Source organism: Periplaneta americana, chromosome 12 (genome assembly GCF_040183065.1).
Source record: "Periplaneta americana isolate PAMFEO1 chromosome 12, P.americana_PAMFEO1_priV1, whole genome shotgun sequence".
Taxonomy (NCBI): Eukaryota; Metazoa; Arthropoda; class Insecta; order Blattodea; family Blattidae; genus Periplaneta; species Periplaneta americana.
In genome coordinates this window covers 2144722-2216810 of record NC_091128.1, presented here as the reverse complement: position 1 = coordinate 2216810, position 72089 = coordinate 2144722, and the positions used below count along the sequence as shown (strand labels likewise).

At 36.4% G+C, this 72089-nt stretch overlaps 1 long non-coding RNA gene across 1 annotated transcript; it reads right to left on the bottom strand.

Annotated features, from left to right (window-relative positions):
- Positions 1–28755: 28755 nt before the first annotated feature.
- On the bottom strand, positions 28756–44225 carry LOC138710004 (uncharacterized). The gene is made up of 3 exons (XR_011335008.1): positions 44157–44225; positions 39488–39527; positions 28756–28800 (listed from the first exon to the last, which is right to left on the bottom strand). It is a non-coding gene; the product is annotated as an uncharacterized lncRNA (long non-coding RNA).
- Positions 44226–72089: the final 27864 nt, after the last annotated feature.

Sequence of the window (72089 nt, the reverse complement as noted above, 5' to 3'; positions counted from 1 at the left end):
GCAAGTAGCACGTATGAGCCAATCCAGAAATGCATATAGAGTGTTAATTGGGAGACCGGAGGGAAAAAGACCTTTGGGGAGGCCGAGACGTAGATGGGAGGATAATATTAAAATGGATTTGAGGGAGGTGGGATATGATGATAGAGACTGGATTAATCTTGTACAGCAGTAGTATCAGAGTTGTAAGCTCCAAAACCGGTTGTGGAGCTAGAGAGTGCAGTCGGAGCGTGAACTTGCTTATGTCTGTGGAAACACCGGAGCACGCAACGAGTCATAGTGGAGCGCTCCGCTCCGTTTAGTCTCTGCCTGACAACGCTCTTGTACAGGATAGGGACCGATGGCGGGCTTATGTGAGGGCGATAATGAACCTGCGTGTTCCTTAAAAGCCATTTGTTAGTAATTATTATTATTATTATTATTATTATTATTATTATTATTACTATTATTATTATTATTATTATTATTATTATTATTATTATTATTACATGAATAATCATCAGTTAAAACAATGACACTTATACCCCTTACACCTTGTATAAGAGGAGTACGAAGGGAACTACCACAGTGCAGTTTAGCCTAGGCGGACTTTGCAAAAAGAACAAAATTCAAATAATTACATCTTACTTTTAGAACTTTTCTCCATGCATTCCACTAGCAATGGAAAACGTTTAATCTCTGCTCTTCTCAGCAATCAATATTACTTTCCTGTGATTCATAGCAATGAAACGTCCACACCTGTGGAGTAACGGCCAGCGCGTCTGGCAGCGAAACCAGGTGGCCCGGGTTCGATTCCTGGTTGGGGCAAGTTACCTGGTTTGAGGTTTTTTCCGGGGTTTTCCCTCAACCCAATATGAGCAAATGCTGGGTAACTTTCGGTGCTGGACCCGGACTCATTTCACCGGCATTATCACCTCCATCTCATTCAGACGCTAAATAACCTTAGATGTTGATACAGCGTCGTAAAATAACCCAATAAAATAAGCAATGAAACATTAATTTATGTTCGTTCCCTCGTAGGATTGTGGCGGTCACAATTGTGTAGCATTCAGATAGAATGTTAACTATTACTCACCACTCTTGGCAGACGATGGCGGCGGACGGCCCGCGAGGGTTACAGCGACCTGTCCTTCCTCACCAAGCAGCTGGATGCGCGGGTCAAGGCCCTCGTGCTGCTCTCCTTCTCCTCCAACCTCTACCACATCTGCCAGCAGCTCTACAACAGCATGACGTTAGTACCTAGAGATTGGCCTCCAACGCTTGACGCAATGCGACGGTGAAATTTAGACTATCTCTTATTATTTAATAATTGTCTTTATTATTATTATTATTATTATTATTATTATTATTATTATTATTATTATTATTATTATTATATTTTATGAAGAGGTAGAAAAATCAAATATCTTGGCGCAACAGTAACAAATATATATAAATAATACTCGGGGGGAAATTAAACGCAGAATAAATATGGGAAATGCCTGTTATTATTCGCTTGAGATGCTTTTGTCACCTAGTCTGCTGTCAAAAAATCTTAAAGTTAGAATTTATAAAACAGTTATATTACCGGTTGTTCTGTATGGTTGTGGAACTTGGACTGTCACTTTGAGAGAGGAACAGAGATTAAGGATGTTTGAGAATAAGGTTCTTAGAAAATATTTGGGGCTAAGTGGGATGAAGTTACTGGAGAATGGAGAAAGTTACACAACGCAGAACTGCACGCATTGTATTGACTTGACATAATTAGGAACATTAAATACACGTATGGGCGAATCCAGAAATGCACATAGAGTGTTAGTTGGGAGGCCGGAGGGAAAAAGACCTTTCGGGAGGCCGAGACGTAGATGGGAATATAATATTAAAATGGATTTGAGGGAGGTGGGATATGATGATAGAGACTCGATTAATCTTGCTCAGGATAGAGACCAATGGCGGGCTTATGTGAGAACGGCAATGAACCTCCGAGTTCCTTAAAAGCCAGTAAGTAAGTAATTACAGACGTCTGAGATAGGCATAGCAAGTAGCACGTATGAGCCAATCCAGAAATGCATATAGAGTGTTAATTGGGAGACCGGAGGGAAAAAGACCTTTGGGGAGGCCGAGACGTAGATGGGAGGATAATATTAAAATGGATTTGAGGGAGGTGGGATATGATGATAGAGACTGGATTAATCTTGTACAGCAGTAGTATCAGAGTTGTAAGCTCCAAAACCGGTTGTGGAGCTAGAGAGTGCAGTCGGAGCGTGAACTTGCTTATGTCTGTGGAAACACCGGAGCACGCAACGAGTCATAGTGGAGCGCTCCGCTCCGTTTAGTCTCTGCCTGACAACGCTCTTGTACAGGATAGGGACCGATGGCGGGCTTATGTGAGGGCGATAATGAACCTGCGTGTTCCTTAAAAGCCATTTGTTAGTAATTATTATTATTATTATTATTATTATTATTATTATTATTATTATTATTATTATTATTATTTAACGAAACTGCATCAACTGCGAGGTTGTAAATACAGCTTCGATGGAATTGGTGATGCCGATACGAAATGGAATTTTGACAACATGACTCCGAGGATTATATATTGTATTACCTGACGTTCGCTATACAGTTCAGAGAAGCAAACAAACCAATCGGCCAAGCGAAACTCGAATCGCTTGCGAAACCAATCCAGGTTGGCAGCTTCTTAATTGTTATCTTCAAAATTTAAAGTTGACGGAAGAATAATTCATTTATTTACTTGTTTATTTACTTATCAATCACTCGAGCAATCAATCCGTCAGTTTGTCTCTGCCTGCCTACCTACTTACGCTCATCCATCTATCCTTCCTTCGAAACATCTATCCTTCTGTTAGCCAACAGCTATTAGCCAATAATAAATTATTTCAAAACAAGCAATGCATCTCTTCTCTTGCGATAATTGCGGCGCCATTTTCCCATTTTTGGCGCTGTGCAGGTTTTTAATATCTTCGGAGCCACCGGCGTGGCTCAGTCGTTAAGGCGCTTGCCTGCCGCACAGTGTGCAGTAACGCAAATCTAGCTGGACAAAATGCATAACTTTCCTGCATTTCAACGGATTGTTATGACACTTTGTACAGACCTTATAGATAACACATATTCTTTGTGTACAAACTCTAACTACGATTGTGCAAGAGGAACTACCCCTTTAACCGAGGTGGTTTTAGACAAAAATAGTAACTTCTCTCCTATGTAACAGATTTTTATGAAAAATTGTAAGGAAGTTACAGGTAGAATATATTTTTTGTGTACAAACTATATACACAGTTCCAAAAGAGGGGCGTATATTTACACAAGATTAACTTCTCCCCTGCATAACAGATTTTATGAAACTTTGTACAAGAGTTACAGGTAGCATATATTTCTGTGTACAAATTCTGATTACATCTGTATGCCACCTGTAGGCCTAGTAGTTATACAAAGTTGCATAAAAATATATTATATAGGAGAGAAATTGTTAATTTTTTCTAAATGCACCAATGTAAAGAGGCAATTCCTCTTATAAAACATAATCAGACTTTGTAGACAAAAAATATGTTCCACCTGAAACTTCTGTACAAAGTTTCATGAAAATCTGTTAAATAGGAAAGAACTTATTAATTTTGTTTAAATGCATTTCTAAAAGGAATAGTTTCACTTATGGAACACTTCCACCGGATGCTTGCCAACTTGCAGTGTAAATAAAAATACACACAAATATAGTTTGTGCACAAAAAATATATGCTACTTGTAACTTCCGTACAATGTGTCCTAAAAATCATTTAGAAAGGACAGAAGTTATTAATTCTGTCTAAATGCACCCGCTATAAAGGGGTAGTTTTTCTTGTCCAAACGTAATCAGGGTTTGTACACAAATGATATGTGCCACCTGTAAGTCAAGTACAAAGTTTCATAACAATTCGTTAGACTGCAGAGAAGTTATTAATTTTGTCCAGCTAATGATTTGCGTTCTGATCCACTGTGCGTTTCTTAAGGATAGATAAAAATGTGTCCAATGTATTTTTAAACTGATATTCCTTATCATGTGAATAATATTGTAAGTCTAAAACACTCTCACAGTGATTAAAAACTTCCTTAGTCAATGATTCTTTTCTGCTGTTAAGCCAAACATGAAATAGTTACCGTATGTCCCACCACTGAAAAAATTAGTTACATATAAATGCGCAAGAACGCGCAAACTTTAAAACAAGGATTCAACACTATAAATGATGCTGTATTAAATGGTGAAGGAATTGTTGTAACCGGACGTGACCGGCTATACTAAAACTCACATTACATCTGGAGAACTTTAAAAACATAAGTTTTTCAATTGTAATGTAAACCTACTGTAAGAAGGAAAATATTTTATAAACTTGTAATTGAAGTTACTTTAGTAAGAACGTACCTATTACGAACAAATTCCATGTTTCACAACACAATAAATCACTAACAATTGGCTCTCTCTGTCTACGACTGAACCGGAGCTAGACGTGTTAGGAAGAACTCAAAGTTTATACCCTTGTAAATATAGTTTGCCGCTGATAAATCAGTAAAAGCTATTACTTATAACCAGGCTTAGAGACTTTAGACCCGATAGATGAAAACAGTGCGATTTCAAGTTGGAAAGCAGGACGGTAGTGGGTGGGGGCAGTGAGGGTAGCGACCTGCCTGTCGTCCCATGTGCTTTATTTACTCAGTCATACTCGTAAGGCAGGGAGAGGAGGTACTGCTCTGATAATAAAAACAGTCCCGTACACCTAGTTCACTTCATCAGAAGAGAGGACAGGAGATAGCTAGTAGTCTAGTTTTTATCTGTGCATCTATCTGATTAGTCTAAGAATATACAGTGAATGTAAAAAGTATTCGCACAACGATGTTTTTATTACAAATTGAACCTTAAATGAAGTATATATTTTGATGTACCGAAGTACATATGATATTTCCATGCAGATATTCTGCGTCATCATATGATGAAAGAGTGATGGAACGGAGAAAAATTCTCTCCGGCGCCGGGATTTGAACCCGGGTTTTCAGCTCTACGTGCTGATGCTTTATCCACTAAGCCATGCCGGATACAACCCCGACGCCGGTTAGAATCGTCTCAGATTAAGCTCCATCTCTTGGGTTCCCTCTAGTGGCCGCCCTCTGCACTACGTCATAGATTTCTATGAACGCAGGACCGAAGTCCATACATGTGTTGAGGTGCACTCGAATGAGTGACTGGTTGGCCGGGATCCGACGGTATAGGCGCCGTCTTAAATCACAAAGTGATTTATTACGCATATCATATATATTTTGATGTACCGAAGTACATATGATATTTCCATGCAGATATTCTGCGTCATCATATGATGAAAGAGTGATGGAACGGAGAAAAATTCTCTCCGGCGCCGGGATTTGAACCCGGGTTTTCAGCTCTACGTGTTGATGCTTTATCCACTAAGCCACGCCGGATACAACCCCGACGCCGGTTAGAATCGTCTCAGATTAAGCTCCATCTCTTGGGTTCCCTCTAGTGGCCGCCCTCTGCACTACGTCATATATATACTCCCGGCGCCGGAGAGAAGTTTTCTCCGTTCCATCACTCTTTCATCTTAAATGAAGTATTATTAATTCTTGGTATGAAATAAACTGTTCACGTATAATAATAGTGCATCACATAGCAAATACACACAATGGATTTTAATAATTTTGCATGTAGGTTCTGTCATAGTTCAGTAAATTGAATGCCTAACAAAACTACAGCATAAAAAGTATTCGCACACTTAACTCTGTTGACGAATAAAAGCATTCATCCGGAACGCAGTAGGCACATGGTACTAAGAAAATGCTCCTAATGCATGTTCCAAGACAGTTTGATTCTAGAATCACAAGTAGTATATAACTATCACGCCAAATGGGACTAAGAGGGAAGGAAACTTCTAAGAAAGAAAGGGCTGCTATCATTCGTCTGCATAATCAATGTAAAGCACTGAGTGAAACATCAGCGATTGTGAATAGAGGTAAGCCAACCATCAAGGGAATCATAGACAGATACGGGGAAAGAAATTTAAGGAGAAGTGGCCGGCAGAGGAAAATAAACGAATACAGTGGCAGAACAATCATACGAACAATTAAAGAGAATCCGCATATTACTGCAGCAGAGCTTCAATGTGATCTCGGCATAAGTGTATGTAACAGTACAATTCGAAATTAAGTAAGGAGCAGCGAATGCCATGGTAGAATCGCCCATAGGAAATGCTAACATCAGTAAAGTTAATAAGAGTAAAAGATTGGACTTTGTGAAACAAATCTTAACCGCCCCAAGAATTTTGGAATAGAATGCTTTTACCTGATGAAAGTCAGTTCAATATATTTCAGTCTGATGGGAGAATTTTCGTGCGGAGAAAAAAAAATGCTGAACTGGAAAAGAAAAATCTTCGTCCCACAGTGAAACAAGGTGGAGTTTGAGTACTAGTATGGGGGTGCATGAGTTCAGCACGAGTGGAGTTGTTGGCTTTTATAGAGGGCAGTATGGATCACCAACGTTACACTGATATTCTGAATGATCATGTAGTGCTTTGTGCCCAAAAATTTGGCATCAGGAACAATTTCATATTCATGCAAAATAAGGACCCCAAACACACGGCCCACAATACTCGACTGTGGATTCTCTATAGCATCCCTTCATACCTTCAGACACCTCCCCAGTCACCAGACATCAACCCAATCGAGACCTTTGGGATTATTTAGAAATGAGACTTAGAACCAGGCATATTACCAGCAAAGAGTCTCTAAAGACTGCAATTGTACAAGAGTGGAACATTCCGGCAAGTATTACTTCAAATTTAGTTAATTCTATCCCCAGAAGGTTAGAGGCTATTCTAAAATGCAAGGGCTGCCTTACGAAATATTGAAATTGAAAAGGAACTGACTTAAGTGAGACCAGTGTGCGAATACTTTTTGTTCGTATTTTTCTTTGGTATCATTGTGTTTTAATCAAACATAATTGTTTATTTTGAGAATTGTGCAATTAATTTTGTGTTTATGTGTAAACAAATAACAGAGAATGTGTACACTTGTACTTAACTTGTGTTCATGTCTAAAAAGTTGAGAGTATAGGATTTGAAGCACATTAATTACTACTATATATTTTTATTACCCACCGTGCGAATACGTTTTACACTCACTGTATGCGATATTCTGTGACATAAAAGACATGCTAGCAGGGAAGAGGTCTACGGACACTGCTGGGTTAGCGAAAATAGATTTCAATGACTTAGTGTGTTTTCGTTTTGCATTCATTACATCATCCACACCTGTGGAGTAACGGTTAGCGCGTCTGGCCGCGAAATCAGGTGCTCCGAGTTCAATTGCCGGTCGGGGCAAGTTACCTGGTTGAGGTTTTTTTCTGGGTTTTCCCCTCAACCCAATGTGAACAAATCCTGGGTAACTTTCAGTGCTGGACCGCAGACTCATTTCACTGGCATTATCATCTTCATCTCATTCAGACGCTAAATAACCTAAGATGTTGATAAAGCGTCGTAAAATAACCTACTAAAATAAAATAAATCCGTTACATCATGTGATGTAGAGCGGAGCGTCTCCCAATATAAACTTTGTCTTGCTGACTACCGAAGAAAATTTAGTTTTGAGACCTTCAGAATGTGTATTGTAGCTACTACAACACACATTCTGAAGGTCTCAAAACTAAACACCTGTAACAGTACCATGTATTGTACATCATAAGTTGTGTATATTGTGTAGGATTATTATGTGTGTTGAGTAAGTATTGCACTTGTGCTTATGACAGAAGCCGAAAGGAAATACATATTAATTTATTTTGAAAATTTCGCATTATAGGTTTGTTTATTTTAATATATGTAAACATTAATTTTTTGGTCCAATAGAATTTTTTCCTCTAACAATCGTTTTACTTTAATGTTTGATAAATTAGTTGCTGTTTTTTGGAACGTCACTGTACAGCACCAGCAGACTGGACTGAACTGGGTTTCATGTACACATGCCTCTTCTTCTGCCGACTCCCATCCCCCTCTAACACAGTGAAAAAGCTGCCTATAGTATGGACTTAGTAAACTTATTCTATCGGGTCCAAAATCTCGATGTCTGCTTATAACTAAAGATGAGGGGTTTGTGCGCAGCACGAAAAACACGCTGACTCGACAGGGAGCATAGGTGGACAGACAGGTGAACAACTACGACCAGCGCGACCAAAATAAATGCAACTACATGCTATCCATGTGCCTACCTGCCGTCTTATCATAACAACACGGAATGAACACAGGCCTTCATAGTCCAATGCACTGCAGTGGTGAACTGACGTAGTGAGCAGTAGTTACCTGCAACGACGGCAACTAAGCAGACAATTGTATGCACAGTGTGTGAGTATGAACTTAAAATATTGTGTAGGAAGTATTACGTACAAAGACGTAACAGCAGAAAATATAAAGACAATATTTCACGCGCTTTAAAGGTGGTGATTCCCTCAACATCAAAATTAGTATGAAACGCAAAATCAGAATTTGCTAAGGATATATGTGCGATGATGATTAAAACACACATTCCGTTCGAGGATTTTTCCAAAAATATACCAAGCAGAGCGTTCCGAATCAGACGACGCTCCGTGAAGACTATGTATCTGGTTGCATAGCAATAATAAAAGAAGTGTCAGAAAAAATCAAGGAAGGACCTCCAGGACCTTGCACACAGAGAATAAAGAATAAATAACAGAAAAATAAGAACTATTTAACAATTTGTAACATGCTGAATAATGCAACATCATCAGACGATAGGAAAGTATACTTGACATATGCACCGTTGACGTCCTGTGACATTGAAAGAAGCTTTTCGCAGTTCAAAACCTGTGTGAGTGATCGACGACGACGTTTGACATTCGATAATTTAAGAATGTTAGTAGTGGAGTGCAATTCGGCTTGTGATGGCTCTGAAGCTATGGATGAATCATAAAGGCAAGTTTCTTCTCCTAACTATACTAATGTTTCTACAGATTCCTCATATTTGTATATTGTCATCTGCTAGACCTTAACGGAGTGTTGCATTTGTCATTTTTAGGCTGTACCCTTCGCATGGTTTGTTTACGTCGGAAGCCAACACAGGCACTGGGCATACAGCTGTGTAACGTCTATGTACAGGCAACCTGACGACAAACCGCACAAATCTCTCAACTTTAGTCATAACATTCTTCAAATGTTAAAGAACATGAATTCATATTCACCTGTGCATCACTAAACAAGTTGAAATTTGATTTTTGTCCACCTAGATCGGGAAAATTGCACACTGTGTGCCGGTTTGAAGTTGCATTCGGGCTCCGGTTCGATCTCGGCTTGGGCTGGTTACCTGGTTGAGCTTTTTCAGAGGTTTTCCCCAATCGTAATGTGAATGGAAGGTAATGTATGACGAATCCTCGGCCTCATCTCGCCAAATACCATCTCGCTATCACTAATCTTATCGACGCTAAATAACCTAGTAGTTGATACAGCGTCGTTAAATAACCAACTTAATATATATAATTATCTTCGGCGATCCTGTCTTCTCACTATTCTGTCTGCTACGTTCACCCCTCATGTGGTAGCTAATAGGTTCGTCTATTTCCGATATTTCCTTCAAAATTCTCTAATGTTCCTTCATATGAAACGTGAAACATCGAAGTAAGCCAACTGACCAACAAGCTCCGAGCTCACAGAGACATTTTCTCTTAGCCCCAATTCCCTTAGCAAGCACGCGTTTCCTCCCATTTCCCCAGCATTTTTATTGGTATAAAACAGGCCTGGGCGTTAATAACTCAATCGAGTCACTGCAGACTACCCCTTAACTTCCCACTCCACATTTCCAGGCATGTTTCGGACCTATACGAGTAGACAGGTAGGCAAATTGCTGAATGACGGATTGTATAAGGCAGGCATCATAGCTTTCGGCTCTCGCTGGTCGCCTAAAATCCACCACTGATGCACAGTGCGTCACCGTGTGTTTGTTCCTAAAGCGGTGTAAACGAAAAGGACATGGGCGGGGGGGGGATCTCCTTTCCTTTTCCCTTCCCCTTTGCATCAGGGGCTAGTATAGAATTAAGCAAAACTACTTACGTTTTTATACTATCAATCCAAAATGGAATTATTTTTGTTTCAATTCTAAGCAAAATTTGATGTGGAACAGAAATTTAGATTTACAATAACTTTGTCTGATTTGATTGAAAATAAAATTGTAGCAACCTTGAACTCATGCCTGGCTTGGTTGGTACCCACAGGAACACGGCGTCCTTGGTGGAGAAGGTGTAATTCTACGGTCATTCGGAGTCCTGCTGTGCAGGGCCATGCCGTCAACCTGTACGCAGTCAACATCATCGACGAGAGTCTGGCAGCCAGCGGCGTGCTGTACGACGTGCCCACCCACAGCTACCATCTGGAAGTGAATAAGCACACTAGTCTTACTTTATTATTCCACTTATCAATCATAAACTGCTGTATAGGTGAGGAGGCGAGACCTGGCATGTGAGCTGTGCGAGAGGGGAAAGAAAGAGAGTTTGTTTCATAATGGTTAATACATGGGTCATTCAATAATTAGTGGCAACAACGTTTGCATGTGGCGCTATCAGCGGTAAATGATGCAAGCTGATAAAAATGAGAAAGAAGAGAATATGATGTGTGTTATCTGTGAGTTTGAGGGCAATAATCTCATTTATAAGATATTTGTAGCGGTAGTGAATTTATTTTGTAGACTGTTATCTGTAGTGCTCTAAAATGTTTAGCAAATATGAACAAAGTTGCTTCATTAAAATTCAGATTGCAAGAGGCAAGAATGCTCGACAATGCCACAGCATTACGGGAAGCTTGTGGTAGAGAGACTTCACCATATCGTCCAAAATTGTTTGACGCTGATTTGCCTTTTTCTTCCTGAATGGATAGATGGATCAGTGAGTGAGTGAATGAGCGAGCGAGCGAGTGAGCAAGTGAGTGAGTGAGCGAGCGAACTAACTAATTAACAAATGAATGTATTCCCTTTGACTCTGTTAACGCTAAATCTCTGACAAGCAAACATTCTGATGGGGACAGATGAAAAGGTTAAATTTTTTCACCATATTAATGTTGTCAAAACAAGTGCTTAGGTATACAAATTTTGGCCACTCGACCGCAATTACCGAAGGCCGTAAAAAAAATAAGTTCGCTAGACGCCGTTAACAGAAAGAAAACACAATTTCACAGGACAAATTGATTGGAAGAGATAAAAATTTGTTTAACTATTTTCCAACATTGAGACATTTGCCATGTCATGGGATCGGCAGAGAGGTGCAGACAGCTGTCAAACGCAGGTTCTGATCCCAGGCTGCTAACTTCTACGATAAAGGGATACAAAAATTGGTCCTATGGTATGACAAATGTCTCAATTCCAGTGGGGATACGTTGACAAATAGCGCAACAATTGCTGTATCTGTTCCAATAAACCTTTCCATGCAATTGTGTTTTTTATCTTTAAAAAGAAAATCACCTTCCGGACAGCCTCGTAATTGCGGTCGAGTGGCCAAAATGTGTATAAATACTTGTTTTGACATTTTTAACATGATGAAAGAAAAAATTAACTTTCTTATCTGTCCCCATGAGAACGTTTGCTTCTCAGAGATTCTGTAACCGCATGTTACGTTTGAGATGATATATCACACATAGCAGGAATTAACCTGAAGTCATTACTGTGTATTTGTAAGATGTTGAATATTGGATACTGCGCAAATTCCATGCACATATTACTTTATTCATTGCGAAGCTTTTACGGAACTCTCCCGTTTTCAACTGACTAATGCTTTCTCCTTACAGGCACATCGGCTGCTGGTGCAAATGACCACGGACACTGTGGCCCTGACTGGCCTCCGGTTCAAGAACACTGCTCCTCACGGTATGTTTGTCGCTCTATTCAATCACATTTAACATCATCATCATCATCATCATCTTCTTCATAGTCTCTTCTTATGTTTTTAGCTCGCTGGCACCATCGTTACGTATGAGGTGGTGCTGGTGCAGTTCCGTGACACTTCGGGCATCAGCACTACCAATACTACGGCGCTTTGCCTCAGCATCGCAGATCAGTCTTTCTCTAATTAGACAGCTCTAGTCTATACAGTAGACGCTGTATTGAAGAGATCCTCTGTACTTTGACCACCCCGCATGGCTAAATCCAAGCCTCAGCTTTCTTCTAGAATTTAATTCATTCTCTTTGAGGGCTAAGATTGCTGTATTAGCGATGCACCACAAAAGGTTAAATGTGGTACGAAATAATTAATCTGTAACGAATGTGGCTCAAATTCATTGATTGACTTTCAATGCTGGATCCAAGTTACTGTGGAACCCAAATTACCTACTACCCCGTCAGATATAAAAATTGTACATCTTGATTACAACTGACAACACACAATCAACACAAACAAATACAACAACGCAACAGCTTCTACATATGACAGACAGGCATGAAATAAATATAATTATTATCTTTTGCTTCATGGATGCAAGTGTTACAGTTCATCATAATATATTTTCTGAATGTATGAAAGGTAAATCGCATACTGCCGTATTTTTATACCTGGAAAAACTTTGTTATACATCGCACAATGCAGTGGGTGCAAATTGAAAACATGCAATATCAGTGTTGTTTATGTCTTCTTGAGTATCTGTCGCATACAGGGGGGAGAGCCATTAATCCTTCCCATTGAAGGCTTTAAGGAACCAACCTGGACAAATACCCAATGTCCCATCCCTACCTTCCCGTGGTGCAGCTGTTAGTAAGCATAATTTTACGAGCTGAACTAAAGGGAGGGGCTACTCATCAATTAGCACTGGTCAGCTTGATGAGTTAATGACCGAATTTGGTATAATTTTCCTCTATCCAATACCTAATTCCCTCCTTACCCTTTCCTATCCAGTCCTCTGACTGAACTCTTACTTTCTTCGACCCCAACGGCATTCGAGCATTCGAGGCCTAGGGGTTCATTTCCCTTTCCTTCCTCCTCTTTCTACTTTTTTGTTCTTAGTGCTGACCTGCTATGGCACTAAAATCGTCCTCCAGTGGCTTAAGGAGGGAAAGCTGGTAATCAACAAGATCTTCCAGCTAGGTCCAATGGACCCGTCGACCAACAGCAAGTGTGGTCCTGCAGACAATCTGGGGGTGTGTGTGAATGAAGTAGCCACCAAAACGTTAAAATATGGTGTTCAATTAAATAGGCTACAACTTACCATTTAAATCTGTGCTTCAGTGGCTGGTCATGATAACATCTTCGGAAAATATTGGAGTGCAAGAGGTCAAATGACTTTATTGTCAAACGCCTGGCATTAGAAAACAACTACAACAAAATTTAATAAGGAATATTTTAATTTCCAAAAGGAGAATGATCACTGTGTTGTCTGTTAGGTAAAGTAAGAATATCAGAGTAAGATAAATGCAAAGATAAGTATTCACTTTAAACGATGTTTGTCTTGGGGCCATAATAACTTGAATGTCACAACGATATTAGATAAAATGAAAGTGCTTAGAAACAAACAGTGACAAAACCACGGGAACAAAGCTCGAAACAAGTTCATATATCCCCGTTAAAAGAGAAAAAGAAAAAGTGGCATTGCATTTACATGCCTTCTTTTATTATTTTGGGAAGTATGTGCCCTTAAAAATATTTAATTTCATACAGGCCTGTGAGTGAGAAGAATTTTACTACATAACTTTGTTGTAAAAAGTTAACTTTTGGAACGTATCTATTAGCCCAAGACATTCCCACCAGCCAATCATATTCAATAACGCGAAATATTATTCTCAGTGCATCCAATCCTTGTGTGTGAATAAAGTTAAACAACTTTAATTTTCCTCTGTGACATAGATTAAGAATAGCCTTCCCAAATAATGTTTAGATGTACCAATGGAAAAAATAAAGAATTGTAAATATAAACTCACCAGTACGTAACAACTGGAGGGCAGCGGTCTTTCCGTGATGGTGTCGGGCTGTAAATAAAAGAAATGACAGTCTATTATCAATTCAAGTCATTAAATGATTTGTATACACAGGAAGTAATGCTAATTAGGGGGATGCAGAATTCAATTTAATATAAATTATACTGATCGAAATTTGGACTTTATGCCAGCTGATGTCGAACTGATGCGGAACACATTGCTCAAACAACATGAATTAGAAATATTGTTCATAACCTGACTCGTATGTCATCATCTGTGGATCAGTGAACGAGAAAAACATGGACAATTATTAGGATAGGTTTTTCTCTGAACACCAAGAAGAATGCATAATAATGAACCCCTAGGGAAAAAAGCACTTGACGATCAAGTGATGGCATAAAAGGCTTGATTTGAAAACAGGTAAATTGCCTACACAGTGCATGATGTAACAGATGATGATGATGAGGAAGAATATGAAACGTGCTGAAGATGGAACTGAGAAACACATACATACTGAGACGAAAAAATTCTCACCATCATATGAATAAATAATTGGTGTATTTACAATTACTATTAATTCATCACTGGTGTAGAAATGTAAGCTTAATTTGTATGGCCAATCAACACAAATGAAATCTATTTATTACGTAATCTGAGTAATTTCCCATGGATCATGTGTATCGGTATCACTTCTAGCATCAGACTGTATATCCCCCTTCAACCTACTCCCAGACTGTAGGTCCCAACTATAGAGTGTGGCTGAGTTCTCGGATAGGAATAATTTTTTTAGCCGTATTTGACAGTTGAATATCAATTAAGACATTAAGAGTAGTCCGTGGCCCACCAGCAATTGAAGCTCCAGGGGGCAATCTACAGGCTGATAGGGTGACGTTCACTTGCTTGCAGAGAGGTTAACGATCATCCAACAGGTATGGGGATGACGTACTATCAACATAATTATGCTCCGTATCAATTGACACTTTACGTAATGCAAACATTTGCAGAGTGTGAACAAAACAATCAATAACACCAATCCGTTACTCTACAAATTCCGCTCATTCTATTTCTTCATTCGTGTTCCTTTTCAAATTATTTAAGACACTTAACATTAAGATGTAACGCCTACAAGAATATTGCCACATATACAAACTACACGATAATTGTAACCATACTCAAATCCATTCCTCAAAATATCCCGGTTTTCTTAAATTCTTTCATCAACGTTGCCCATTGTATTAACACATTATTTTCATTCAGAAAACCCAGATACAAATTGTTCATACACATCTCTGATATTATTTCCTCCATATTCATCTCAGTTTCTGAAGATTTCTAAGTTCATTGAGGTTCTCGCATTTACATCATATACATTCTTAGAAGCCCTGTAGCGAAATGCGTTGAATACGAATGTGGAATAAACACTGTATAGTACAGAACTTTGGGAAAAATAGAGATCAGTGTCCTATTAAGAATGAAATTGTAAGAGATTGTGCATATGAATTTGTTAAACGCAACAATTTCGTAATGTTAGCTATAATTTCCTGAAATCCATTCCAGATGATGTGATAGAGCTTATTTCATGATGCGACATTTCATCAATTGCTAAGGTTATATAAAGTCTCAATGAAATGTAAGTGATAAAGGATGCGAAATGAATCCAGCGCCCATCGTCGAAAGTTATCCAACATTTACCCTTAATGGCATGAGGGAAAACCCTGAGAAAAATTCACGCATGTAGGCTAATTTGTCCCAACTCCATTGGATAAAGAACCCGCTCGCTTCACGATCATGTGCACTCATATGATAAAAAATGTCACAACATTTAATAAGGAATATTTTAATTTCGAGCGGGAGAATGATCACTGTGTTGTCTGTTAGGTAAAGTAAGAATATCAGAGTAAGATAAATGCAGAGATAAGTATTCAGTTTAAACGATGTTTGTCTTGGGGCCATAATAACTTGAATGTCACAACGATATTAGATAAAATGAAAGTGCTTAGAAACGAACAGTGACAAAACCACGGGAACAAAGCTCGAAACAAGTTCTTATATCCCCGTTCAAAGAGAAAAAGAAAAAGTGGCATTGCATTTACCTGCCTTCTTTTATTATCTTGGGAAATATGTGCCCTTAAAAATATTTAATTTCATACAGGCCTGTGAGTGAGTAGAATTTTACTACATAACTTTGTTGTAAAAAGTTAACTTTTGGAGCGTATCTATTAGCCCAAGACATTCCCACCAGCCAATCATATTCAATAACGCGAAATATTATTCTCAGTGCATCCAATCCTTGCGTGTGAATAAAGTTAAACAACTTTAATTTTCCTCTGTGACATAGATTAAGAATAGCCTTCCCAAATAATGTTTAGATGTACCAATGGAAAAAATAAAGAATTGTAAATATAAACTCACCAGTACGTAACAACTGGAGGGCAGCGGTCTTTCCGTGATGGTGTCGGGCTGTAAATAAAAGAAATGACAGTCTATTATCAATTCAAGTCATTAAATGATTTGTATACACAGGAAGTAATGCTAATTAGGGGGATGCAGAATTCAATTTAATATAAATTATACTGATCGAAATTTGGACTTTATGCCAGCTGATGTCGAACTGATGCGGAACACATTGCTCAAACAACATGAATTAGAAATATTGTTCATAACCTGACTCGTATGTCATCATCTGTGGATCAGTGAACGAGAAAAACATGGACAATTATTAGGATAGGTTTTTCTCTGAACACCAAGAAGAATGCATAATAATGAACCCCTAGGGAAAAAAGCACTTGACGATCAAGTGATGGCATAAAAGGCTTGATTTGAAAACAGGTAAATTGCCTACACAGTGCATGATGTAACAGATGATGATGATGAGGAAGAATATGAAACGTGCTGAAGATGGAACTGAGAAACACATACATACTGAGACGAAAAAATTCTCACCATCATATGAATAAATAATTGGTGTATTTACAATTACTATTAATTCATCACTGGTGTAGAAATGTAAGCTTAATTTGTATGGCCAATCAACACAAATGAAATCTATTTATTACGTAATCTGAGTAATTTCCCATGGATCATGTGTATCGGTATCACTTCTAGCATCAGACTGTATATCCCCCTTCAACCTACTCCCAGACTGTAGGTCCCAACTATAGAGTGTGGCTGAGTTCTCGGATAGGAATAATTTTTTTAGCCGTATTTGACAGTTGAATATCAATTAAGACATTAAGATTAGTCCGTGGCCCACCAGCAATTGAAGCTCCAGGGGGCAATCTACAGGCTGATAGGGTGACGTTCACTTGCTTGCAGAGAGGTTAACGATCATCCAACAGGTATGGGGATGACGTACTATCAACATAATTATGCTCCGTGTCAATTGACACTTTACGTAATGCAAACATTTGCAGAGTGTGAACAAAACAATCAATAACACCAATCCGTTACTCTACAAATTCCGCTCATTCTATTTCTTCATTCGTGTTCCTTTTCAAATTATTTAAGACACTTAACATTAAGATGTAACGCCTACAAGAATATTGCCACATATACAAACTACACGATAATTGTAACCATACTCAAATCCATTCCTCAAAATATCCCGGTTTTCTTAAATTCTTTCATCAACGTTGCCCATTGTATTAACACATTATTTTCATTCAGAAAACCCAGATACAAATTGTTCATACACATCTCTGATATTATTTCCTCCATATTCATCTCAGTTTCTGAAGATTTCTAAGTTCATTGAGGTTCTCGCATTTACATCATATACATTCTTAGAAGCCCTGAAGCGAAATGCGTTGAATACGAATGTGGAATAAACACTGTATAGTACAGAACTTTGGGAAAAATAGAGATCAGTGTCCTATTAAGAATGAAATTGTAAGAGATTGTGCATATGAATTTGTTAAACGCAACAATTTCGTAATGTTAGCTATAATTTCCTGAAATCCATTCCAGATGATGTGATATAGTTTATTTCATGATGCGACATTTCATCAATTGCTAAGGTTATATAAAGTCTCAATGAAATGTAAGTGATAAAGGATGCGAAATGAATCCAGCTCCCATCGTCGAAAGTTATCCAACATTTACCCTTAATTGCATGAGGGAAAACCCTGAGAAAAATTCACGCATGTAGGCTAATTTGTCCCAACTCCATTGGATAAAGAACCCGCTCGCTTCACGATCATGTGCACTCATATGATAAAAAATGTCACAACATTTAATAAGGAATATTTTAATTTCGAGCGGGAGAATGATCACTGTGTTGTCTGTTAGGTAAAGTAAGAATATCAGAGTAAGATAAATGCAGAGATAAGTATTCAGTTTAAACGATGTTTGTCTTGGGGCCATAATAACTTGAATGTCACAACGATATTAGATAAAATGAAAGTGCTTAGAAACGAACAGTGACAAAACCACGGGAACAAAGCTCGAAACAAGTTCTTATATCCCCGTTCAAAGAGAAAAAGAAAAAGTGGCATTGCATTTACCTGCCTTCTTTTATTATCTTGGGAAATATGTGCCCTTAAAAATATTTAATTTCATACAGGCCTGTGAGTGAGTAGAATTTTACTACATAACTTTGTTGTAAAAAGTTAACTTTTGGAGCGTATCTATTAGCCCAAGACATTCCCACCAGCCAATCATATTCAATAACGCGAAATATTATTCTCAGTGCATCCAATCCTTGCGTGTGAATAAAGTTAAACAACTTTAATTTTCCTCTGTGACATAGATTAAGAATAGCCTTCCCAAATAATGTTTAGATGTACCAATGGAAAAAATAAAGAATTGTAAATATAAACTCACCAGTACGTAACAACTGGAGGGCAGCGGTCTTTCCGTGATGGTGTCGGGCTGTAAATAAAAGAAATGACAGTCTATTATCAATTCAAGTCATTAAATGATTTGTATACACAGGAAGTAATGCTAATTAGGGGGATGCAGAATTCAATTTAATATAAATTATACTGATCGAAATTTGGACTTTATGCCAGCTGATGTCGAACTGATGCGGAACACATTGCTCAAACAACATGAATTAGAAATATTGTTCATAACCTGACTCGTATGTCATCATCTGTGGTTCAGTGAACGAGAAAAACATGGACAATTATTAGGATAGGTTTTTCTCTGAACACCAAGAAGAATGCATAATAATGAACCCCTAGGGAAAAAAGCACTTGACGATCAAGTGATGGCATAAAAGGCTTGATTTGAAAACAGGTAAATTGCCTACACAGTGCATGATGTAACAGATGATGATGATGAGGAAGAATATGAAACGTGCTGAAGATGGAACTGAGAAACACATACATACTGAGACGAAAAAATTCTCACCATCATATGAATAAATAATTGGTGTATTTACAATTACTATTAATTCATCACTGGTGTAGAAATGTAAGCTTAATTTGTATGGCCAATCAACACAAATGAAATCTATTTATTACGTAATCTGAGTAATTTCCCATGGATCATGTGTATCGGTATCACTTCTAGCATCAGACTGTATATCCCCCTTCAACCTACTCCCAGACTGTAGGTCCCAACTATAGAGTGTGGCTGAGTTCTCGGATAGGAATAATTTTTTTAGCCGTATTTGACAGTTGAATATCAATTAAGACATTAAGAGTAGTCCGTGGCCCACCAGCAATTGAAGCTCCAGGGGGCAATCTACAGGCTGATAGGGTGACGTTCACTTGCTTGCAGAGAGGTTAACGATCATCCAACAGGTATGGGGATGACGTACTATCAACATAATTATGCTCCGTATCAATTGACACTTTACGTAATGCAAACATTTGCAGAGTGTGAACAAAACAATCAATAACACCAATCCGTTACTCTACAAATTCCGCTCATTCTATTTCTTCATTCGTGTTCCTTTTCAAATTATTTAAGACACTTAACATTAAGATGTAACGCCTACAAGAATATTGCCACATATACAAACTACACGATAATTGTAACCATACTCAAATCCATTCCTCAAAATATCCCGGTTTTCTTAAATTCTTTCATCAACGTTGCCCATTGTATTAACACATTATTTTCATTCAGAAAACCCAGATACAAATTGTTCATACACATCTCTGATATTATTTCCTCCATATTCATCTCAGTTTCTGAAGATTTCTAAGTTCATTGAGGTTCTCGCATTTACATCATATACATTCTTAGAAGCCCTGTAGCGAAATGCGTTGAATACGAATGTGGAATAAACACTGTATAGTACAGAACTTTGGGAAAAATAGAGATCAGTGTCCTATTAAGAATGAAATTGTAAGAGATTGTGCATATGAATTTGTTAAACGCAACAATTTCGTAATGTTAGCTATAATTTCCTGAAATCCATTCCAGATGATGTGATAGAGCTTATTTCATGATGCGACATTTCATCAATTGCTAAGGTTATATAAAGTCTCAATGAAATGTAAGTGATAAAGGATGCGAAATGAATCCAGCGCCCATCGTCGAAAGTTATCCAACATTTACCCTTAATGGCATGAGGGAAAACCCTGAGAAAAATTCACGCATGTAGGCTAATTTGTCCCAACTCCATTGGATAAAGAACCCGCTCGCTTCACGATCATGTGCACTCATATGATAAAAAATGTCACAACATTTAATAAGGAATATTTTAATTTCGAGCGGGAGAATGATCACTGTGTTGTCTGTTAGGTAAAGTAAGAATATCAGAGTAAGATAAATGCAGAGATAAGTATTCAGTTTAAACGATGTTTGTCTTGGGGCCATAATAACTTGAATGTCACAACGATATTAGATAAAATGAAAGTGCTTAGAAACGAACAGTGACAAAACCACGGGAACAAAGCTCGAAACAAGTTCTTATATCCCCGTTCAAAGAGAAAAAGAAAAAGTGGCATTGCATTTACCTGCCTTCTTTTATTATCTTGGGAAATATGTGCCCTTAAAAATATTTAATTTCATACAGGCCTGTGAGTGAGTAGAATTTTACTACATAACTTTGTTGTAAAAAGTTAACTTTTGGAGCGTATCTATTAGCCCAAGACATTCCCACCAGCCAATCATATTCAATAACGCGAAATATTATTCTCAGTGCATCCAATCCTTGCGTGTGAATAAAGTTAAACAACTTTAATTTTCCCTTGTGACATAGATTAAGAATAGCCTTCCCAAATAATGTTTAGATGTACCAATGGAAAAAATAAAGAATTGTAAATATAAACTCACCAGTACGTAACAACTGGAGGGCAGCGGTCTTTCCGTGATGGTGTCGGGCTGTAAATAAAAGAAATGACAGTCTATTATCAATTCAAGTCATTAAATGATTTGTATACACAGGAAGTAATGCTAATTAGGGGGATGCAGAATTCAATTTAATATAAATTATACTGATCGAAATTTGGACTTTATGCCAGCTGATGTCGAACTGATGCGGAACACATTGCTCAAACAACATGAATTAGAAATATTGTTCATAACCTGACTCGTATGTCATCATCTGTGGATCAGTGAACGAGAAAAACATGGACAATTATTAGGATAGGTTTTTCTCTGAACACCAAGAAGAATGCATAATAATGAACCCCTAGGGAAAAAAGCACTTGACGATCAAGTGATGGCATAAAAGGCTTGATTTGAAAACAGGTAAATTGCCTACACAGTGCATGATGTAACAGATGATGATGATGAGGAAGAATATGAAACGTGCTGAAGATGGAACTGAGAAACACATACATACTGAGACGAAAAAATTCTCACCATCATATGAATAAATAATTGGTGTATTTACAATTACTATTAATTCATCACTGGTGTAGAAATGTAAGCTTAATTTGTATGGCCAATCAACACAAATGAAATCTATTTATTACGTAATCTGAGTAATTTCCCATGGATCATGTGTATCGGTATCACTTCTAGCATCAGACTGTATATCCCCCTTCAACCTACTCCCAGACTGTAGGTCCCAACTATAGAGTGTGGCTGAGTTCTCGGATAGGAATAATTTTTTTAGCCGTATTTGACAGTTGAATATCAATTAAGACATTAAGATTAGTCCGTGGCCCACCAGCAATTGAAGCTCCAGGGGGCAATCTACAGGCTGATAGGGTGACGTTCACTTGCTTGCAGAGAGGTTAACGATCATCCAACAGGTATGGGGATGACGTACTATCAACATAATTATGCTCCGTGTCAATTGACACTTTACGTAATGCAAACATTTGCAGAGTGTGAACAAAACAATCAATAACACCAATCCTTTACTCTACAAATTCCGCTCATTCTATTTCTTCATTCGTGTTCCTTTTCAAATTATTTAAGACACTTAACATTAAGATGTAACGCCTACAAGAATATTGCCACATATACAAACTACACGATAATTGTAACCATACTCAAATCCATTCCTCAAAATATCCCGGTTTTCTTAAATTCTTTCATCAACGTTGCCCATTGTATTAACACATTATTTTCATTCAGAAAACCCAGATACAAATTGTTCATACACATCTCTGATATTATTTCCTCCATATTCATCTCAGTTTCTGAAGATTTCTAAGTTCATTGAGGTTCTCGCATTTACATCATATACATTCTTAGAAGCCCTGTAGCGAAATGCGTTGAATACGAATGTGGAATAAACACTGTATAGTACAGAACTTTGGGAATCATATTCAATAAGGCGAAATATTATTCTCAGTGCATCCAATCCTTGTGTGTGAATAAAGTTAAACAACTTTAATTTTCTTCTGTAACAAAGATTAAGAATAGCCTTCCCAAATCTTGTTTAGTTATACCAATAGAAACAAAGAAAGAATTGTAAATAAAAACTCATCTGAAAATAGCAAGATTCGGCGGCTGTATTGTGTCGTGTAGTGGCTTTAAATAAAAGATATGAGAGTCTATAACAAACTGAAGTCATTAAATGGTTTTTATACACAGGAAATAATGCTAATAAGGGGGATGCAGCATTGAATATAATATAAATTATACGTGATCGAAATTTGGGGTTTATGCCAGCTGATATCGAAGTGATGCAGAACACATTGCTGAAACTACACGAATTGGAAACAGGGTTCATAACCTGACCCGAATATAATTATCTGTGGATCAGTTAACGAGAAAATGATGGACAATTGTTAGGATACGATTATCTCTGAAAACAAAGAAAAATGCAAATTAATTAACCCCTAAAAAAAAAGAATTTAACGACACATCAAGGGATGACGGAAAATGCTAGATCTGAAAGAGGTAAATTGCCTACACCGTGCATGAACTAAAAGATGATGATGATGATGATGATGATGATGATGATGATGATGATGATGGTGAATCTGAAACCTACTTAAGATGGAGATGAAAGACACATACATACAGAGACGAAAATCTCTCACCATCACGTGAATAAGTAATTGGTGAATTTACAATTATTATTAATTCATGACAGTGTAAAATGTAAGTTCATTTTGTATGGCCAATCATCACAAAATAAAAGGTGTTTAATACATAGTCTGAGTTATTTCTCTCAGATAATGTGTACCGGTATCACTTCTACAATCAGACTGTACATCTCCGTTCAATCTATTCCCACACAGTAGGCCCTACTACTGTGTTTGGCTGAGTTCTCGAATAGCAATACTTTTCCCTAGCCATATTTGATAGTTGAATATCAAATAAGACTTAAGAGTTCCGTGGCACATCAGCTAATGGAAACCAACGGCTAATCTAGAGGCTGGTGGCGTGGCGTTTACTTACTTGGGCAGAGGTTAACGATCATCCAACAAGTAAGGGAGTAACGTGTTTTTCAAAACGATGATGCCCGCAGTCAATTAAGACTTTAATACAATCATTTGTAGAGAGTGAACAGAAGTATCCATAACACAAATCGATTACTCTGATAATTCTGCGATTCTACATATGTGTTTAATTTCCAATTATTTAAGACACTAAACATTAACATATTCGCAAACAAGAATATAGCAAACTATACCTGATTTGTAAAGACAATAAAATCCTTTCCTCAAAATATCCCGGTTTCCTCAAATACTTTCATCAACGTTGCACATTAAGTTAACATTTTATTTTCATTTCGAAAACGCAGAAAATATTAGTTAATACACATCTCTGATTTTATTTCTTCCAAACTCATCTTCGTTTCTGAAGATTTTCAAGATCACTTAGGTTGTCGGAACATGCATATATACTTTTTCAGTGGCCCGTAGCGAAATGCTTCAAAAGCGTCTGTGGAATAAACACTGAATCACCAAAAAATTTGGAAAAAAATTAATTTATTGTTAAGACCAGTGTCCTATTCAGAAAGAAATTGTAAACGAAACGAAAGTCCGTGCAAGTTTGTTTAACACAACAATTTCGTAATGCTTGGCTATATTTCCTGAAATCCATTCCTGATTATGTAATATAGGTAAGTTTATGACACGACACTTCATCAATTGCTAGGGTTACGTAATGTCTCAATGAAATGAATGTGATAATGGATGCGAAATGAATCCAGAGCCCATCGTCGAAGATTATTCAACATTTACTCTTTATGGGATGAGGGAAATCCCTGAGAAAAAAATTCAAGCAGGTGGAGTAATCTGTCCCAACTCAATTGGATCCCGAACCCGCTCGTTCACGATGAGGTTGCGCAACAACTGTGCACTCATATGATAAAAAGTCACAACATTTAATAAGGAATATGTTAATTGCGAACAGGAGAGTGATCACTGAGTTGTCTCTTAAGTAAAGTGAGAATATCTGCGTAAGACAAATTCAGAGATATGTATAATTGTCAGAACGACATTAGATAAAATGAAAGTGCATAGAAAGAAACAGTGACAAACCACGTGGACAAGGCTCGAAGCATGTTCATGTATCCCGTTTCTAAGAGAAAAGAAAGAAAGGGTAAATGCATTCACATGTCTTTGTGTAATATTGTGGGAAGTGTGTGATATTTAAACAATATGTTATACAGACCTGTGTGAGTAGATTTTTACAACATACCCCTATTATAAAAATCCACTTTTGGGTAATGTTCTAATTTGTGTGACTTAAATATTGAAGCGTGTCTGCTAGCCCAATTGATTCCCACCAGACATTCATATTCAATGCTGATAAATATTATTTTCAATGCATCCAATCTTTGCCTGTGAATATAGTTAAAAAAAACTTTAATTTTCCTCTCTGGCAAAGATTAAGAATAGCCTTCCCAAATCATGTTTAGATGTACCAATGGAAACAATTATAAACTCACCAAATTTAGCACACAGATTGAAGCAGACACATACTAACATGTCCGGGCTGTAAATAAAAAATTGACAGTCTATAATAAATTGAAGTCATTAAATGTTTTTAATCACACGAAGTGGAGCTAATTAGGGATGTAGTATTGAATATATTATCAATTATACTTGATCGAAATTTGGGCTATATGCCAGCTGATGTCGAACTGATGCAGAACACATTGCTCAAACAACACGAATTAGAAATAGTGTTCACAACCTGACTCGTATGTCATCATCTGTGGGATAGTCAACGACAAAATCATGGACAAAGCATTATCTCATAAAACTAATAAGAATACATAATTATGAATCCCTAGGGAAAAAAGCATTAAACGATGAAAATAGTTATTCTGAAAACAGGTAAATTGCCTAAACCGTGTATGAACTAACGGATGATGACGATGATTATGAATATGAATCTGAAACCTGCTCAAGATGGAACTGAGAAACACATACATACAGACACGAAAAATTTCTCACTATCACATGAATAAGTAATTGGTATATTTACAATTACACAGTCATCAGCGAGTTTTAGCCGAGTAAGGACGTGTGCTGAAGGAGCAGAGACTGCACAGCGTAGAGGGGCGTTGACCTATGAGCGAGTGATAGAGCAGGAGGTACAATAGAAAATGGATAAAGTGCTACAACGAGAAGTGATACAGAAATGAAGCTAGGAATGGAGAACTACAAATGCAGAACAGTACAGGAAACTCGAAGAATCAAGTGGATATATCATCAGAAAGCTTGAAGTGCAGAGTGGATAACATCAGTGCGAAGATTGATTATCTGGTACGGGAAAATGAGCAAATGAAAGAGAAAATCAAATATTATGAAGATAAGCAAAGGAAGAAGAATTTAATATTCTTCGGGGTGGAAGAAGAGGGTCATGAATATGAAATGGATACATATGAGACTGTATGTAAAGTGTGCGATAAGATTTTTGGTATCGATGTGAGAGTGGGCCATATTGAACAGACTTATAGAATTGGGAAAGGAAGATTCAGACCTATTTTAATATCATTCGTAAGCATGAGAACAAGAGAAGTTATCTTAAGAAACTTAAGAAAATTAAGAATGACGAAAATAAGGGTTGAAAAAGACGTAAACTATGAAACAAGAAGCAGACGCAAATCACTGATACCGTTCATGAAAGCAGCTAGAAATAAGGGACATTTTGCTAAGATATATGAAGACAAACTGAAAGTCAACGGGAGATACTATGACCTGGAGTTTTGTGAGAAGAACGTAAATCATCCGGAATTTTGATTAAATAACGTGGCAGAGAAACATCAGAGGCAGCAATGTTTTGGTTTAATACCGAGTAATGGGACGAAACAATCCGAACGTGACGTGAAGCATGCGGCGAAAAATGACGAATCAGGAGTCGAAGCAAGAAGGCGACATACGCAGAAAGAAGACATTGAACCAAGGAGCAAAAAACGGATCACCAAGCATAATCCTACCAAGCTAGCAGACAGGGAGAATGACACTTCTAAGAAGAGTGGCATAAAGGCTACAGCGGTAAAGAAATATGCGAATGATAAGATAAAGAAAGGTTTAAGCTGTGTAATGATGAATGAGTCTAGTGAAGAAGGAGGAGCTACTGGTGGCTATGAATCAAGTGAGCGGATAATAGAGGTAAGAAGAAGGAAAGAGAAGGAGAGGAGTCCAGGGTCGGGAAAAATAGGAGAATCAGCGAAGAGGAATACGGAGACTATAAGGAAAGGAGTCTTTGCGAGTGCAGGTCCCAGTGTAAGTTACGAAAGGGACTGCGGGGAAGAGAAGAACGAAGTCGAGAATACAACAGAGTCCAACGTCCATTCGTCGAAAGGTATTCAATATTCATTTACTCTTAATGGATTGAGGGAAAACCACGAGAAAAACTGCAACCAGGCAGATTAATTTGTCCCAACTCGAAATGATTCCGAGGCAGCTCGTTTCACTATCACGCTTGCCGACCATTGCGCCAAAACAGTGGATGATACAAAGTCACAATATTTATTAAGAAATATATTAGTGTCAAGCAGGAGAATGACGTCTGAGTTGTCAGTTAGATAAATTGAGTATATCAGATTAGGATAAATGCAAAGATATCTTTCATAATTGAACAATGTTTGTCTTGTGTCCAAATTGCATAACAGTCACAACGACATTAAATAAATTGAAAGTGTTTAGAAACAAACAGTGACAAAACCACGGGGACAAAGCTGGAAGCATGTTGAAGTATCCCCATTCAAAGAAGAAAAGAAACAAATGGGTGAGAATACTTTCTAATTGCTTTGACGTGACTTCATCTCTTATATTGGGAAGTTTGTGAACTTAAAGAATTTCAATTTTGTACAGGCCTGTGTGATTGAGTAGATTTTTAACACATGCTTTGTTCTACAAAGGTCAATCGAAGTTCTGTGACTTTCATTTGGAGCGTATCTAGTAGCACAAAACTTTCCCACCAGCCAATCATATTCAATGACGCTATCTATTATTCTCTACGCATCCATAATTCTTTTCGTGTGTATTAGTTATGCAACTTTAATGTTGATCTGTAACAAAGATTAAGAATAGCCTTCCCAAATCATAGTTACAAATGTACGAATTAACACAAATAAATAATGGTAAATGTATAATCACTAGACAGTATATGCGAGACAACTTAAGGAAAAGTGAAGTTCTTTCGTATCAGAGTATATGGCACTTGCCGTGTCGTCCGTCTTTTGTGTACCTGGCGAGTAGAGCAGCGTACAGAACGAAGGGACCCCGGTCCGTTCATAGTAACATTTCAACGCAATGTGTGCAGTTGTGTTATCCTGCAGGATAGGCGAAGACGCTTCAGCTTCGACAACTTACGAGACTATATCGTCGTTTACTGCAACGCTAGTAATTACATCAATGAAGACGAGGGATGAGCTACAGTACGTCATTTTTCTTTTCATTCTGACTGTACAGAGATGCAGTAGCATGTTGACGTCGTCTGTTTACTTTAAAACCTGTTCAGCCAATGGTCTGAATGAAAAAATTTTAACATATGGTAAATGTGCACCTACATTCAACGATAAGTCATCCCGCATCCGCTGTCTAATAATCACCATCACTTAATAAGGGGAGAACGGCGACTTCGCCTGCGTGTGTTGGGCATCGTAAAGGAAAGAAGTGGAATTAATGGAATTCAATAAATGAGTAGCTTAATATCAAAGACGGACATCTGACTTCAATCGAAATTTAGATAGCTGTGGTTTTTTATACAAATTTTCATGCTGTTGCCAGTTATTTTGAAACCATATGCAAACTCTAACACTATATTTATAAAATAAATTGTGTTAAATATTACAGAGAACACTGTGAATTAAAAAATTGCCTCTAGATCAAAACTATGGAGAAGACAGATGTCCGTCTTTGATATTAAGCTACTCAAATTACGTAACACTAATTTGGTGGAGCAGCATCGAATATAATATAAATTATGTTTGATCGAAATTTGTGTTTTTTGCCAGCTGACGTCGAAACAATGAAAACAAATAAAGAATGGTAAATATAAACTCACCGTTACTTAAATTATGCGGCGGCGGTTTTCTGTCATAATCCGGGTCTGTAAGTAAAAGAAACGACAGTCTATAATAAATTCAAGTCATTAAGTGATTTTTATAGACGGGAAGTAACACTAATTACGTGGATGCAACATTGAATATAATACTACATTATGCAACGAGCCTATAATGATAGTAATTAAGACGCAAGTATGATTGTTTATGAAACGGGCGCAAGCGAGTTTTATAATATTCATACGAGCGTCTTAATTACCCTTATAGGCAAGTTTCATACGACTTTTTATGCTCGACCATATTTCTAACTTGAAATTATTCAGATGTATACATTTTATTGTATCTGACAAGATCGGAAGTGACCTTGTTCTAGGTCGTGAATTGTGAGATGTGCGCAGACGCGAAAGTATTGATTTTTTTCCGAGGAACAATAATGTCATTGACCTTGATGTAATCCCGTTAATCTTGATATAAGCTTGATTATTGAATTCGACATTGAAAAACGAGATGACAAATTGAATTTATTTGAATATTATTTGCAATTAACGCTAATAATTATAGTAACAGAACATAACCTTCTGCGACAGCATTGGATTTCCAGCCTCCGTGACTTTTCGCTAATTCTCTTCGATTGCATATCCGAGAATAATCGATACTTGCGGTTTTATAACGGTACAAAGTTGACTTGTCATTGGCTGAACACCTGTAAGCTGAGTTGTCATTGGCTGAACACCTGTACTTTAATGAGTAGGTGTACTTTAATGACATTCATTAAAGGACTGCTACCAGGTGTATAATTACTACATTTCGGCATGGTCGAGCATAAAATAAATTATATTTGATCGAAATTTTGGTTCTGCCAGATGATGTCGAATTGATGCAGAACACACTGCTCAAACATTTTGACTATTATGTCGTCATCTGTGGATCAGTGAACGAGAATGACATGGACACTTGTTAAGAATGGATTAACGCAGTAAACCAAGAATAATGCATAATCATGAAGCCCTTGGGATAACGACACATGAGAGATCTCAAAACAGGTAAACTGCCTAAACCGTGCATGATATAACAGGTGATGAGGATTAGGGTCCTTAATCATGCTGAAGATGGAATTGAGAAACCCATACATACAAAGACGAAAAAGTCTCATCACGTAAAGAAGTAATTGGCAAATTTACAATTATTATTAATTCATCACTAGTGTACAAATATAACCTTATTTTGTATAGCCAATCAACACAAAATAAAATTATTTAACACGTAACCCGAGTTGTTTCTCTTAGACCAAGTGTACCGATAGCATCAGACTGTTTCTCCCTGTTCAACCTATCCCGGAACTGTAAGCACTACTATATATTTTTTTAGTTTGTTATTTAACGACGCTGTATCAACTACGAGGTTATTTAACTTCGATGAGATTGGTGATAACGAGATGAGGGCGAGGACTCGCCATAGATTAACTGACATTCACCTTACGGTTGGGGAAAACCTCGGAAAAACCCAACGAGGTAATCAGCCCCAAGCGAGGATCGAACCTGCGCCCGAGCGCAACTTCAGACCGGCAGGAAGGCGCCTTAACCGACTGGGCCACGTCGGTGGCTTCATAGTTTGTAGCTGAGTGCCCGGATACGATTACTTTTTCCTTGCCCTGTTAGACAGTTGTATATAAATTAAAACATTAATAGTAATCGTAGCGCAATAGTCCATGAAGTTCCAGGTTAACCAGCAGACTGCTGGCAGAAGTGAAAGATCATCCAACAAGTACGGGAGTGACGTGTATTCAAACGGTTATGCCACGAGACAATCAAAACGTTACGCATTACAAACATAAGCATGGAGTGAACAAGACGTCCGAAAATTATCGATAAAACCGAACGATTAATTACTATGCTAAAGCCGTGATTCTACACGCGTGTTTGCTTTCAAATTATTTAAGAAACTCAACATTAACATAGGGGTCTGCGGGAATATTGCAAACTATAAGTGAACTGCAACAACAATGAAGCAGTAGCGGACAGTGGGGCTTGAAGGTTGAGGAGGCCAAGATGATTAGCAGGGACGACACTTTGTTCCAGGTTGGTTGTTGCTTGCCTATATTGACGTCACGGAGGCCATGGGTTCGAAGGTACTGTACTGTGATAAAGAGCAACACGTGTGTGCTGCGTCGGAGAACGAACGTATGTTTCATCTATTTAGGATTCGAACCTATGCTGCTCTCTGCCACTGCCTGCTTGTTTTGCATTGTAGTGGCTTACCTGCAGTTCCTTAACTGTTGTCACTTAATGGCAAGGTGATTGTGATCGTGACTTTGTGTGTAAACATAATACAATGTAGTCAGACAAGAACCCTAAACTGAATGTAATTGCAACTGCGTTTGGAAGTGAGTAACACAGAACTAAAGGTAAATGATCGTAAAAATTTGCAAAAGCACTGTGAAACGAAAAAGCATAGTGAATGTGTGCCGTTATTCCTCTCATCTGCACGGTTTACATTCTCTTGAGTTTTATAATGTTTTGTGAGACATGATGGTATCGGCGAATATTCCAATACACAGCTCAGTAATCCACATTTTCAACAGTTTAAGGAAAATTACACGTCTAGAAAACTGTCTAGTATAATATCAATGCGTACAACCTATTTACGAAAAAACTGTGAACCGCATTCAAACAGCTATAGGTAGTAACAGAATATTTCTATCTATAGATGAGACATCGGATGCTGTGGGACGATATGTAGCTCGCGTTGTTGTAGAAGTGATGTCCTCCAATGAACCAGAAAATAAATTTTTGTTGACATCGGAAATACTAAGAAAAGTAAACAGTGCAACTATTGTTAATCTTTTTGAGACATCTACTGTTTAGTGACAGACAGTATTGCATATATGATCAAAGCAGGAAATGAATTAAAAACCATATACCCCAACATAATCCACCTCACTTGCGTAGCCCATCCACTCCATGGTGGCGATGTTGAGATAACTTTCTCACAGTACAAGCATATTTTCAGTGAAAACAGAAGGAATTTCACTTTTTCACACTTAAAAATGCACATTGTTATATACTGTAACGGATTACAGTTGTATCAGAACAATGTACGTACCTCGATTGCAAATACGTATGTGTAATTTGACTAACTCGTCGTTATTATAAATATGTGTAAGTAATATTGTACAGATGTAACTAATCAAGGCATAGTCTATGCTACGCGCATACATACTATACGGCAGTGGTAATCTGTAGAAATGTTGCGTTTCTGTTCCGCCGATCTGTACCAGCAAACAGTCGCGTGTTGTCGCTGGACTGCTCGTATCAACTAGTAAACACAGGTACTCTATACACCAGTACCAGTGAACCTCGTGGCGAACTGGGACAAAGTGTCGTCCCTGATGATTAGACTTCGTGGAATTGCCAAGAGAATCGCAAGGTTTACTGCGCACGCGGTATAGACTGTATGAGAAGGGGGCGTGCAACGGATGGAGTATGCCTCTAATATAAGCACTGAGCAGTATACTGCGGTTACAATAAAACCTGTATCCTGCATTCAAGAAATATAATGAATGATCATTGAAGTAGGAAATGTCTAAACAATTATTTTATAGTGAGATATATTAACTCTTAAAATTTAATGTAAGATACTCACATCATCCTTAATACGTGCACTGCAGTGAAAAGTTACGTACATTTTGAGCGACTGCAAAGTAACCTCCTCCCATGGCCACTTAAAGAGTTTTCATTTTGGGAAAATGTACGTTCAACATCACATGATGTAATACATACATATTTGAAGAAGGGAAAGTCACAACTTTTTAGTACACCAACTTCAGATGTATTGTCGAGACCTGATAGTACACCATTTATAGTACGAATTTATGAATAGGCAGAATATTTAGCAATAATGTTTCTCAACTTACATTTCATTTTTTTCTGAAATTAATGAATTGTTATTTTGGATAACGGGTTGTGATACTTTATCCACTATATTAAGGGCTTCTGAGAGTTGTAGTTTAGACGATTCTAACAGGATGATGCTTTTGGACACGATTTTAAATTAGAATAAATGAACAGAATATCTTCCAATAGCTGTTCAGAAGGCAATGATTTTACAGCTGCAACAGCGGAACTGTCTGTGCTATCCAATGCATCAATTACCTCCATTATTTTTCATCAATGTTCTGCATAATAATGAACAGCATCCAACCACGTTCCCCAACGGGTCAAGACTGGCTGCGGGGTTAAGTGTATTCAAGGGGCAATTATTTGGAATAGTAACACTCTCATTGTAGTATGTTTGAATTCTTGTCTGCACTGAACAAATGTTAAGCTTTGACTATTACAACCACAGTAATGTAAAAGCAAGTAGGTATACATTAGCTGTAGCTGCTCCATCTATTTGAATCGGTCACAACTCTTAACATGAACTGCTGCTACTACGAGACCGGGCGGTCGCTCACGTCCTCTATACTACCGTACATCGGTAACCTGATTGCATGCTGCGTGTGACAATTTAACGAAGTCTACTTATGAGAATATAAAAATATAAGGCCTGTGACGTACTTCATTACCAAGCGCAGAATTTATAGATTTCAAGAAATTAAAATTATGTTTTCCAATTTATGTTTTAGGATTTTAAATCTTATGTTTAGGAATTTATGTGGTTTTACGGGGAAAAAAAAATAAAAATAAACAACACACTGTTAATATATTACAACGGCTTGGTAAAGTTGTCTCTCTTTAGGACATTGTAAGTCCTAACCTACGAATTAGTTCTATTTGCTCATATTGAATTTAAGAATGTTACCCTTCGCTACATAAAACGAACAAGGAAAGCAATATTTCGAGAGTAATGAGATAGCAACAAAATTGATTCGAACCTAAGAATCCGGGTTTGTTCATTACTATAACATAGCCTAATTTTACAGAAAATTAACTGGACGTTCCTCTTTCTTCGCAAACCAATCAAATAGATCACAACATACTGAATCACTGCTACTAGAAGAAGCTAGAAACAAATCTACATTTGTTTCTAAACTATCTACATATTTGAAATACTGTATAAGTAAATACATCTCGTAACACAAAAGGATAAAATAACAAGAACACCCGCAAACAAGAGAAAATCTAACAACATAAATGAAAACTTTTACGCAGGAAGAGAAAACTAACAACACGTGACTCAGTTTTCTAAAAGCAAGAAGAGAAAAAGAGAGAGAGAGAGCTTCCCAATACAGCCGAAACCGGCCGTGACTATAAGCAGTACAGTTGTCAGCGGTGGGTAGGACGTCTCCAAATCGGCTCCCTTCGCGCGTTCTAGTCAAGTTTAAACACTCTTCTAACCAGCTATCTTATTGGTTGAACTACTGTTGTCATGGTTACTGGGGAGTAGCGTTATCTAGCCGACTCCTCTCTCCCGCTCTCGCATAGACACTGCAGGCTGCTAGATGTCGACTATACAGGTTACAGCGCTATCTGTTATTTTTCAGTACGAATTATTTGTACAATCTACAGTATAGCCAGCGGGCATCAACAACCGAATGTGATCGACTTTACGTAACTTACATCTTAGTCGTAGTGCATAATAAAATTAATATACAAGGAAACATGTTCATCATTTACTGTAACTTGTCTGTGATCTTAATTCAGCTGAAATTATTACTGTCATATTGTGTTCTGGTAAAATATTAGGGGAGGCACGGCCTCCCTTGCCTCCCCTGAAAATCCGCCGCTACAATGAAATCCATTCCTCAACATGTCTCGGTAATCTTAAATACTTTCTACAACTTTGCCAGCTGTATTAACATTTTATTTCATTTAGAAAATCCAGGAGTAATTAGATCATACACAACTCTGATTTCATTTCTTCCACTCTCATCTTCGTTTGTGAAGATTTATCAAGTTTGTGGTTCTCAGATTTTGTACATACCGGTATACATTTTTTGAAGCCCCGTAGCGAAATACTCGAATGCGACTTTGAAATAAACCCTGCATCATGTACAGGGACATCATTTTATTTTTACTTCAATTTTTATTGTACCTGAGCTTTTGAATGTACTTCACTCCCACCCCTTCTACTAATGAAGTACAACCGTACTCCACACAGATCCGAGGCCGCATATACAGTCAAAGTAGGCTTACGGTCATAGTAAATAGTACGTTCCAAAAATATGTTCGCGTTTTCCAGTGACGAAAGAGCTTTCAATATTGAATAATTTTCGCAAAGGTACTGTCGTCCATTTGCCTACGTCGTATCCCGGCTTCCCCCCACAAACTTTTAATCGCCAGCTAGTGGTTGGGCTGTCTTAGCTCTTTTCTGAGAACATTAATTTCTGTTAGAAATTGGACGTCTACGTGATATTATACAACTGTTTAAAATAACTTAACTGGTAATTGGAATTAGGTACAATAGTTTATAGTGCGATAATATGCACATTAGAACTGAAGCCCCATTTAAAAAAATGTTTAAATATCCATATTATGATTATTTTTCAATTTAGATTCATTCTCTATATTGTACGCTAATGTGCTGTAGACAATATAATATACACTGCATAATGAATTTGTCCACATGGACAGCTCAGTTCGTGAGTAAAAAACACTCATTGTTAATAATGTACTGTATTTTGATTAAACAAAAACCTAATGAAAATTATCAAACTCAAAATTGCGATATTTCCTAGTTTACGTAAATGGATGAACTACTTTTCTTCCCTCCTATACCTAGTAAAGTGATTTTTTTGTATATTACGTCAGTATCATCGAACTCCAGTCGTGGATGGGGGTAGGAAACGGCGTTGATCCAGAGGTATAGGCAAGTTAATATTAAAAATGTTAGTAAAAATAAACTGATGTCCCTGTATCAACTTGGGGTCGGCCTGGTTCGCTGAGTTGGTATAGCGCTGCCTTATATGCCCGAGTTTGCGGGTTCGATCCCATGCCAGGTCAATGGCATTTAAGGGAGTATAACTGCGACAGGCTCATGTCAGTAGATTTACTGGCACGTAAAAGAACTGCTGTGGGACAAAATTCCGGCACGCCGGCGCCGCTGATATAACCTCGGCAGTTGCGAGCGTCGTTAAATAAAACATAACACTTTATAAACTTGGGAAAATAATAATTATTAAGATCAGTAGGCCTGTGCTATTGAGAATGAGACTGTAAGAGAATCTGCAGAACTGCATACATTGTATTCTGCACCTGACATAATTAGGAACATTAAATCTAGACGTTTTAGATGGGCAGGGCATGTAACACGTATGGGAAAATCCATAAATGCATGTAAAGTGTTAGTTGGGAGGCCGGAGGGAAAAAGACCTTTGGAAAGGCCGAGACGTAGATTGAAGGATAATATTAAAATGGATTGGAGGGAAGTGGGATATGATGGTAAAGACTGGATTAATCTTGCACAGCATAGGGACCGATGGCGGGCTTATGTGTGGACGGCCATGAAGCCGCGTTTTCCTTAAGAGTCATAAGTAAGTAACTAAGTAAGTTAGCTTGAAATAGGATTATAATTGATTGGACACTTTGGTACATTTATCTTCATAACTAATATATAAATCAACTAATGGACACGGTAACAACAAAGAAAAGAAACGTAATGCATAGATGAAATCTGACATGTAAACAAATTAACACTTTAAATTATACATTTACCAAATCGTTAACCAATATACATACCAACTCCAAATCATATAATTATTTCATGTCCTTCTTGAATAGAATATTCGTGAAACTGTAAAATGTTAAATTATTCTGGGGGAAAATCGTATTAGTTCTAATCAACTATTATGAAACTATAAGTCTTCAATTTCGCATACTATTGTATTATTGATTTTATTTTATTTTATTTTATTTTATTTATTTATTTATTTTTAATTATGTATTTAATTTCCGATTTTGAGCCATTTCTTGTAATACCTCCTTATTGCCAATTGTTGTTAGTAAATGCATTTAATTCGTAAATTTCAAGTCATCTCTTAATATAGCTATTTATTGCTTTAAAATAATGTGTTTAACAAATATTTCATTTTTATTTATATATATATTTCTTCCTATAACCATTACAGGTTGCCATTGACAAAGAGTACCGTGATACAGTAAGTATAGAGAAATATCTTGAGGCTTTATGAAACATATTTTGTTGTTACAGTGAAAAACAACAAATTGAAATAGATTGAAACACAAAATAATATATGAAATAACGTCAAGAAGATGTGAATTAAAATCATGGTCCCTTTGAATGATGCCTGAAAATAGCTATTAATCCTTTGCGTGTTTGTTTTTTAAAATAATGTGTTTAATCTGTAACTACAGTCAGTGTATTATTATTAGTATCTCTTTGTTGTTACCTATTGCTTTAAAAAGAATGAGTTTAATTTGTAATCTTAAGTCATTTTTATACTATTCCTTTACTGTTTACATTTGTTTCTAAATCTCTTGTATTGCCCCTACTATTATATATTGCCCTTCAAGAAATTCGGTATTCGTTAGTTGTAAGTCATTACTTGTGTTATATTTTAATTATTGTAATTTATTCCTGAATCATGTATGTAAACTGTAACCGTAAATCATTGCTTGTAATCTCTCTTTATTACTCTTAACTGTTTCATTGTTCATGAATTAAGTACTCATTTGAAAGTGAAAGTCAAACTTTGTTTTATTAATCTACTATTGATTATCTTTTTAAGATCGTGATTTACTCTGACACGGTTAGACATTCTTGTATACCTTTTACATTGATTATTCCTCAAACATCTCATTAATCTTTAACAGGAGCCATTATTTCACTAATGTGCATCCTTCTACATCATTCATGTGAATTTCAGCTGTGACCGCTATTTTATGTTATCACTTTACTATTGTTTATTGGTTATAAAATATGTATTTTGATGCCAACTATAACCCTAATACAACTCAGGGTGAAATAGGGTTTATTAAATTGGATAATAAAAGAAAGAAACAAATACAAGAATAAAATAAATTACAATTACTTACAAAATAGACGACAAAATACATACACACCTATTATTGTAACGTTCATACTTTAAACTCAAAATACATAGGCTACCTCTGAATTTAGGAAAGAACAGTGTTGTTAAGAACGGTATACTGTTCTGAATGAAACTGTAAGGGAATGTGATGGTAACTTTATCAAACGCAACGATTTCATAACGTTTAGCTATAATTTTCTGACAACCAGATCAGAGTATACAAATAAGGTAACAACATTTAATAAGGAACGTGTTAATTTTGGCAAGACGAACATTGTGTTGTCTGTCAAGTAAAGTGAGAGTTATGTAGGTGGACTAATGCAGAGCTACGTATTCTGATTACAACATGTTTATCTACAGGCCATAATTGCAGAACAGTCACAATGACATTGAATGAAATGAAAGTGTTTGGAAACAAACAACGGCACACCCATGGGAAGAGGATCCAAATGGGCCCAAGCCCCCCCCCCCCAAAAAAAGGGGGGAAAACAAGAAAGAAAATGAAAGGTTTTATTTGCCTTGACTTGAATGTATATGTTGTTGTGAGAAGTCTGTGATCTTTAAAACATTTAATTTTAAGTAAACACGTATGTTAATGCACGGACATCATTTTATTTTTACTTCAATTTTTATTGTACCTGAGTTTTTGAATGTACTTCACTCCCACCCCTTCTACTAATGAAGTTTCAACTGTTCTCCAGACAGAATCAAGGCTGCTTATAGTAAACAGCACTGAGTTACTGAGTATAGTACGTTCCAGAAATATGTTCGCGTTTTCCAGTGACGAAATAACTTTTAATATTGACTGTCACGTGAGTTCCCCCTTTCTACGACCCTGCGGCATAACCACTTGGACGGACAGTAGATAGCATGTCTGAGTAATTTTATCTGTGCGGGTCGGGCAGAAGTGAAGATGGAATTTACAGTACGTAAGGTACTCTTTTATAGAGTAGGTACAGAATTATTTCAACATGAGTTACTAGTACGAAGGACGAAACTGGCAATTGGAATTAGATGCAATAGTCTATAGTGCGATATTATGCACAAAAGAACTGAAGCCTGTATCGAAATGATCGGCCACCATTTTCAAAAATGCGTTTAAATATCCATATTATGATAATTTTTCAATTTAACTTCATTCTCTATATTGTACGCTAATGTGCTGTAGACAGTATAATATACACTGCATAATGAATACGTTCGCATGAATAGCTCAGTTCGTGAGTAAAAACACTTATTCTTAATACAGTACTGCATTTTGATTGAACAAAAACGTAATGAAAATTATCGAACTCAAAATCGCGATATTTCCTAGTTTACATAAATGGATGAACTACTTTTCTTCCCTCCTATACCTAGTAAAGTGATTTGTTTGTGTTTTACGCCGGTATCATCGAACTCCAGTCGTGGAAGGAGGTAGCGAACGGTGTTTCCGGTTCTCTAAAGGTATAACCAGGTTAATATTAAAAATGTTAGTAAAAGTAAAATGATGTCCCTGTACAATTTTATCACATCTTCATTCAAAAAGCTCAAGATTTTGATAATGTTAGAAGATCTGTAACTTTTACTTGAAATGTGTTTAATAGCCCCAACCATTGAATCATTTTCAGTGATGCCGTCTGTACTTCTCAGCACATCCGCGCTTCACAGCTATAGCAAATACTGATTACGGTTAGTCCCCCCACCAAACCATATTTCTAGGTGTGTCACTGGAAACAAATAAATAACGGTAAATATGAACTTACGTTATCGTCAGCCTGATGTTCCGGCCTCGGTGATGTAGTGCTGTAAAGAAAAGTAGTGACATATTTTGTTAAAACCAGGTAAGTAACAGTAATTTACAAGGGATGCAGCCATTAATATAATATAAATTATGTTTGATCGCCTTTTAGAATTTTTCCAACTGCTGTTGAAGCATTAGAAATATCTGGTTCTGAACTCGGTATTCAAAACTAATTAGAAACATTGTTCACAATTTGAATCGTGCTGAAGATGGAATTGAGAAAGGCATATTCCTACGTATAAAAACAAAAAATACCTCATCATAATGTAAATAAATAAAAGATAAATTTAGAATGATTATTAATTCATCACCAGTTTAGAAATATAACTCCAATTTATATAACTAATCAACACAAAACAAAATACGAGGCGCATCCAGAAAGTAAGTTTCCCTATTTTTTTTTAAAGAACACACACCTTTAGGAAAACATTTATTGGCAACAGGTACAGCAATGTTTCAGCTATTTTCCAACATAGCCACCATCAGAATTGAGACACTTGTCGTATCGTGGGATCAACTTTTGTATCCCTCTGTCGTAGAACTCTACCGCCTGTAAATGGAACCAGCGTGTGACAGACGTCTTCAGCTCTTCGTCGTTGCCAAAACGCTTATCGGAGTACAGGAATTTCTTGAGAGAGAGAGAGAGAGGGGGGGGAGAAGGAGAGAGGGAGAGAGAGAGGGCGAGAGGGGGAGAGGGAGAGAGAGGGGGAGAGGGGAGAGGGAGAGGAGAGGGGGAGAGAGGGGGAGAGAGGGGGAGAGAGAGGGAGAGGGAGAGAGAGAGAGGGGGGTTCGGCCCATAGACCTGACAGCTGCCGATGAGAGCTGGCAATGCTTTGTGCATTAAAGAACTATCACCGACCGAACCTCGATGCGGCGGGAGAAGGAATAAGAGCTTCCATTTCGAACCACTGCTGCCACGCTACTGGCACCAGGCGGGACCTGTCCGGCTGGCATATGAATGATACGTCATAGATCTGTTACGCATGCGCAATTGACACGGCCAATTACGTTTACTTTCAAGGGGAAAAAAATCGGGAAACTTACTTTCTGGATGCCCCTCGTATATTTAATTAACTGAGTTTTATCCCTTGAATCAAATCTATTGCTGCCAGCATCACTGTCTGTCATTGTTGTAGTTTCGACATACTAGGTATAAGAGTGAGCGGATGGGAATACTTTTTCCTACCCCTATTTATAATTTTAATCTGAGGCATGATAGCCCATGAAGGGCCATGACCGACCAGCCAGCTGCTGACCTCAAGTCCACATACCGAAGCAGAGGTAGACGATCATATCCCTATTAATAGCTGTATATAAATTAAGACATTATTTGTAATCCGTGGTGCGACAGCCCATGTAGAGCTTTCGGAAATTCCGCTTTCTCTCTATCTCGCGTATTCCGGTGAGCAATCCGATGGCATCACGGTGTTCCGAATTCCACCGATGACGTCATTGATGCTCCACCGGTGTCGCACCGGTGCCATCAACTTGCAGAAGTGGTGGCATTCTCCATCAGCCGCCATCAGTGAATCTGATTGGTTCTTGTATAGGGCGGGAATTAGCAGAAGAATAACATCGTGCACTGTTGTGTCATGGCGGTGTGTTCTGCTGTATTGTTTATAATGAGCACAACGTAAAAACAATATGTTAATGGCTTATGAGCGAACACATCAACGGACCCGTTATTGCTACCGGTTGAAGAAATAAATTGTTTATGCTATCTTTTCTTTGAACGAGATGGGAGTACGAAAATTTTGCTAGTGTAGCACAGACAACAACCTGTACAGTCGCCATGACAGCCATGGATCCTTCCAGCAATTTTTTTGTTCGTTATTTCGCTGCAACGTGACGTCATTGATGCCACCGGACCGGTGAGATTCGGAATACGCTGATACGGTACCGAAAACCCAACAAACCGATAACAGCCAGTCACCGATCGCTTATTTTTCCTTCTAGATACACTCATTTCAAAAGCTCCTTATGTATATCTCTCATAATTAAAACTGACAATATTTAACAGATTTGCATTTTTGTCTCTGGAAGGAAAAATGTGATGTAATGTTTTCAGTTTTGAAACTTCGACTGTTTAAACTGTAGCATGGTGTCTCATAACAATGGGTTAGAAATATCCCAGTCATCTTTTGCCACAATAAAATACCATTCAAGTACATCATACTTTTAGGGTTGGTAGCCTGCCGGTATTTTACCAGCTCAGCCGAACATGTTGGTGGGTCTCATCATGAGGCCGTTGGCTGTTATCATTGTTAAAGACTCTAATTTCGGCAGGTAATTTTATTAAATCAGTTTGAAAACTTGTTATAGGAATTTTTATTACATAGGCTGAAAGGGATATTTCTCTATTTCGTGTAACGTGAAGATAGGGAATTTTCAAGTATTTTTCAGTTTTACTTGATGGTTCCACACCAAACGTAGAAGAAATGTTATGTATTAGTTGAAAATTAAAGCTACAACTTGATGAAGATACAATGTATGGTGACCTGTGCCTATTAAATGAAGTGGTTTCTTCCTTCGTGAAAGATGCGTATTTGAAAAGTTTTGGGAAATTAAATAAATATTTTCAGACTAAAGGTGCCTCAGAGAAATCTCCACAATTAGAAATAGTAGTTCAACACGTGGTTTATACTCGAACCCATGCTCTCAGAAGTCGAAATTCCGATAGAAAATCTGAAAAAGTACAAGTCTCCAGGTATCGATCAAATTCCAGCAGAATTAATACAAGAGGGTGGAAGTGCATTATATAGCGAAATTTATAAAATTGTGCTTCCTATTTCGGAAAAGGAAATTATACAAGGACAATGGAAGAAGTCCATAATTGTATATATTTTTAAGAAGGGGGACAAGACTAACTGTGGTAACTTTCGAGGAATATCACTTTTGTTGACGTCGTACAATATTTTGTCCAATATTCTTTTGAGAAGATTAACTCCGTACGTATATGAAATTATTGGGGATAATCAGTGTGGTTTTAGGCGTAATAGATCGACTATTGATCAGATTTAGTGTATTCGACAGATATTGGAGAAAAAATAGGAATATACGGGCAGAGTACATCAGTTATTCATAGATTTAAAAAAGGCACATGACTGGGTTAAGAGAGAAGTATTATATGACATTCTTATTGATTTTGGTAATCCCAAGACACTAGTTGGATTAATTAAAATGTGTCTCAGTGAAACGTACAGCAGAGTCCGTATAGGTCAGTTTCTATCTGATGCTTTTCAAATTCACTGCCGGCTAAAGCAGGGAGATCCACTATCACCTTTACTTTTTAACTTCGCTTTAGAATATGCCATTAGGAAAGTTCAGGATAACAGGCAGGTTTTGGGATTGAACGGGTTACATCAGCTTCTTGTCTATGCGGAAGACGTGAATATGTTATGACAAAATCAACAAACGATTAGGGAAAACACAGAAATTTTACTTGAAGCAAGAAAAGCGATTGGATTCAAAGTAAATCCCGAAAAAAAACAAGGTATATGATTATGTCTCGTGACCAGAATATTGTACGAAATGGAAATATAAAAATCGGAGATTTACCCTTCGAAGAGTTGGGAAAATTCAAATATCTTGGAGGAACAGTAACAAATATAAATGACACTCGGGAGGAAATTAAACGCAGAATAAATATGGGAAATGCGTTTCATTATTCGGTTGAGAAGCTTTTATCATCTAGTCTCCTGTCAAAAAAATCTGAAAGTTAGAATTTATAAAACAGTTATATTACCGGTTGTTCTGAATGGTTGTGAAACTTGGACTCTCACTTTGAGAGAGGAACTGAGACTAAGAGTGTTTGAGAATAAGGTTCTTAGGAAAATATTTGGGGCTAAGAGGGATGAAGTTACAGGAGAATGGAGAAAGTTACACGACGCAGAACTGCACGCATTGTATTCTTCACCTAACATAATTAGGAACATTAAATCCAGACATTTGAGATGGGCAGGGCGTGTAGCACGTATGGGCAAATGCAGAAATGCATATAGAGTATTAGTTGGGAGACCGGAGGGAAAAAGACCTTTGGGGTGGCCGGGACGTAGATGGGAGGATAATATTAAAATGGATTTGAGGAAGATAGGATATGACGATAGAGACTGGATTAATCTTGCACAGGATAGGGACCGATGGCTGGCTTATGTGAGGGCGGCAATAAACCTTCGGGTTCCTCAAAATCCATTTGTAAGTAAGTTCAAAACGTGGTTGCAGAGTGTACAATTAATATCATGAATAGTCGTAACAGATTACGAAATGATGAGAGAAATCGTTTAAGTGTGGAAATACTAAAAACTGAACTTTGTATCATTGGAAACCTTAAATTACCAGATTATCTCCTATCTTAGTTCTCATAAGTGGTGACTTCTTGTTTCAATTGTGAGGTTCAGATCTGTCTTCACACAGTTGACTAAATAACAAAAATACATGGGTGGCATTTGGAAATTGAAATGGGCCTCGGAAACCTAAAATGTAATTAACACTTGTTTTATAAACTTTACCCTCAATACATAAATTTACGTGTTTCTTGCTTAAATTTCACTTAATTGATATAAATAGTTATATAGACTAGAAAGCTTTGGAATGAAAGTCACTGCGATTTACGCATGAAGACGTTTACTTACCCCGCCTGTTCCTAGGACAGGCGGACAGTCCGCTCACACCTCCAGTGGATGTTGTTGGAGGTGTGGACCTGTGAAAAGAAAAGAATCTAGTAATTTTTTTTCTTGACTCAGTTTGTGTCAAAAAATTATCTTTGTGTTTAGATATCTCCCTGAGCACGAGTTTTTTTACTCCTTCAGGGAAGAACTAAGATTGTATTTCTGTCAATGCTATTTTATTAACAATAAACAACAATAAACAATTATGTTTATGCTTCTGATTGAGGTTCGGCTGATAAATACAGTAGTGTCGATAATCCGAACTAATTGATGTTCATTCCTGTTCGAAGTATCGATTCGTTCGGATTTTCGAACACAGAGCAATAACAACACCACAAATAATTTAACTGCATGCTATATTAACTTTAAAGATTTCAATAGACCTACTGACTGTACTACAAGCAACATTAGACAGATTTTAAAAAGTCTTTGATCATTTTTAAAATTTTTACTGTGTTTCGTTTCTTTGCAGTCAAGTCTCTAATTTGTAGACAGACAAGCTGTGTTACCGTATACACAGGCATTTTATTCAGCCAAATTTAAAAGTCTCTAGACCACTGATTGCTTCACCGTGAATTGACCTCTACGGCTTCTTTCATCCTAGTTTTCTGTTACGCCGTCATCTTCATCTACAGGTGCTTCATTATCTGTTACAACAGTCAGAATTTCGTCATCGTTCAAAATTTGGTACCCGAAGTCATTTTGGTCAAGATTCAACCATTCGTTAGCATCGACCTTCTCACAATTTCTGAAGCTGTGTATGGCATTAGAAAGAGTCGTAGCTTCAGTTAAATCTTAATTTTGCACACATTTCCATTCCTCATTTTTTCCTGCTTCTATACGTATAGGCCATAATTTTTTCATCCACAACTTTTTAATTTTCTTCTGTAAAACTATCCAAAACATCAGAAACCATATAAACACAGTCCTTCAAGTTAAGTGTTTAAATTATTCGGTGTTAAATACTTTCTTTTTAAATTTTTTGTAGAATAATTCAACTTTCGTAGAACACATCACAAACTCCAACCATAGCTACAGCAACATACACACTGATATGAAATACTACACATTGAACCAAAGAGCAAAAACTCAACACCCTAGAACAATACGAAATTTATAAACCTTAAGAATTTCAAATGAAGGATATGTGGGTCGTTATCTAGGATTAAAAGAACTTTCCCTTTTTTATATTCTGACTGTTTTAATATTTGATGTAAGGTTATTTCCGTACCAAACCTTGAAATATCAGCAGTCATCCAGGAGAATTTTTGGGAGTTATAAGTCACAGGCAGACAGCTTTTTCATTAAAAAAAAATTTGAGCGTTCGGAGTCGGATATTCGACTGTTCAGACAACGACTTTCGGATTATCGACGGTCTACTGTAATCTATTATCAGGCAGTACATCTCATTTGACGATATTTGTCAGAGGAAGAACAATTTGTTTGCATCTGAAATCTGATTAGTGTTATTTGTAGCTAGTCAGCGATGTATGCAATGGAGGAGAAAAGGACCCGGCCACACTAGCCCACTGCTTCCTGTCTTAGTTGCTTCATAAGTGATACTTCATGGTGTCACTTATGAGGTTCAGACCAGTCTTCGGACAGTTCACTAAACGAGGGAAAAGTTTATTTAAAAAAGTCATTGCATTATACAGCGTGGAAGGAAACCTATTACATTAATAGACGAAGTCAATGCGAACAACTTATGTCAATACGTTTTTGATACGTCCAATAATTTTGAGAATATGAAATGTAACGTGTTGCAACTTTGCAAGGAGTAGCTGTGCTCCTTGAAGTCATCGCCCTTCAGTGGAGGTGACTGCAACTCCAATTATTATTCACTCGGCAAGACTTGCAACAGGAGAACGTACACAAACTTAAGTGTTTACTAGACGTACTGTCTATGGAGTGTTTGAATATTAGGCGTAAGAAGAATTCTTTCTTCTAACCTTTATTTTTATGTTTGAGAACAACTGAGATATTTTATGAATTCTTCTAGCACATTGCTCTTCACCTAAAAAATCAAGTAACTCATGCTCAAGCAACAAATTTCTAGAGAGAATGTACCAATGAATGATTAAGAACTATAAGGAAGGTGTGTAAAAGGGAGACTATTGCTCTTAGCAACTTTTGTATGGATGGAGCAAAATAAACTTTGTTAAGATAAAGTATATAATCGGAAACTGATATCAATATCATTGTTCTAAAAAGTAATCTATTATCAAAATATTATTTAAAGATTGCTTTCCATGTGATTATTCAGTCATATAACTATTATGGACAGCCTGCAAGGAGTACACACTGTGATCTATGAATACTGAATAATTACTTACGGAAACAGTCTGGCCCTTTTGGATAATGTTGTAGTGGCCTCGGTTCTATAAAATAAAATAAACCAGTAATAATTATAGGGGAAAAATCACTGGACCAAATATCTCTCTCTCTTCTCAATCTTCTTGCTATATTAAGCTTCAGCGGCCTGGTTAGTATGAGAAAGGGGTGTACAATGTACACTGTACACTGTACACTATACCTTTAGCATTCACCATGGAGATACAGAAGTCTGCCTTCAGTAAAAAGAAGATATAATGCGGTTAATACATGAACAATCTATGAATATTAAGAAAAAACGTAATCAGAGACATTAAGTGAAAGTGATTCAATTATTCAATCCAAATTAGAACCCTTCTGTTATGTTATCCTTAGAGTTGCAGCTGGAAATAATTGATTTTTCACATACTACACTATTCGAAAACACGTAAAATAACGAGAACTGCCGCACCTTTAACAGTTACTTAAACCCTGAACAGAATCCGAAGATTCGTAAATTCCCTGCGCAACTGATTTTCAGTTTCACAAGCATATGTAAACCATTTTCCATTGAAAGAACTAATTAAGCAATTATTAATGGTCAATTTTTCCGATGATAACATGCATGATATGCTTAGACTGGTTTCTTTAAATAATGCTTCGGCATTTTTCAAATTAAACAGATCGATATTAGTTACTACAATTAAAAATTTGCCGATCTGTAATGTCATTACAATATTTGAGGAAGAATTCTGACAGACTATGCAATAATATTGAAAATATTGTCGACTTAGAATGTTGTTGACAGCATGAATGACAAAGATGGAAAACACTCTCACAGCCGCCTCTATTGCGAAATAAGTGGCTTGATTTGTCTTAATATTATCGGCAGATTCAGTAATAGAAGCTTTTCTTTCTTAATCTTCTTGGGTGCTATTCATAGACATTTCGCTAGCCCGTGCTACGAGCGTGCTAAACTAGCCCCGGCTATCGACTGGTTACTTGTTCAGGATTAATATGAATTCATATCGCTAATTCTGGTTTTTGAATACGAAAAATTTGGTACGCTGATGATCCACCGGAAGTCCGCGCTAAGAATGTCTATGAATACGGCCCCTTTGTTCTAAACACTTCCCCCAATAAAAATGTGCTTTTTCTGACAAAGAATTTAATCGTAAAGCAAATAATGAAAATTATTTTGATCTCATTCCTCCAATCCTAAGGAGAAAAAAGTCGCATGAAAGTGAAATTGAGAGAGGAGTACAAGGATGTCCTTTATCACCTACCCGTTCAACATCTACTTGGAGGATTTAGTGAAGAACTGTTTTCATAACATCGGAAGAATGGTAACTGGAGGAAGAAGAATAACGTGAATAAGATTTGCTGATGATATGGCGTTGTTAGCAGAACAGGTATTCTATTGGAGCTGAATGACAGCTGTGAGCAGTATGGGATGAAGATGAAGATAAATGCAAATAAGACGAAGACCATGGTTTTCGGAAGAATAATAAAAATGGTAAACCTGCTAATTCTAAATGACGCAGCAGTGCAAGTGAACAGCTTCAAATACTTTAAGTGTGCTATAAGCAATAACATGGGCTGCTGCTAGAAGCTGAAAGGTGGATAGCAATGACAAAAGCAGCTTTTAATAGAAAATGGAGAATCTTCTGCAGACCTCCAGAAAAAGAACCAAGGAAGAAACTAGTGTAGTGCTGTGTGTGGAATGTGGCATTGTACGACATGGGACAGAAATAAGGACATTAAGAGGAAGAGAAGAAAAGCGAATAGAAGCATTTGAAATGTGAATACGGAGAAGAATGGAGCGTGTGAAATTGACAGATATGAAAAGAAATGAAGCTGTGTTGGAACGCGTGGGTGCAGAAAGAATGATCTTGAAATTTAACAGGAGGAGAAAAAGGAATTTGTTGGGTTACTGGCTGAGAAGAAATTTCCTATTGAAGGATGCACTGGAAGGAATAGTGAATGCGAGAAGAGTTCGGGGCACAAGAAGATATCAGATCATAGACGACATTAAGTTATATGGATCATGTAGTAGTAGTAGTAGTAGTAGTAGTAGTAGTAGTAGTAGTAGTAGGTTTATTTTGCCTGGCAGAGTTAAGGCCATGAGGCTTTCTCTTCCACTCAACCAGGTTTCAATAATATACATGGAATACAAAATTAGATTACAAAACAAAACAAAAGAAAATACCTTAGAAATTACATAAAATATAGCAGAAAATTACAATAGTCAAGATCAGTTACATAATATAAAAATACAAATAGTCAAGATCGGTACATAATATATAGAATAAAGTAGAAAATTACACATAATCAAAATCAGTTACATAACATAAGGGGAATATGCACACTAACACACACACAAACACACAATTTATAAGGCCTAAAATGCTCGAGATAAATTCGACGATTATTTCACTTGAGATATATTATACAGTTAATATACTAATAGGAGAATACATGTGGGTTACAAGACATAAAATGTTGATTAGCAAAGTCTACTGAATGGCATAGAAATACAAATGATTAAGTAATATATCAAAATAATAAAAAAAGAAAAAAAGAAGAGAGAAGAGAAAAAAATAACAACTAGGTCATTTAAGACTATTTAGAAACTTCCGCAAGAGTGTAGTTCTGTTCATTAAAATCATTTGTAAGTAGAGTCTACTTAAAATATTTTAGACTCAGACTTCTCCTGATTTCCTATGACAATGAATTCAAGGAACGAGCTGTGCGTATTGTGAAGGAAGCAGAGTAGAGAGATGTATGATGGAATGGAATTGATAGAACAAGGTTATGCTGTGAACGTATATCACGGTTGTGGTGGGATGCTAAAAGTGTGAAGCGAGGAACTAGGGAGGAGAAGAGGAAAGCAGAAAAGAAGAAAGATTGCAGAATGATGGGTTTGCAGTGAAAGATCTGTCCTTGGACAGGAAACTATGAATGAATGCTCTAAACATCGAATTTATTGTGGTTTCTCTGAACTTGATAACTGGAACAACAGTGCACTCAAACTTTACAATTCTCGAAATTAAGGAAGCTATCCCATGTTTATCCCGAAACGTTTACATTTTCACTTATGCAGACTGATAACGATTCCTGCATGAAACAAACGTTCTTTTGCTTTCCCCATTGTCAGCAGTATTAAAAAATTAATTATATGACAAATTCACAGATTCAGTAGAGTCGCCATTACTTACACTGAAGATCATCGACATAACTCTGCTGCTGAGACAATTCTGGCCCTATTTCCTTGATAATGCACTGGTCAGCAATGATTTTGTTAAATGTACAATTTCTGCTGTTTGTTACGTAATGTCATCTGCTGATTCCAAAAATGAAGTCAGAATTTTTCTACCACCCACCATTTTTTTTTTGTAATTTTAGAAAAATAGATCTATTTTTGTACATACTGTCCTTAACATGCGAATGGAAAGAAAATATGTCAAATATTTCATTTCATTGCTCTAACAATTAACCTAAAACTTTAGACCACTGTTGCGTATGAAGCCACAATTCATAAAAATTAATTTCATTCCTCATAAGACTGAGAGAGATACTGTAGTATTAATTTATTCTCAGTTGAGCTGGAACTTACAATCATGAAACAAGTTTCATAACCTGTGTTTTCTTTGTCCTAATTTTAAATGTAGTAAAAGTATCTTGTAAAGTGAAACATACCTCGAAATACTGTGTAAATCACAAACAAGTTTTGTTACGTTTGTGGTTAGTTAACTTTGAAAACACGCAGGTTAATGCTAGCTACTAAACTAATTACAAGAGCTTGCGAGTGTTCTTTTGATTGCAAAATAGATGAGGACTGGAACTGAGCCCATGAAATCTGCTGTGCTCTACTGAGAATAAATTAATACTTACTCTAATTGGCTAAAAGGATCCCGTCATATATCTTTTCCAGTTCCAATGATATGCCGGGAACGTAAGCAACATTCAACAGACTGTTACTTTCTAGGAACCTCAGATCAGAAGATTACAGAGAACTTGTCAGCCAGCTGATTCAGAAATATAACGTGATGGGGTGGCATGTATCTCTGAAAATAACTTCTTGGATTCTCATCTATTTTTTTTTCTTTCCTCAAAACCTTCGGGTAGTCAGCGACAAACATGGGGAGTGTTTTCATCAGTATTTTTCTGAAATGGAAAGGAGCTGCCTGGAAAAATTGACCCCAAATGTTCTGTCAGATTACTGTTGGACACTCAAAAGAGATAATTTCGTGCAATATAATACAAACTTAAAGAATATCTTATGAAATGACTGTCAAATGTCCCATGTGACCAACAAGCAGGCTGTGTTCACCTTAACTCTTCTTTGCACAGTCTTCAATTCTACGGGGCTTCATACTTCACCCTTGTCTTGCTTTCAGATATTCAAATGAAGAAAATCTTATCGAGAGAATTGGCGTCTGGAAAGGTTCCCAAAATGCTGACTGCGTTTCCACGTTGGATGGCTATTCCTATTCGTTGCCGTAGGTAATTGGTGCAGTGAGGGTCTCCAGTAACAGTCACCAAACTTCTATCAATTTCGGAAACCAGGTCTTTTGCTTGTTTACACCAGGAACCTATTGTTTCCACGGCAAAGACGATGAAGATGTAATTGTCTACTAGATGTACGTATTTACGACGTTTATTGAGTACGGCAGATTCTGCTGCAGAGCTAGCGAGTTTAGAAGTTGTCGGCAAGTGGGATGGAGCTAAGGTATCCACACATGTCGTATCCCACATTAGTGATTTTCCTCTGCTCCACGGGACCAAGGTTAATCCATCAGGGCACTTACCATCCGTGCGACTAATCCCAGAGGATTCTAAAATAGCTGGGATACCAGAAGATGTTAATGCTCTCTTGATTATGTCGTTAATTGTTGAATGTCTATAAAAACGTCCCTTACTCTTGACATAGCTCAGAGCATGGTGACCGAAAGTGTCGACAACTTCCCCACATACATATTTATGTGGTACGCAGATTTTCCATCCAAGACGTAGAGCGACTGCAGTCTTAAAAGACTTGTTGTTCATCAGCGTTCCAATATTTGGGGAAGGTAGAGCTTGTAGCCAGGAACCCGCTTCTTTTTCTTGTAGAGCCAAAAGTCGAGCTTGGTCTGTTTCTGACGTACAAGATGTTACAAGAGAATCTAGGATGTGCCTAATAATTATATCAAAAGAGAGGTTTCTCAAGCGAAGTATAGAATAAAATCTATTTCACACACATATTTTAGGTAAATAAATATGATTTTAGGTAAAATGTTACAAGATATCAATACTAGAAAAGTCTGAAGTACATTTGGTAATTATTCAAAACCCTTGGGTGATAGCAAAATTTTGAAAACAGATTTGAAATCAGCATGAAAAATGCTATAAGAATCACCCATTCTTTATCTTTTAACAAAATACATGTTTAATTTTGTTGACCAGTGTAACAGAATTGATTAGTTTACAGCGATTAATGGGAAGTTAGAAATGGCATATAAACGATAAAGGTAGATTTCTGAAATTCTATACACCCATTCTGCAATTCATACAACAACAAACAATAATAATAATAATAATAATAATAATAATAATAATAATCACAGTTGCTTCATTCCTTTCACAAGACACGCTACACCGCTCCTGGTACCTTATGAATGATTTCTAGCATAACCGGAATATATTCACAGTCCATATCTCGCAACGTAAATAAGAAAGTAGAACTGGAACAATTATATACTGTTCTGAAATTTTGGTTTCATGGGAAAAATAGGGAGTAATTGAACTAATATAATCATATGTAACAGGCTAATGTAGAGGAAATGGTTGTACAGTAGTGGCAAAAAAATCCGGACCGACCCTTGGAGCTGATTTCAGAGTCACAGATTCAAATTCTGCTAGTCACAAAACACATCCATCTTGTACAATTAATTTCTAAATTACAAATTAAAATACTACATTTTAACACATAAAAAAATAAAAAAAAAAATAAAAAAAAATTGTAACAATGAAATTTACTGCATTTGTTCGATTCTTACCGTCTTGTGTTTCCTTCAGTGCCTCAAACTTACAGACGAAAAAACTTTGAGAGTTTTATTTTTATCTGGCATCAATATTACATTTCTACCTCTATTCGGCAAAGATAACTGCGTATTTTTACATTAAATAGCAGTACATACCTCTGGCTTCACTATCCATATTGAAATTACTACAGTTTGACACAATACACAGCACAGGATTCTTCTGTATCAGCTACAAGGGTCGGTCCGGTTTTTTTGCCACTACCGTACATTATGCAAGGTAAAGCCGAAATTGTGATTCAGCATAGCATGCCTCAGGTCTTTCTCTCTCAACCGCGAACATGGGTTGAATTTCACCGTCGTCACCCAAAGACCTGAATCTAATTTTCAAACTCTCAGGATACCTGTTCTGTAGGAGAAGGACGACAAACTGGGCGATCCACGATAATGACAGTTCTTTTGCGGTATTAGATCAAGGTAACAGCAAGTGTCACCCGATCAGATTGAAAGGAACTTGGAATTCCTAAAACTCTATGCACCGTATTCTGCAATATCATACATATCATTCTTATAAAATCAACTTTTGCAGGAACTGCGTACTCGTAGTGGTGATTCTGATCGTCCCACAGTGGGGGCATTTGGCCACCGATTTAGGCGGCCGAAAATCGATTTTCTAAAACTCACTTTGGGTAGAAAAAAATATGACATGGTAAAGCTGAATGGAATTGACGGGAAATAATAAACTACCCTGCTGCCATCGCTTCGCGCAAATCCTGAGACTGTATGACAGTGGAAACTTGATCGTCTCTTGCAGTGCTCGCACCTTTTCTCGGCATTGTTTGTGTAAGCTCAAGTTCTACAGTGAATATTATTTGTTCGGTGTATGGTTTGAAGTGAATAGTTGCTGATTCTGATGAAACTGGAAAGTTGAATACATTTTAAATATTTTTATCGGTATTACAGGCCTAACTATTTTGACGAAGACAAAGCGATATCAAAAAATGACATTTCTTTTCATTATTTTTTAAGTTAATTTAAGCAAATTCGAGTACAATAGTTCACTTCCGGATATTTCCCGGTACTGTTTTTACTGTAAAGGCTAGTTCACAATAAACCGGGAACGAAAACGACAACGAGAACGAAAATGGAAATAATCTATACTAATAATAAATCTGTAGCCGAAATTTTTCTGGTAATTTTCGATTTTCCAAAAATAATTGGTCCTAACATATATAATTAACCACCCTGAAACCGAAAATCGCATTTTTGAAATTTTTGTTTGTATGCCTGTCTGTATGTTTGTTACCTTTTCACGCGATAATGGCTGAACCGATTTATATGAAAATTGGAATATAAATTAAGTTTGTTGTAACTTAGATTTTAGGCTATATGGCATTCAAAATACTTTATTTGAAAGGGGGGTTATAAGGAGGCCTGAATTAAATCGAAATATCTCGCTTATTATTGATTTTTGTGAAAAATGTTACATGACAAAAGTTTTTTCAAAAATGATTTCTGATAAGTTTTATTCTTTACAAAATTTTGATAGGACTGATATTTAAGGAGATAAATGAGTTTTAAAATTAAAATAACGCCATCTAAGACGGTGCAATGTATTAAGAACAAATGACTTCGTCTATAAGGGGCCTTGGACAACAGCAATCGAAACAGGGGCCTTGGACATCAACAATCGAAAGCTATTAAACATAGCCTACATAGTCATAGTATGTATGACGTAATATCAGAAGCTAAATTAACCGATTTGCACATACTAGGCTCAAAAAGTTCCCGGAATTTGCTAGTATCATAGAAACAACGTACCTTAAACACTATTCTACAGCATTCCCTTCAAAATAGTTTCCTTCCGCAACAACACACTTTTGCCAACGCGTGCAGAGTTCCTGGAAGCAGGCCTGGAAGCCATTTTATGAAACCCGTCTTAGTGCTCTCGTCGCGTTTGCGATAACCTCTTCAGCATTGAATCTCCGTACTTTCAGATGACTTTTCAGACGGGGAAACAGAAAGTAATCAGGTGGTGAGAGATCAGGAGAGTATGGTGGGTGATCCAAAGCAGTTATGTTGTGCCTGGCAAGAAAATTCTTTATAATAATTGCGCGATGAGCAGGTGCATTGTCATGCATAAGCAACCAGTTGTTTTCTACCCACTTTTCTGGACGTTTCCTTCTCACTGCGTCCCGGAGGCGACGGAGGATTTCTACGTACAATTCTTTCGTTACAGTATGACCTTCTGGAATGAACTCATGGTGGATGAGACCCTGAGAGTCGAAGAAAACTTCCAACATAACTTTGCCTTTGGAAGTGTCCCTAGGAAATTTTTGCTTCCGAGAAGATGTTTTCGATTTCCACTCAGATGACTGTCGTTTAGGGACTGGGTCGTACAAGTAGCACCAAGTTTCATCACCAGCAATAATTTTGTTTAAGAAATCACCATCTTCATCAGCCATACTGATCATGTCCCCAGCAAGAGTCATTCTTGTTTCTTTCTGTTCTGCCGACAACATTTTCGGAACTAACTTCTGAGACATGTAATGCATGTTGAGATGCTTGTGAAGAACATTGTGTACACTTCCGACTGATATTCCGACCTCTGCTGCTATCTCTTTTATGGTTTTACGTCGGTCGTCCCTCACAACATTACCCACACGCTGAGCGATTGCTTCATTTGTTGCAGTTGTTGGTCGGTCATCTTTGATGCTATCGCGGCCACCAGAAAAGCGTTTATGCCAGGCATACACTTGAGTTTTTTTCATTGCTGCTTCGCCATATGCTTCTTCCAACAATCTTAATGTCTCTGCAGGAGTTTTGTGTAACAAAACACAAAACTTGATGTTTGTACGTTGCTCTGTGGACATAATTACAAAATGCGACGAACAAACAAAACACTATGATAAACAATTGCCTACAACTCAAAACCAACAATCGCCATTATCAACAAACTTTAAGGAAATGACATCATGAATGTCACCAACAAAACAAATGTATAATATCCCTTGTTATATATTAATACGAAAAATGGTAATAAAATTCCGGGAACTTTTTGAACCCAGTAGTATAATTAATTATTATTTCACCATTGGAAAGTGTAGTTTCTCTAGATGGACATAATGCTATAATGTTATTACAGTAACGTCTGAGTGAATCGAGGACAGGTAAGATTAAAATAGCTTCTTATGCACAGAAAATTTGATAGGCTATTTTGTACATTCGTTTTCTGTATTTCTTAAAATAATATTTATGTACACTCATTTTAATCTCAGAGAATTAAAGAACAACGAGAGTGTATTGATTTAGTATGCAGTAATAGTACGTTAGCTTAGCAATCCATTATTTTATCATTCAAATTTTAACTATGCTCAATTGAATCGTGTTAAAATACATAAAATATATATGCAATAAATGCAATGCAAAAAAAATTGGGTAATGAGAGCGAAGCAGATTATCTTGCGCTGTTGTAATAGTTGTTCCCTGGATCAAACGTTCTATTTTAATTATGTAATTACTTTATATTTATTTCTAACAGGTGCAGCGGAGCGCACGGGTACGGCTAGTGTTAAAATAAATGTATTGAAATGGGAGCATTCACAATTAACCATTGTGAATGGTCAGATTGAAAAATATATATTTTAACATTATTTTCGTTCTCGTTCTCGTCGTTTCCGTTCCCGGTTTATTGTGAACCAGCCTTAATAGAAACTTTAAGGCTTCTACTTCACTATTAGGCCTACTTAAAAATCAGCCACGGAATCGCGCGGTTTTATAGGATAAAGATTCATCAACTATTTACGACCTTGCGTGCATGATTATGTTACATCACCAAAATTTCGTTTTTCTTTTCAGCTTAAGTACACAGATTTCATGAAATTGCACTTCTTTCTGTGTGTTGAAGTATTAATTTCTAAATTACTTTGTAAAAATATACCATTTACACGTTGAAGAAAAAATGGAGGGGGAGCTAAAAGCATTTTCTTAATTTTGAAAATTTAAATTTGCAAGAAATGACCTTCAGGACCCCACATGTCAAAATGTGAAGGGGAAAAAAGAACATTATTATGTAAAATTGAAAATTCAGGTTTGAATGCATGAAGCAGGGTAGACCTATTAGTAAAACGTAAGCTAGAAATGTTGGTATAAATGTAGATATTTTTAAGCTATGTTTATTTCTGTTTTATATTATACAAAATTTCAGGGCACCGGACGTCAATATAACATCTCGAAGGAAGTTATGTAACATGATGCAGCGGCAAAGTTTACCAAAATTTAACGCAAAATTGGAATCTGTAGAAAATTAGCTGCTAGCCTATGAAAATTACATAGGCGAACAAATTAAGGAAATAAAGCATAAATTTTCACGTTATAAATCTGAATTGAAATGAAGATGGACCACAGCACACAAAATGGAGCATACATTCAGTAACAAAAACAATGACTTGTTCGAAGGAATATTCGCGATTACTAAGATAGTGGATCAACCGGGACGACCATGAAGACTTTGCAGAAATTGACCGAGAGTTGCAAAGAACGGAAGAAAGAAAGAAAGAAAGAAAGAAAGAAAGAAAGAAAGAAAGAAAGAAAGAAAGAAAGAAAGAAAGAAAAGAAAGAAAGAAAGAAAGAAAGAAAGAAAGAAAGAAAGAAAGAAAGAAAGAAAGTAAGAAAGAAAGAAAGTTTGTATAGAACTACATACTGTATACGGAAATATTGACTTATAGTTTCCCAGGTGAAATTAAGAACTTTGGCATGTTTGTTGAAGCTGGTGTTTCAATAAGACAATATGAAATAACAAGAATTAATAAAAAGTTATAACCTTGCTACAGTGTGTTACAGAAGGCAAAATTGGATTGCTACGCGAATGAGGAGTCATACGATGCTACTATTATTTCTGCTAAGAAAAAGTTACAAAGGTTATTGGACTATAGGATTACACGATTGTTGACGCGTCTTATGAGTTGTACAAGCTTTAATTGAAGAAGAAAGAACGAGTAACTGGTTGGTGTTAATTTGGAATGAGGATGTGACTCCATTTAAACAGAAATTTCAGAATGATGCTGATTCCCATAAAAATATTTCTTGGACTTTTTTCCCACTAATTTGTTGCAAAATAAAAATTACATCTGGCACAATCCAACTCCAACTTCGCCACGTTATTGTTGCCCTATTAAAATAAGAGTTGTCAAAGAATCTACTGACATAGCAAGTGAAATGATCCATGGCACTCAACATCATCATAAGCAACACCATCATCATCCGGCTGATCAATGTGAATCAGATTTTAAGCAATAATAAACATGAATATTTAGGTTGAACTTATGTCTTGATTTTAATGTATTATTAAATGGCTTGAAAATGTAGAAATAATATTTTTATTCATAAAAATATTTCATGTCAATTAAAATACAATATATTAGTAAGAAAACAAGTTTAGACTCAATTCAAGTACAAAAATAGCTTTGACCGCCTAAATCTGCCAAACATCCCACTGTGCGCCGGGAAGAATTTTGTAATTGTTTACTAATAATGAAATAAACAGGCAGGACCATGGTCATGTGCACAAGCACAACATGGTGAAGTTATCGCAAGAGAATCCTCACATAGCATAATATATTGATACCCAGAATAACAGTGCGCGAGTTTTCTTCGAAGGACACGTCAACACTGAACGATATCTGCAACTCCTAAAAGATGTATTCGAACCGTAAGTCGGCGATATGTCAGTAAAGGAAGTCGGAGATTCAAATTGCAACAAGACGAATCTCTCCGCACTTCGATGTTCGTTGTATGAGAACGACTTCACGAAAACATTGATCCTGGACGATGGTTCAGTCGTAGAGTGCTTACAGAATGGCCCGCCAAGGTCCCCAGACCTCACACCTCACATACCGTAACTCTTTCCTGTGGCGAAACCTTAAATCTATCCACATTCAACTGATATCTCAAAGAAAACATTAATGCTGCAGTGCTGCATATCACGCTATCACAAGAACAATGTTCATAACGTACAAAGATCTTTCCATGCTCGCATCCATATTTTTAACGCTCAAGAGGGAAATCAATTTGAACATCTTTTACATTAATGCTTTTTCTATTTCAAACGAAAACTCAAATGTCAATATTGTGCAACATTCATTACATCAAGACTTGAGATTTGCACTAAGACAGCTGACTTTTGAGACATCCGGTATAATCCAAAACTGATAGTCTATCGGTATCTACGTTATAAAATCAAATCTATTTTATAACTTTTTTTTCCATTGAATACGTTTCATATGGTGATCTAGTGACACAACTTTTAAATATCTATGTGCTATAAATAGTATAATATTGTAAATTGGTAAATCGTGAAGTTACTTACAATTAGGGCCATTATAACGGCCAGCTTCTCGGGATGGAACAGGTCCTATAAAAAGAATATAAAACAATAATAATTATGCTGGAAATACATCTCTGGCTCAGTAATTGCCAGTAACAGTTACTAATACTGATTTACTACCAATCCTAATAACAACAAATAAAAAAAATGTAATACTTTCTTCCCTCTGAACACTTACCAGATACTATCTTCACAATATATGTGTATATGAATTGGTGAGACGTGAAAGGAGCTAACTACACTTTGAGTGGATTTCGGCAAATTTAAAAAATGTGTCGGATGGTTAAATTTTTAATGTGTACGTTTATTTTATTTTTGGGACAGGTAAAGATTGGATCATTGATTTTAAAAATTGAATATAAATTATAATTTTGTATTTTAATGTAGTTAGAGAAATAAATGAATGTATTGTAGATAGTTCCTTTTAATTTTACACGAAAATATCACACAATCAATATTGGCACTACAGGTTATTTATTATTATTTTTGCAAACATAAATTTGAATTGCATCCTCATAAATAATAACTGGACATAATGCGAAACAGATGAGACATCATTATCATCATTATAGAAATAAATGAATGTATTGTACTTTCAATTCTACTTAAGTATTAGAGTATAAGTTGGCACTTCAGATAGTTTGTTGTTATTTTTGCAAGCATAAATTTCATATCCTAAAATGTTAACACGGTAAAGAAGTTGCAAGTTAACCAGTGACTAAATTTCAATCTGTGAAATTAAAATGTAATTTAGAGGTTAAAGAAATTTCAACTGGAAAAGAATCTGTCATAATAAACCTCCTTACAGATATCTCGTGGGACTCCGTCAGACATTTTGTTGTAACTTCTGCCGCCTTTTGAACTCCAGATTTAGATCAAAAGTGAATACCATTTACTGTCTTATAAACTGAAGTTTCACAAAAGATTTTCTATAAATTTCTAAGCGGTTTGAGTCTTGTCTTTACCAAGAAAGTCTATCTGATCTCATGCTTTTTTCAGAATCTATGTCAAACTATTGTTTTTTTTAATTATTTCAAACAAACCTTTTAAAACTACCAAATTAAACTCTCAGAGGGTACTAAGGTTTACTTCATGCAAATACATATTTATTTGTCATATAAATGCAGCCAGTATTAAGACAGGTGACTCAACTTTTGGATTTGAACAGAAATTTCTTCACCAACTCTAAAATAGGGTTAGTAATCTGCTGTCCTACACAGTTACTGTAACTAACATTACCAAAAATGTTACTTAGTGCCTTTTAATACTCATACATACATATATATATATATATATATATATATATATATATATATATATATACACTGATTTTATTAATATTTATCGTGTGTATTAAGCTTAAGATTCATTGACCCGGTTATTACAACTGACTGCTTTTTACTGTGATTATTGAATGCTAATACATTCTATGTCTGTCCAAACTCATTGGTCAGAAGTGGTCCTTTTGGTAAATTGACGTTCAAAGATATCTGACCTAAGATTTTATGATCGTGTAAGCGAATTTCTACTCAGTCGATAAGTCAGAACCAAAGATATAAAAAACTGACAAATTTTAAAATAATTCCTCTAGTTTTCAATAGGCAGACCATTACAGGGGCGGCTTAAAAAGTGTCTGGGAAACTGATGATGCAGATTAGGCATAAATTCTTCTTATAATTGACAATATCAGCGGTTGTCAGCTATACCCAGTGTTGGTTTACAATAAAATTAGCACACGTGGATGCCATATTGAATTCTATAATGAGGGTATACTTATGTATCATCGGCAACACTTGTTACTATCATCGCCATCTATTCATAGAAGTAAAAAGTAAAGGAGCCGCATTTACACCAACAAATTACCTATAGTGACCAATAATCCGATAATTTGTTAGTGTAAGTGTGGCTTCTTTAATTATCATTCCTATGATAAGACGGCGAAGATAATAGTCAGTGTTGCCAATCGTACATAAATATACCCACATTATAGAATCGAATTTCTCATACCATTCTACTGATTGTAAAAGAACACTGGGTTTAGCTGGAAAGCGCTGATACTGTCAATTAAGAGAATAATTTATTCTTAATGTACATCAGCTATCGGCAAATTTGTACTCACGATGCGCAAGCCGCAATATATATATGAGGTAATATCAATCAAGGTGTATAGAGCACTCGGTTTGGATCCCAGTGGCGGACTCGCAATCCAATCATGTGACGTATACTGCACAATAATGATTTATAGATGGATAGATTATATTTTATTTCACCTTTATTCTTAGTGTGCTGCAACAACCTAGGAAACACGTCACAATTTGCCACTCTTAATACAAATCGTAAATTATTGTCTCCTAGTCACGATCTTTGTTTAGACTTTACAGTTTTCATTCAGAAAACAAGTGTTCGTAAATATACTGAATAGAGGCGACAGGCGACCTAAGATAGGACAATAGATATTTTTTCTATGGAGAGAATCTATTTAATAATAATAATAATAATAATAATAATAATAATAATAATAATAATAATAATAGTAATAGTAATAATAATAATAATAATAAATCTGTAGCCGAAATTTTTCTGGTAATTTTCGATTTTCCAAAAATAATTGGTCCTAACATATATAATTAACCACCCTGAAACCGAAAATCGCTGTTTTGAAATTTTTGTTTGTATGTCTGTCTGTATGTCTGGATGTTTGTTACCTTTTCACGCGATAATGGCTGAATCGAGTTATATGAAAATTGAAATATAAATTGAATCGCATTTTTTAGAAAGGAACTAAGTCAAAATTTGCCATTTTTGTTTTTATTCGCCAAATGATTACTACTTCCAAGACACATTGATTGGCGAAGAAATGAACTTAGTCAGACCTTTCCATGTGTCTCTAACATCACCGTGATATTTATACTACGGTAAAGAAAAGAACTAAGCCAGAAAGTTAGTGCGTTTCTTCACCGTTTGGACATCGAAAACATGACAACATATCATTTGTAACTCTGTTATGGTACTGGTACATTGATTTTTGGTATATTGTTAAACTTGCTTACGAAACATGTGTTTATACAGACAACAGTGTATGTTTGTATAGGTAATAATTAAGTAATATGTTGTTTACATAATCATTATTATTTTATTCTTACAGTACGATATTTTCATAACAGAGAAAGTTGTGTGCGTCAATACATGAGCCAGTAATTTCACTAAGATGACTCCTAAAATACAAAGACATTATGAATGTTGTCAGCATAATATTATAAACCTGCCCTTCCCCCAATTACCAGTTCAAAGAAGTCTTCTATATGAGGTAATTATAGGTTAATATATTTTGCATTCATGATCTTAAAGCCAACCAATTTGTGCTGTACGTGTATTACGAAGGACAGGCTCGAAAGGGAGCCAATGATGTTTGTTCGTTTTTGAAATAATATTTTGATGAAAACATAGACATGTTCTCAGATAGCTGCCCAGGCCAAAACAAAAATCATACAATAGTTAGGTTTTGTCTTGGTCTGGCAGCTTCTGGAAGATTCAAAACTATAAAAAGAATTATTTTCCTGAACGAGGCCATTCCTTTCTCCCTTGTGATAGGGATTTTGGGGTTTTCAGAAAAGCAATAACAGGGGGCCGATATGGTGTATACAATAAAAGAATATATAGAAATAACCGTACAAAGTGGACTCTGAAAAACTGATCAGTAACTTTGGTATGTAATGGTCTAATTTTTCAAAAAGAATATCATATCGGAAAAAAACTTCATAGAATCCTCGTGAGAGAAAGATTCATTTCACACCCTCTATATGAAAGGAATTCACATACAGCTGAGACAGTCCTGGCGTTGTAGAAGCTCGCCCATACATCAAGAGTTATGTAAGCAATATGATTCTCCTTGGGAAGGGGAATTTACGAGTTTGACACTGGAACTAACAAAGGCATATCCAGAAGGAAAAGTTCCCATCAATGCCCAAAACATTGAAGACCTTAAGAAACTAATGAAGTACGTCAGTGATGAAAATGCTGAAGCATTTTACGAAGAAATATTTTCATATTCCACTACACAGGTCCTGGTGCACCATGAATGAGACTCACTAGTCATTTCACATGTGTTAATATTTTATGAAACATGTCCATTTTGAATTATTTTTTTATTCATAACATTATTTTAAAAATTTCTAACATGTCAATTTAATCAAAATATATGTAGATCTGCATTGAATAACTGTTGTAAACTTAATATACTTACTTCGTTCTTTCAAAAACAATTTCCAGTGAAGAAAGGAACCAAGTCTCAAATTTAGAAATTTATGTATACTATTGTAGCACAACATTTTCTTCAAAAGTCTGTTATCATTAAATTCAATCCCATGTTATCTTTATATAATGTAATTCTTAAATATTTTATTCAGCTATATGTACATGAAAAAATGTTTTTATGCCCTCCTGAAAAGTAGCAAATTTTGAATTAGTTCCTTTCTAAAAAGTGCGATTCAATTAAGTTCGTTGTAACTTAGATTTTAGGCTATGTGGCATTCAAAATACTTTATTTGAAAGGGGAGTTATAACGTGGCCTGAATTAAATAAATCGAAATATCTCGCTTATTATTGATTTTTGTAAAAAAGTAACATAACAAAGGTTTCTTTAAAAAAAGATTTCCGATAAGTTTTATTCTTTGCAAAATTTTGATAGAACTGATATTTAATGAGATAAATGAGTTTAAAATGACGCCATCTAAGGCGGTGCAATGAAATAAGAACAAATGACTTCCTCTATAAGGGGCCTTGGAAAACAACAATCGAAAGATATTAAACATAGCCTAAAGAGAATGTTTCTGTGTTTGTATGAAGTAATATCGGATGCTAAATTAATAATTTGTATAATTAATTATTAGTTCACAATTGGAAAGTGTAGTTGCTCTGGATGGAGATAATTCTACAATGTTATTACAGTAACGTCTGAGTGAATTGAGGACAGGTAAGATTAAAATAGCTTCTTATGCACAGAAAACTCAATAGGCTATTTTGTACATTCATTAAACTATGGTTGCATGTAATAACAAATAAGAAACCTATTAAAGGAATTGTCATTGCACCAAATGAGTGGTCTCTGGACCAAAATGATCGCATTTTAATTATTTAAATACAATTTAAATTAAGTAACATATTAAACGATTTATCCTTATATCAAACACGGATGTTCTCTGGATCAAACGTCCTATTTTAATTATGTAATTACTTTATATTTATTTCTAACGGGTGCAGCGGAGCACACGGGTACGGCTAGTTTTGAAATAAATCTAAGTCAGCCTGGTGTGTTATACAATGGAAACATTTCATGTCTTCACTAATTCCATTAAACGTTAGTCCCCCTACTAGAATTTTTAAAAGTCATATTTCGAGTCCCGTCTGTTACTACAGATACAAAATACTTTATGCTGCAAGTCATATATTCTACATATTTTCTTCATGCTTGAATCTGTTGCATTCTCCTTAACTGCAATGAAATGGAGAAAATATTCTTATACAGAGGGATCCTTCGTAACCACGTGGGTAAAAATTAACCCTTCTACTACATCAACATCTGTGTTTCCACCTAAAGCGAGAGATTAGACCACAGTTCGATGCATCTTTGATATTATTACTCGTTTAGCTAGTGTTTCAATATCCCTTATCCTCCTTTGTATTGTCCGTGTGGATAATTTCATATTGTTAAAAACTTCTGGTTAATCGGGACAAATAATGTTAGCAACTTTATTCAGGCATTTTTAATGAAATGCCCTTCATTATAACACTTTAATGATATTATTCATTCATGTATGCATGTATGTATGTATGTATGTATGTATGTATGTATGTATGTATGTATGTATGTATGTATGTATGTATTTATGTATGTATTTATGTATGTATGTATTTATGTATGTATGTATTTATTTATTTATTTATTTATTTATTTATTTATTCTGGTGTAGTTAAGGCCATCAGGCCTTCTCTTCCACACCACCAGAAATACAAATACAATAACAGAAATAAAAAGAAAAAAAACATTATAAACAAAGTAAAGTCACACGAAAATATACACAGGTTGCAGTCACACAAACTTTAAATGAGTGATTAAGTTTGTTTGAAAAAATTTGAAATTTGAAGTGATCATGCTTCATTTAATTTAGGATGGTCCTTATTATTATTATTATTATTATTATTATTATTATTATTATTATTATTATTATTGTTTTTTTATTAGTTGTGTTTATTATTAATTGTCATTATTGAGTGTAATTAGTTACCACTGCCACGGGTACAGTACATTTGCAGTGTGAATAAATACATAGATACAATAAATGAAAAAAAAAAAGTAAAATTAATTGTATCCTAATTAACTAACATAAACAACAAACTTGCGATTTTAATCTAGATTAAAAAACCACAAATCAACACTTCTAGCAATACCTAAAAAGCATTAAACAAGACAAAATTTTCCAATTTAATTTTGAATTGTGATAAAGTCCGGCAGTGCCTGACGTCATTAGGTAACGAATTCCAGAGACGAGGTATTTCTACAGTGTAGGAGGATGAGTATAGAGACGTTCTATGATGAGGGATAGAAAGAAGTACTTGATGCCGGTTTCGAAGAGTTGTAAGAAATTGAAAGCGCGATAAGAGATAATTCGGAGTAGAAGCATGCATGATTCTAAACAGAAGAGACAGTGAATGTATTGTTCTTCGTTCCTTCAGACGCACACATGAAAGTAACTGGAGGGAAGGTGTTATATGGTCACATTTACGAGTATTGCAGTTGAATCGTATGCACATATTATGAACACGTTGTAGTCTCTCAGCTAAGAGTGAACTTACATTAGTTAGTAAGGAATCGCAATAATCAAAATGGGGCATTACAAGCGTCTGAATAAGATTCTTTTTTAGACTAAGTGGTAGAAATTCTTTCATATGAAACAAAGAGTGAAGTTGAGAAAATATTTTTTTTTTTGCAAGTGTGTGTTACTTGAGTGTTCCAATTTAGATCGCTATCCATAAAAATGCCAAGATTTTTAACTGTTTCACTGTATTTAACAATAATCCCATTGAATATTATATGTGGTATACGTGGTACAGTCATTAAGTTCTGACACTGACGCCTGAAGGGTAGGCACCTACAAGAATCTGGATGTCTCAGAAGATGCCGCGTGATACGGCGTACACTTAAACAGATCGACATCCTCCCTCCATATAGTCGCCGTTGGCCGCTATGCACGTCTGCCAACGTTGGTGTAGCTGCTGGAAGCACCGCTGAAAGATGTTGGCAGGAAGATGCCGTACGGCTTCTCTTGTGGCAGTCATGACCTTTCGGCCGCATAAAAATTACGCCCTCGTAGGATTGATTACATGAGGGGAAAGAGAAAAAAATCGCATGGTGCGAGATCAGGTGAGTACGGAGGATGTGGCAAAACAGCGACCTGTTGCCTTGCCAGTTCCTCTTGGACAAGGATGGAGCGATGTGCAGGGGCGGTGTCGTGTAGCAACAGCCAATTCTTCCTATGCCAAAGCTCAGGACGCTTACGACGAATTGAATTGCTTAAACGGCCAAGAATCTTTTTGTAGAGGATCTTGTCTACAGTTGCACCTTGTGGGATGAATTCTATGTGAACAATTCCATTTGAATAAAAAAAAAACTGTTAAAGCATCACCTTGCCTTTTGACCTGTTTTGTTGCGGATTTTTCTGTCTTGGAAATAATGGCGTTTTCCAGGTGGCGGATTGTCGCTTCAGTTGCGGATCGTAAAGGAAACACCATGTTTCGTCTCCAATTATGATCGGTTATAGCAGTTTCGCCTAATTTCTGACAGAACGTGACGTTTGCCCGTTGCTCAAACTGCAACATACTCGAGTTCCGACGCGCGCATTCAAATCGCCGTCACAACAAAGACCGTAGTTCTGCTTACAGTGCATGCACTCAACTGTCTCTTGTTGGTTCGAGAGACTAACTGACAAGGTATCATACCATGGCGCCACCTATGCGCTATAGTGCACCACAACGCCACTATGCGCTCAGTATTAGAACTTAATGACTGTACCACGTAGTACCACTATCAAGAGTACTTCGTAGACGATTATGTCCCATTACGATTGCTTGCGATTTCTCTGGATTTAACCTTAATCCAAATTTGTGTGCCCACAGTGAAATCTAATTTAAGTCTTCGTTTATTTTATTTTGCGATTTCCAAAGCAATAACATAACTTGCATGGAGTTCTCTTTGATTCATATCTTGTTTCATCATATTTCAGTACCAGAACTCTTATTTGAATTTAGTTTCTTTTAATGATTTAATTGCTTCGCCCCGTCCAGCCTTATGAAAAGAAAATTATTTTTATCCTAATTTTTAATGTATACATTTCCGTTTTGGATATAGTCATGCTTACCTATGATTTCGTGATAATTCTACGACATGAGCCATAATGTCGCTAGATGTTTGATTTACAAGTGCTTATTAGAATTTTAGAACACAAAAGACGTCTACATTGCCACCATATGCACAACAAATACTGTTCCTCTCATTCTTTCTAAAGCATAGTTTCCGAACAGACGTTGAAGGTTTTGAGAAAGAAGCAATCCAAATCTCCCCAGGTAACCCGCCACTGATAGATGCCTGTGTACTGGAGTTGTAGGGGAACTGGACGGAAGGGGAGTGAAGAAAGTGCCTCTCGACGTCACTATTGCAAGTGATCACGATGAACATTTTTACCGATCCCTGATCTACATAATCATTTTCCCTGATATATTTTCAACCGTCCAATAATAGTGTCATCTATTGAGAACTAGTATAACTGTTTCAAACTTTGTTAATTTTTTATATCTTTGGTTCTGACTTATCTCGTTATTGGTACGTTCGCTTACACGATCATAAAATTGTATGTCAGGTACCTTAGAACATCAGTGTACATACCTTACTGAAAGAATATTAATAAATTCAAATCTCTAACGTCTTCAATGCATAATGATTAGGCCTATTATAAAGCCATTCAACATCGCTGTTAATCTGTTATATGTGATCGGGTTTAGTAGCTACAAGTACTTTCTTCACTACTGGGTGTTCATTTCAAATTGTTTCATGACGTCACTGTTAAGAGTCAGCGATTTAAAGCGAGTTTCAGCTTTTATGTCAGAGAAGTTGCATATTAATCAAGGCGTTCAATCTGAACTTGAGAACATGTACGGTATAACTTGAACGTCATAGCAACAGATGGCGGTCTGTACGGTCTGTGTGCTACCATAACCTCTTTCGAACTGTATTTTGCGCGGGCTAGTCGTACGCAGGGTATTTGTTATCATCGGTTGCGTACGGCAACATTCCACAATACAAATCAAATGCTCCGTGTTCATGTTGACCGTCGAAGTTAATGTCAACAAATACGTAAGTAATCGTCTTAACACTCTCCACATATCCCGACAGTAAGAAAAAAACTCACCTCAGTACGTGTTTCCAAAAAGTTCATATTCTTGCCACTACAGGTGTTACCGTACGTATCGGTAAGTACTCTTCAGAATGAACGCCGTACTTGCTAGGCAACTTCTCTGGCACATACGTAATACGCCTCTGTGTAAGTGTAGAAAGATTGAATTCTCTAGGCCAGCCGTGGCGAGAAAGTGACTGGCGAGACTATGTGGCTCTTAGTGATAGCTGTGCATTTCGCTTGTTTCTAACCTCCGACAACCTCCACCCTCTCACTCACTGGAGTGTATTTGTCTCTGACCTGCGAGTGGCATATGTCTCTCTCGAAACCATGTACGAAAGTTCCAAGTAGGATGGGAGGACGCATTTTTTTGCTGTCAATATGATGAGAATATTAAATGTATGTTTTGTTCACAAGTATTACGAGGAAAACGGTTGTATAACATAAAACGGCATTATACTATATGACTGTTACTGATGAATCTTTAAAAGGTTAAGTGTTATTGTTGTTATCATCATCATCATCATCATCAACATCATCATCTCTGTACGTCGACCCTTTCTCAGCAAATGTACGACTAATGCGGTTAGCTCTTTAATTTGAACTCATTGATTTACTATGTGATGTCAAATGAAAGCCAGGTGTAAGCACTTGTCAAATGTTGAACTTTCAAATCTTTGCCAAAAAATAAATATCCGAAGCTTCGTTCTTTCTCTTGCTCTGTTGAAGCCATGTTCGTTACAACTTACGTTTGTGAAATATTATTTTCAACAATGAAAATAGTAAAAACCAAATTTAGATCACGACTGACAGACAAATACCTTCGTGATCAACTACGACTGACAGTAAGTGGCATAATTCCTGATTTTGAGACTTTGTCGCAGAGATATTCTGAAGACAGTTAATTTTAGGTTGTGATATTGTTCATTTATTTCTTCGTTACACGTACTAAACATTAGTTTGTAGCCTTGTACTGTATAAAATTATATTTAAGTGCTTGACGTAAGGAAAATGAAAATCCGTTAATAAGTCAGATAGTTGCTTCACTTCCCCTTCGGGTGTCCGCCTCCTTCCATAGGTGCTATGCACGTTGCAGGTTACACAGTGGCTCGGCGCACGATTACATGACGGCATACAGCGACCCATGACACACTTTGAACTGAACACGCAGTAGATCTTGGCCTGATGAACACGATACCAATTACGTTCGTTCCTATATGTTATCGGAAACTAAAACGCCTATTATTAGAGGGCTAATTACTGTCGTAAATGCCAGACGTATAAGTAATACTGTTCTGTGAAATATTCTAAGCGTTGTTTCAGTTAGGTAAAGACCGTTTAATTAGTAGAGAATATCATGTTTGACTTGTGTTATACCATATTTAATCTGGTACAATGGCATGATTTACGATTTTAAAGAACGTTGAAATTGCAGCTTTAGTGACAATGTCTAGCCTATGCCTAGAAATTAATACCGCTATCACATGTCATTTCATCAACCAAATTTAACTACCGATATTTTTAAGTAAGGAAGGTGGATAAAAATAACTCGTTGTCTCCATTGTTGAGACTGAACAAAATAGAATATTCTTGGGGTAAGGTATACATTCCGCTTATTAGTTACTTACCAGACTTGTCTTCTTCCGAAGAATTTTGTCTTCGTTTGTAGCGATCTATAAAAAAAAAAAGAGCCAGTATGAATTATGCATGTCAGTAGTAGTTATTGAACAGCAATGCCGATAAGAAGAAACAAAGAAAACAATAATCTATAACCGGGCTTCGTCAGTGCGCAAGCCATGACATCCTTACACGAATCCACAAAACAAACTAACAAACAAATAAATAGATAAATAAACAAGCAAGCGAACAAACAGACAAGCAAATAATAGTACACTATGCAACGAGCCTATAATGATAGTAATTAAGACGCATGTTTATGAAACGAGCACAAGCGAGTTTCATAATTTTATACGAGCGTCTTAATTACCATTATAGACAAGTTTCATACGACTTTTTATGCTCGACCATATTTCTAACTTGATATTATTCATAACGTTCACGTTATCTTATGTGAATGGGAAGGGAACTGACCTTGTGCAATCTCGTGAATTGTGAGATGTGCGCAGACTCGAAAGTATTGATTTTTTTCCCCGAAACGAATGTCGACGACCTTGATGTAATCTCGTTAAACATGATATAACCTTGAAATTGAATTCGACATTGAAAAATGAGATGACAAATTGAATTTATTTGAATATTATTTACAATTAACGCTAATTATTACAGTAACAGAACATAATCTTCTACGACAGTATTGGATTTGCAGCCTGCGTCACGTTTTGCTAGTTGTCATTCGATTGCATATCCGAGAATAATCGAAAACCTGAACTTTAATGAATAGGTGTACTTTAATGACATGCATTAAAGTGTACTTTAATGACATGCATTAAAGTGTACTTTAATGACATGCATTAAAGGACTGCTACCAGGTGTATAATTACTACATTTCCGCATGGTCGAGCATAAATAAAATTTTATATACATGAAGTTGTGAGAATTATATAGTTCTAAGCCAAAGAGAAAAGAAAAATTATTGAGAGCATATTGAAAATTGAGTCCAATGCTATTAGGTGCAGTGTCATAATTTCCTGAACATATATGCTATTTACGTCATTTGTTGAGTAAAGTTTATAATATCCAACAAGTAGATGCTCAATATGTATGAGAAATGAATTCGCACATAAAACAATTTCGCTTAAAATGTGGCTTTGCACTATCTCATTCTCATCCCTTCTTATAAAGGAGTGATTCAGAGGGGTTACTGCCACTAACAGGGATTATCTTGAAGACATTCTGAGAAAAAAAAGTCATTTAAACATGGGTGCTGTTCTCAATATTTTAAGACTTACACTATTTTGAAATTGCTTGTAAAATACCTCTCTTATAGAGAACGAGCTATTCAGAATATAATTTCTTTAATGTTGGCTAGTATTCTGAAGCTAAAAATATGTTATTAATTCCTTAGTGAGGTTGTACAGATTTTGTTTTCAATTTTTAACTAAAAATTTCATTATTTTTCAGCACTTATCGCAAGACTTGTTACAAATCACATAACTTCTAGCAACTTGGTTCTTTACAGTTCAGTGTTTCATCCTAATTTACAGTCTTAAAGAGTTTACAAGGGTGGCGTGATTTGTAACAATTGTGTGTGGAAAGTGGGTAAGTAAAATGTCATTTTGTGATTAAAAATTGAAAAAAAAATTCTGTAAGAAACAATTATGGAATTAACAATTCTTTTAAAGCTTCAGAATAATAGCCAATTAAACAATATATACTTCCCTATTTGTAATATTCTTTGAACTTTAATACTAATTACAAAAAGTATTTTAGAAACAACTTCAAATTACTGTAATTCTGAAAATACTCGTGTTTATATGACATAATTTAGCCCAAAATGTCTTCGGAAATATGCTTCGTAAGTGGCGCTAACTCCTTCTGTATCACTCTGTACATTTGTAGATTATCTACTATTTGCAATAAACGGTAACTCAGTCATAAATATGAACCAAATCACGGAATGTAAAAGTCTAAACTACATGAAATCATCTATTTTGACAGCATCGTAATGGGAAGCCCGAAGATTGAGAGACTGCCATTAGACGACAACAAGAACAACAACATATCGCGGGCTCAAAATAAAAAGGTTCTATCTGACATTTTTAGCAAAATAGACATT